General features: G+C 38.7%; 2 protein-coding genes and 1 long non-coding RNA gene across 8 annotated transcripts; 2 read left to right on the plus strand and 1 right to left on the minus strand.

Moving 5' to 3' along the window:
• Positions 1-20,436: 20,436 nt before the first annotated feature.
• On the plus strand, positions 20,437-41,122 carry LOC104093738 (uncharacterized). 6 transcript variants are annotated; one of them, XR_011411404.1, is made up of 5 exons: positions 20,437-20,669; positions 20,793-20,851; positions 22,221-24,693; positions 26,461-26,548; positions 33,858-34,093. It is a non-coding gene; the product is annotated as an uncharacterized lncRNA (long non-coding RNA). The 6 variants fall into 6 exon arrangements; XR_004506400.2 differs by lacking the exons at positions 26,461-26,548; positions 33,858-34,093 and having other exon boundaries at positions 22,221-24,175; positions 24,407-24,466; positions 24,564-24,791; XR_011411405.1 differs by lacking the exons at positions 26,461-26,548; positions 33,858-34,093 and adding an exon at positions 41,107-41,122.
• A 3,040-nt stretch (positions 41,123-44,162) lies between these two features.
• Positions 44,163-44,894, minus strand: LOC104111533 (metallothionein-like protein 4B). The gene is made up of 2 exons (XM_009621245.4): positions 44,628-44,894; positions 44,163-44,534 (listed from the first exon to the last, which is right to left on the minus strand). The coding sequence occupies exons 1-2, from the start codon at positions 44,708-44,710 to the stop codon at positions 44,366-44,368; spliced, it is 252 nt and encodes an 83-aa protein (XP_009619540.1). The 5' UTR covers positions 44,711-44,894; the 3' UTR covers positions 44,163-44,365.
• Positions 44,895-69,545: 24,651 nt separating this feature from the next.
• LOC138907100 (uncharacterized) lies at positions 69,546-70,839 on the plus strand. Its single transcript, XM_070197248.1, has 3 exons — positions 69,546-69,660; positions 70,005-70,195; positions 70,546-70,839. The coding sequence occupies exons 1-3, from the start codon at positions 69,546-69,548 to the stop codon at positions 70,837-70,839; spliced, it is 600 nt and encodes a 199-aa protein (XP_070053349.1).
• The last annotated feature ends 1,250 nt before the right edge of the window (positions 70,840-72,089 follow it).

The following is a 72,089-nucleotide window of genomic DNA, read 5'->3' on the forward strand; positions in this document are numbered from 1 at the left end:
ATTGCTAAGCTTCGCATTCGGTCTAACAGGCTGCACGTCTGTGTTGCTAGAACCTTCCCCAATTTCAACAATATCAACCACAACAAATTAGACATTGGGAGGTCTTGATCAGCTCTTCACCGCCTTTAATTACTTGTTTCAAGACTGATGATATTGAGCGTTTTGCAACCCCTGACTTGACCAAAGACTTAGACATGTGTGGGACAGGCTTGGTAGAATTCCCATACTCCCCATCCTTACGAACCATTTCAATCATGTGCGCCTCTATATGAGATGGCAAAGGATTTTGGTTGATGTTTGGCGCATCCGAGCTCTGTACCACAATTTGATTTGTATCAATAAGCTCTTGGATTGCTCTTTTCAAATGCCAACACTTCTCTAAGTCGTTCCCCGGGGAATCAGAACAATATGCGCACCTCAGAGAATAATCAAGGTTCTTTGGGGGCGGATTTGGTATCTTTGCCTCAATCGGCCTCAACACGTCCAATTGCCTCAACCTTTGAAACAAACTGGCATAGGACTCCCCCAGAGGGGTGAAGGTCTCTTTCCGCTGCTACCTTTCTCTTTTATACTCAAGCCCAGGTCAAAAGTTTGGACCAGTAAGGTTTCGATAGGGTTGTGGGTGTGGATAAGAGTTTTGTGGAGTTGGTGCATTCCATTGCGGGTAAGGAGGGGGTTGAGCATATGATTGTGCATGGTGAACATGGTATTAGGGTGGTGTGACTGAGTATTGTAGGTCTTGTGGTGTGAAATAATGCTAGGATGGATTATATGGAGCTTGGGTGTAGGCTCGAGGTTGGGGCCGAGGCTGAGTGTATTGGTGAGGTGGACCCCTTGGGCCACGCCATGGTCCCGAAACAACCATAGCAATATCATCCATTTTCTTCTTACCCAACAAGCTTCATGTGCCATTCTGAATTACTTGTGTGGTTGCTTTTATAGCGGAGTTGCTCATGATTTTGCTTGAGTTGAGTCCCCCTTCCACCATTTCTCCCATCTTTACCACGTTGTTAAAAGGCTTACCTATGGCTGAGATTAAGTGGCCAAGGTAAGTAGGATCTAGAGCTTGAATAAAGTACTTGACCATCTCGTCTTCTTCCATTGTTGGATTGACCCAGGCATCTTGTTCCCTCCATCTGAACCCGTATTCCCTAAAACTTTCATTAGGCTTCTTTTCTACCTTGGTCAGGGATAGGCAATCCGGGACAATGTCTGTCACGACCTAATTCTCCCTCCGTAAGATAACGTGACTACACCTAATCTCTACAACTAGGTAAGCCTAACAAAGATGTGGAAATAACAAAAATAGAAACAAAACTTAACATCTAACTGTAACAGATAACTAAATAACTGATAACAATACCACTTGGCATTTACAATAAACAACACTCTGATAATACACAGTATTCCCAAAATCCGGAACATCATAAGTCACAAGCTACATGAGGAAACTAGTATCTCTATACAACAGAGTCTAATAAAAATAGTAAGGAAGGTAAATGACATAGGAGAGAATAGAGGGGGACTCCGAGGTCTGCGGACGCGACAAATATACCTTGAAGTCTCCGTACAACAGCAATCACTCTCAGCTAGTAGCGGCGGGGCTGATAAGAAATACTTGAATCTGCACACAAAACATGTGCAGAAGAGTAGCATGAGTATACCACAATGGTACCCAGTAAATGTCAAGCCTAACCTCGGTAGAGTAGTGACGAGGTCAGGTCCAGGCCCTAATGGTATATAATAATAAGACAGATGCTATAATAAACATGAAGTAAAATGGAGAAGACAACAACAAGTATTCACAAAGCAATAACAACATCGCATAATGATATAACAATAGGGGCGCTCCCGAGATACCGTCTCGTAGTCTCAAAAGTAAATATACAAGGAGAACTCTTGAGGTACCGCCTCGTAGTCTCAAAAGTAAATATGCAGGGAGAACTCCCGAGGAACCACCTCGTAGTCTCAAAAGTAAATGTGTAGGGAGAACTCCCGAGGAACCGCCTCGTAGTCTCAAAAGTAAATATGCAGGGAGAACTCCCGAGGAACCGCCTCGTAGTCTCAAAAGTAAATGTGCAGGGAGAACCCCTGAGGAACCGCCTTGTAGTCCCAAAATAAATATGCAGTACAGAGGGATCTCCCGGGATACCGTCCCGTAGTCCCAAAATAAATATGTAGTGCAGAGGATCTCCCAGGATACCGTTCCGTAGTCCCAAAATAAATACGCAACTCAAACAAATGAATATAACAGTTACAACATGAAAACCTACAATTTAGGCTAAGTACAAGTCAAGAAAGTAACAAGACTTACTAAACATGCTGCAAAGAGTTCAAATAGGCAATTAGGACACATAGACGTGCTATTCTAGGCTAACAGGATAACTACACATGCTAGTATACTCAGATAAGATGAAAAATAGGCTATTAATCAATAAAAATTAGGTTTTTCCATAAATAGCCCGTGTACACACTCGTCACCTCACGTACACAGTGCTCACATATCATAACAACACCAAATCCTAAGGGAATTTTCCCCACACAAGGTTAGGCAAGCCACTTACCTCGAACCAAGCTCAATCAATCCATAAGAATGCCCTTTTCTCGATTATCTGACTCTGAATGGCCCAAATCTAGCAAACCACAATTGCATATCATAAATACAACTATAATAGGCTCATCTAATTAATGAAATCAATACCTTAACAAAAATTTTAAAATTCGCCCTAAAAAGTCGACCCAGGCCCACGTCACGGAATCGGGTAAAAGTCACAAAAATATGAACACTCATTCACTCACGAGTCTAACCATATTAAATTTACTAAAATCTGACACCAAATGGTCCTTCAAATCCTCAAATCAAACTCTCCAAATCCCTAGTCTCAACTCCAAAATTCTACCTTAAATACACATTAACGAGGTGGAAAAATAAACGAGGAAGCGAGATTATTGATCAAAAATAAGCACAAGGGACTTACCTCAAGAAATCCCTCAAAAATGCTCTCAAGAAATTGCCAAACTCGAGCTCAAAATGTTAAAAATGAGCAAAAATCGCGAACCTTTGCATTTAAGTATTCTGTCCAGAAATCTCGCACCTGCGGCCCATAGTCGCACCTACGACGCCCGCTCATGCAGAAATTCTTCCGCTTCTGCGTTCCCTCACGCCCTGGCCCCTTCCGCTTCTGCGCTCCATCTTCCGCATCTACAGATGCGCAGATGCGGTTATACCTTCGCACCTGCGACCTCTGGCCTCTTCCTTGCAAACTGCACATGTGTCCATTGGCTAGCTTCTGCGGGCTCGCACCTGCGGTCAATGTTGTGTAGTTGCGATTACACCAGGTGCAGCAACTTCAGCTATTCTTCCAAAACCAAATTTGATTCGTTAACCATCCGAAATCAACCCAAGGCCCCCGGGACCTCAACTAAACATACCTACTAGTCCTAAATCACCATACAGACTTAGTCGAGCCCTCAAATCACATCAAACAATGCTAAAAAGATGAATCACCCTCCAATTCAAACTTAATGAACTTCAAAGTTTCGAACCTCCACAACCGATGCCAAAAACATATCAAACCACGTCCGATTGACCTCAAATTTTGCACACAAGTCACATTCGACATTACGGACCTACTCTAACTTCCGGAATCAGAATCCGAACCCGATATCAAAAAGTCCACTACCGGTCAAAATCTCCAAAAATTCGACTTTCGCCATTTCAAGCCTAAATGAGTTATAGATCTCCAAAACACAATCCGGACACGCCTCCATTTCGGAGTCGTCTTCACACAGTTCCGACTACGGTCAAAATTCTAAGGCTTAAGCTTCCATTTAGGGACTAAGTTTCCCAAAATACCCCAAAAACCAAAACAAAACCTCCCGGCAAGTCACATAAGCTGAAACAGATACGGGAAAAGCAGTAAATAGGGGATCGGGGTTATTACTCTCAAAATGACCGGCCGGGTCATTACATCCTTCCCCTCTTAAAATAATTGTTCGTCCTCGAATGAGTATAAAGACATACCTGAAGTGGTGAAAAGATGAGGATAACGGTTGCGCACATCATGCTCGGTCTCCCAAGTCGCCTCCTCGACCAGCTGACCCCTCCACTGAACCTTCAGAGAAGCAATATTCTTTGACCTTAGCTTTCGAACCTGCCTGTCCAAAATAGCCACTGGCTCCTCAACATAAGATAGATATTTGTTCAACTGGACTGAGCCGAAATCCAACACATGAGTCGGTTCACCGTGACACTTCCAGAGCATAGAAACATGGAACACCGGATGAAATCTTACTAGACTAGGAGGTAAGGCAACCTCATAGCCAACCTCCCCAATTCGCCGCAACACCTCAAAGGGACCAATGAACCTTAGACTCAGCTTTCCCTTCTTCCCGAACCTCATAACGCCCTTCATAGGTGAAACCCGGAGCAAGACCCGCTCTCCAACCATGAATGCAATGTCGCGAACCTTCCGATCCGCATAACTCTTCTATCTGGACTTGGCTATGTGAAGTCAATATAAATTACTTTCACCTTATCCAAGGCATCATGAACCAAGTCTGTACCCAATAATCTAGCCTCGCCCGGCTCGAACCAACCCACCGGAGACCGAAAATGCCTACCATATAGAGCCTCATACGGTGCCATCTGAATGCCCAACTGATAATTGTTATTGTAGGCAAACTCCGCAAGTGGCAAGAACTGATCCCAAGTACCCCCAAATTCTATCACACAAGCGCGGAGCATATCCTCCAATATCTGAATAGTGCGCTTGGACTATCCGTCCGTCTGAGGGTGAAATGTTATGCTTAGCTCAACCTGAGTACCCAACTCCTGTTGCACAACCCTCCAGAACCGTGATGTAAACTGCGTACCCAGGTCAAAGATGATGGATACCGGTACGCCATGAAGCCTGACAATCTCGCGGATATAAATTCGAGCCAACTGCTCGAAAGAATAGGTAGTCATCACAGGAATGAAATGAGCTGACTTGGTCAACCTATTCACAATCACCCAAATTGCGTCAAACTTCCGCTGAGTCCGTGGGAGCCCAACAACAAAATCCATAGTTATCTGCTACCATTTCCACTCTGTAATCTCTATCTTCTGAAGCAATCCACCTGCCGCTGATGCTTATACTTAACCTGCTGGCAATTTACACAGCGAGCCACATACTCCACTATGTCTTTCTTCATCCTCCTCCACCAGTAATGCTGCCTCAAGTCCTGATACATCTTTGCGACACCTAGATAAATGGAGTACTACGAACTGTGAGCCTCTTGAAGAATCAACTCTCGCAAACCATCTACATTAGGCACACATAACCTGCCTGCATCCTCAATGCACCATCATCCCCAATAGTGACCTCCTTAGCATCACCGTATTGGACCGTGTCCTTAAGGACAAGCAGATGGGGGTCATCTTACTGACGTTCCCTGATACGATCATAAAGAGAAGACCGAGAGACCATACAAGCCAATACTCGACTCGGCTAAAAAATATCCAATATCACAAACTGGCTGGCTAAGGCCTGAACATCCAACGCCAATGGCCTTTCTGTTGCTGGTAGATATGCCAAACTCCCCAAACTCTCTCCCCGGCGACTCAAAGCATCGACCACTACATTGGCCTTCCCGGGATAGTACAAAATGGTGATATCATAATCCTTAAGCAGCTCTAACCACCTCCTCTGACGTGAATTAAGATCCTTCTACTTGAACAGATGCTGCAAACTCCGGTGATTGGTGTAGATCTCACAAGGAACACCGTATAAATAGTGCCGCCAAATCTTCAAGGCATGAACAATAGCTGCTAACTCAAGGTCGTGGATAGGATAGTTCTTTTTATGTACCTTCGGTTGTCTGGACGCTTAGGCAATCACCCTACCGTCCTGCATCAACACCGTGCCGAGACCAATCCGCGACGTATCACAATATGTTGTATAAGACCCTGAACCTGAAGGCAATATCAATACTGGGGATGTAGTCAAAGCTGTCTTGAGCTTCTGAAATTTCTCCTCGCATTCCTTTGTCCACCTGAACGGAGCACCCTTCTGGGTAAGCCTGGTCATAGGTGCTGCAATATATGAGAAACCCTCTACAAATCGACGGTAATACCCCGCCAAACCCAGAAAACTTCGGATCTCCGTAGCTGAGGACGGTCTGGGCCAACTCTGCACTACTTCAATCTTTTTTGGATCCACCTGGATCCCATCACTCGATACTACATGACCCAAGAATGCCACTGAGTCTAGCCAAAACTCACACTTTGAGAATTTCGCATATAACTTCTGTTCTCTCAAGGTCTGAAGCATAGTCATCAAGTGCTGCTCATGATCCTCCCGAGTCCGGGAGTACACCAGAATGTCGTCAATAAGCACAATGACGAATGAGTCAAGATAGGACCGGAACACATTGTGCATCAAGTGCATAAATGTTGCTGGGGCATTGGTCAGCCTAAATGACATCACAAAAAACTCATAGTGACCATACCGAGTCCTGAAAGCAGTCTTCGGGATATCTGGCTCCCGAATTTTCAACTAATGATAGCCTGAACGCAAGTCAATCTTGGAAAATACTCTGGCACCCTGTAACTGATCAAATAAGTTATCAATACGAGGCAATTGATACTTGTTCTTCACTATGACTTTGTTCAACTGGCGGTAATCAATACACATCCACATAAAATTATCCTTCTTCTTCACAAATAAGACAGGAGCACCCCAAGGCGATACATTGGGCCGAATGAAGCCCTTATCAAGCAACTCCTGTAACTGCTCCTTCAACTCCTTCAATTCAGGAGGAGCCATACGATATGGATGAATAGAGATGGGCTGAGTGCCCGACAATAAATTAATGCCAAAATCAATATCTCTGTCGGGCGGCATGCCCGAAAGATCAGCTGGAAATACATCTGGAAAATCCCTCACTACTGGAACTGACTCAACTGTAGGGGTATCGATACTAACATCTCTAACATAAGCTAGATACGCGTCATACCCCTTCTCAACCATTCGTTGAGCTTTAAGAAACGAAATAACTCTGCTAGGAGTATACTCTAAGGTACCTCTCCACTCTAATCGCGATAATCCTGGCATAGCCAGCGTCACGGTTTTGGCGTGACAATCAAGAATAGCATAATGGGGCGACAACCAGTCCATGCCCAAAATAATATCAAAGTCTACCATGGTAAGCAATAACAAATCGGCTCTGGTCTCAAAACCACTAAGAATAATCAAACACGACCTATACACACGGTCCACAACAAGAGAATCTCCCACAAGAGTAGATACATAAACAGGGGAACTCAAGGAATCCCGAGATATGCCCAAATACGGGGCAAAATAAGAGGAAACGTAGGAATATGTAAAGCATGGATCAAATAAGATCGACGCGTCTCTATGACAGACCAGAACAATACCTGTAATGACAGAGTCGGAAGCAACTGCCTCTGTACAAGCAGGAAGAGCATAATATCTGGCATGGCCTCCCCTTCTAGGGCGACCTCGGCCTACCCGACCTCCACCTCGAGCTGGCTGAGCAGATGGGGCAGTAGCTGGTGCTGGAATCATAGCTTGAGGACCTGGTGGAGCACGCGGTGGCTGAGAAGTCTGTGGAGGTACACCCCTCCTAAATCTGGGGCAATCCCTCACCATATGGCAGGTGTCTCCACACTCAAAATAAGCTCTCGGAGGGCGTGATTGTTGTGACTGGCTTGGTTCAGGTCTGCTGGACTGACCGCTAAAAGCACCCCGTGAAGGAGATGCACTAGATACTGTCGGTGCATAATAAGGCTCTTGGGGCCTAGAAGGGACTGGAATACTGTTGGCGGCTGAAAGAGTTGAATGAATGGGGCGACTCACATAACCCCTACCATGGCGAGCTGCTGGTGTACGAGCACCAGAATAAGAACCAGTCTCTCGAGACCTCTTGGCCTCTCTCTCTTCTCTATCCCGGATAAGCATGCCCTTCAATCTCCTGGCGATACTCATAACCTGCTGATAAGAAATATCCGTCTCCAACTCCCTGGCCATACTGATCAATATACTGGGGTGGAGTCCCTTAATAAACCGACGAACCGTCTCTCGAACTGTGGCAACCAAGGCCGGTGCATGTCGAGCCAAATCATTGAAATGAACTGCATACTCTGACACAGTCATAGCACCCTGGTGCAGCTTCTCAAACTCCGCACGCCATGAGTCCCTAAAGCTCTGAGGGACATACTCTCTCAAACACATGTCCGAGAACTGAGTCCATGTAAGTGAAGCTGCCTCATCCGGATTACTCAACGCATAAGCACGCCACCACTAATAGGTTGCTCCCCAAAGCTGGAATGTAGTAAAAGAAACCCCACTCGACTCCGCTACACCCATAGTATGGTGAATACGGTGACACTCCTCCAGAAAACCCTGAGCATTATCTGTAGCTAATCCGCTGAATGTAGGTAGGTGGTACTTCTTGTACCCCTTAAGTTTGAGCTGCTCTGCCTCAGAAGAGGCTGTCCTAGTCTCGTGCTAAATCGAAGCTACCGTCTACATCGGTATAATCTCTGGAACCTGGTTGGCTTGAACCCACTGCTCTGGAGTAGCGGTGACGGAAGTCTGTGCTCCTCCCCCGACCTGAGATGTGGCAGGAGCAAGTGGAATCAATCCAGCCTGATCTAAGGTGCCGAACATGCTCAGAAACTGGGCTAGAGTCTCTTGGAGGGCTGGTGTGGCATCAAGTATCTCAGGTGTCTGCCCTTTAGCTGGAGCTAATGGGGGCTCCTCTATAGCAGCTCGTGCGGGTGCTCTGGCTGCACCGCATGGATGTCCTTGTCCTCTACCCCGGCCTCGGCCTCTCGCGGCACTAGCAGGGGGCACGGGTGCCTGGTCATCAGATCTGCTTGTACGTATCCTCACCATCTGTGAGAAAATAGAATATAAAAGTTTAGAATTTTGAAGTCAACAATTTCGCACGACAAGGAATCAAAAAAGTGTAATTTTCCTAACAGTTCCATAGCCTCCCAAAGATAAATACAGACGTCTCTGTACCGATACGCGAGACTATACGAAACTTGCTTGTGACTCACGACACCTATGAACCTAGAGCTCTGATACCAACTTGTCACGACCCAATTCTCCCTCCGTAAGATGTCGTGACGGCACCTGGGTCTCTACGACTAGGTAAGCCTAACAAAGATGCGGAAATAACAAAAATGAAAACAAAACTTAACATCTGACTGTAACATATAACTAAATAACTGATATCAATGCTGCTTGGCATTTACAATAACCAACACTCTAATAATATACAATATTCCCAAAACTCCAAACATTATAAGTCACAAGCTACAGGAGAAAACTAGTATCTCTATACACCAGAGTCTAATAAAAGTAGTAACGAAGGTAAATGACATAGGAGGGAATAGAGGGGAACTCCGAGGTCTGCGGATGTGGCATATATACCTTGAAGTCTCCGTACAGCAACAAGCACTTTCAGCTAGTAGCTGGGCTGATAAGAAGTACTTGGATCTGCACACAAAACATGTGCAGAAGAGTAGCATGAGTACACCACAATGGTACCCAGTAAGTGCCAAGCCTAACCTCGGTAGAGTAGTGACGAGGTCAGGTCCGGGCCCTACTGGTATATAATAATAAGACATATGCTATAATAAACATGAAGTAAAATGGAGAAGACAACAAGAAGTATTCACAAAGCAATAACAACACCGCACAATGATATAAAAACAGGGGCGCTCCCGATATACCATCTCGTAGTCTCAAAAGTAAATATACAGGGAGAACTCCCGAGGTACCGCCTCGTAGTCTCAAAAGTAAATATGCAGGGAGAACTCCTGAGGAACCGCCTCGTAGTCTCAAAAGTAAATGTGCAGGGAGAACCCCCGAGGAACTGCCTCGTAGTCTCAAAAGTAAATGTGCAGGGAGAAATCCCGAGGAACCATCTCGTAGTCTCAAAAGTAAATGTGCAGGGAGAACTCCAAGGAACCGCCTCGTAGTCTCAAAGTAAATATGCAGTACAGTGGGATCTCCCGGGATACCGTCCCGTAGTCCAAAAATAAATATGCAGTACAGGGAATCTCCCGTGACACCGTCCCGTAGTTCCAAAATAAATACGCAACTCAAACAAATAAATATAACAGTTACAACAAGAAAACCTACAATTTAGGCAAAGTACAAGTCAAGAAAGTAACAGGACTTACTAAACATGTTGCAAAGAGTTCAAATAGGCAATTAGGATACGTAGACATGCTATTCTAGGTTAACAGGATAACTACACATGCTAGTATACTTAGATAAGACAAAAAATAGGCTATTACTCAATAAAAATCAGGTTTTTCCACAAATATCCCTTGTACGCACTCGTCACCTCGCGTACACGACGCTCATATATCATAACAACACCAAATCCTAAGGGGATTTCCCCTACACAAGGTTAGGTAAGCCACTTACCTCGAACCAAACTCAATCAATCCGTAAGAATGCCCTTTCCTCGATTATCCGACTCCGAATGGCTCAAATCTAGCCAAACACAATTGCATATCATGAATACAACTATAATAGGCTCATCTAATTAATGAAATCAATACTTTAACAAAAATTCTGAACTTCACCCTAAAAAGTCGATCACGGCCCACGTCTCGGAATCAGGTAAAAGTCACAAAATATGAATAATCATTCACTCACGAGTCTAACCATATCAAATTTACTAAAGTCCGACACCAAATGGTCCTTCAAATCCTCAAATCAAACTCTCCAAATTCCTAGTCTCAACTCCCAAATTCCACCTTAAATACACACTAACTAGGTGAAAAAATAAATGGGGAAGCAAGATTATTGATCAAAAATAAGCACAAGGGACTTACCTCATGAAATCCCTCAAAAATGCTCTCAAGAAATCGCCAAACCCGAGCTCAAAATGTTAAAAATGAGCAAAAATCGCGAACCCTTGCATTTAAGCATTCTGTCCAGAAATATCGCACATGCGGCCCATAGTCACACCTGCGACGCCCGCTCCTGCGGAAATTCTTCCGCTTCTGCGATCCCTCACGCCCTGGCCCCTTTCGCTTCTGCGCTCCATCTTCTGCATCTGCAGATGCGCAAATGCGGTTATACCTCCGCACTTGCGACCTCTGGCCTCTTCCTTCCAAACCGCACCTGCGTCCAATGGCTCGCTTCTACGGGCTCGCACCTGCGGTCAATGTTACGCATGTGCGATTACAACAGGTGCAGCAGCTTCAATTATTCTTCCAAACCCAAATTTGATCCGTTAACCATCCGAAATCAACCCGAGGCCCCCGAGACCTTAATCAAACATACTCTCTAGTCCTAAATCACCATACGGACTTAGTCGAGCCCTCAAATCACATCAAACAATGCTAAAAATATGAATCACCCTCCAATGCAAGCTTAATGGACTTCAAAGTTTCGAACTTCCACAACCGATGCCAAAACCTATCAAACCACGTCTGATTGACCTCAAATTTTGCACACAAGTCACATTTGACATTACAGACCTACTCCAACTTCCGAAATTAGAATCCGACCCCGATATCAAAAAGTCCACTACCGGTCAAAATCTCCAAAAATTCGACTTTCGCCATTTCAATCCTAAATGAGTTATAGATATCCAAAAAATAATCCGGACACGCCCTCAAGTCCAAAATTACCTAACGGAGCTAACGGAACCAACGAAACTCCATTCCAGAGTAGTCTTCATATAGTTCCGACTACGGTCAAAATTCTAAGGCTTAAGTTTCTGTTTAGGGACTAAGTGTCCCAAAACATCCCAAAAACCAAAACAAAACCTCCCGGCAAGTCACATAAGCTGAAACAGATACGGGGAAAGCATCAAATAGGGGATCAGGGCTATTACTCTCAAAACAACCAGCCGAGTCGTTACAATGTCTATATTGTACTGAAAGTGCCGGGCAAAGGCCTGAGCCATATCGTCCCATGTATACCATCTGCTAGCATCTTGGTGGGTGTATCATTCCAGAGCTGCCCCACTAAAACTCTGACTGGAATAGGCCATCAACAGCTCGTCTTTCCCATCAACGCCTCCCATCTTTCTGTAATAACCTCTCAAATGGGTCACAGGATCTCCATGTCCGTCATACAGATCAAACTTGGGCATCTTGAACCCGGCGGGCAGTTGGACGTCAGGGAAAAAGCACAAGTCCTTGTAAGCAGCACTTACTTGGCTTCATATGCCTTGCATGTTCCTCAAAGATTGCTCTAAACTCTTTACCTTCCTGAAAATCTCATCTTGATTAATGTTCTTAGCGGGCTTCTCGGTTTCAACGGGAGGCTCAAAGTAAAGGGTATAACAATAAGGATCCGGGACCTTGAAAGTTGGTTCTGGAGCATAGTATTGGGCATCAGGAACTTTGAACACGGGTTCACTGGAAGATCGATGGATGGTAGCTTGTGGAGGGGCCACAAAATAGGAGTGGATGTTGGAGCAGGATATGAGGTTGTTTTGGATGGTGGAGCATGAAAAGGTTGGGATGAGGTGCCAGGGTAGTTGTGGTGAGGGGTAAAGCCCGATGCATGTTGAGGGAAAAGATCAGCGGTAGTGAGAATCTGGGCTTGTGATAGTGGTGGGATAATGGCAGGGTTTTCAGTGTAGTTAGCGGAAAATGAGGGTGGAGGATGGCCCCGATCCAAGCCTAATACATTTCCACCATCTGTTGTTTTAACCTTTGGACCTCCTCTTTCAATTCAGATTCCGACTCTACAATCTCTCTCGAGGGGTCAACAACTCCTGCATCCAATTCTTTGCTAGTCATGACTGCCTTATGCTTTGACCTGGAGTTGTATGGATAACATGCCAGAATGCCAACAAACTAACCACCTGAACTGAACCTGGTTATTTGCACACCCAACAACCTTGTTAGTTTTGAGACGCTTAACAAATAGGAAATCGCACGTTGGGATGCAATGCGCCTAAACAGTTAAATACTCCTACCATGTGTTTGAACGATTGCATGTTTCATCCCGGCCTTAACTAACCCCTTTTCACTTTGTGCCCCTTTTCTTTCATTTCTGCCTCCCTTTAATCACTGTTGATTTTCTCATTTTGTTTCTGTCGCTCTTTTATTTTTGGCACTCTCCTTTTCTCTTTTTCTTTTTGTCACTCTTTTCTTTCTTTTTCACTCAATTTTTCCTTTCTTTTATTTTTATTTTTATTTTTATTTTCACTCAATTAATTTTATAGCTATGATCGAATCCTATGGGGATTGCCTACATATCATGACGACGCACGAATCAGATCATTACGTAGTTCAGGAAAATTAGGAATAAAGAAAATAAACTAACTCTTTTTTTTTATTTTGAATTTTTTTTGTCTTTTTTAATTTTCGAAATAGAGACTTATAAAGAAGGAAGAAGATATTTTTGGAATTTGATTTGCTTGTTTTTTGTTGTTGAGAATTTTGAAAAGAAAGACTTCTAAAGCAGAAAGAAATATATTTTTTGGATTTCCTAAAATTTCGAAAGAAAAACTTCTAAAGAAGAAAGGAAATATTCTTGGATTTTTGGACTTTTATTTTGAATTTATGAAAGAAATACTTCTAAAGAAAAAAGAAAATATTTTTGAATCTTGAATTTTCTTTTCAATTTTCGAAAGAAGAATGAAAATATTTTTGGGTTTTGAGAAGGAAAAAAAAGAAAATATTTTTGTATTTTTTTAAAAATTGGGCTTTAAAATAAATACTTTTTAAAGAAGGAAGTAAAGAAAAATATTTTTGGATTTTTTTGAAAATTGTGGGGCGAAACCGATGAGGTTTGCCTAAGTATCTCACATCCGGTGAGAATCAGACCCGCGTAGTTTTGCCAATTCTGACACAACCCGAAAAAACATGATATTTACTCATTTTGAAATTTATTTTTTTAAAAATATTTCAGCAGAGTTTCGGGACATTTCCAAATACCGGGGTTTTCAGAACTGGGTGAATTTTCTCTCCAACCTCACTCTTGGTTTTTATCTTGATTTTCCTTCCTTGGCTGATCAACATGCAAGCCGAAACAAATAAATGCATAAATAGCACGTAAGATGCATCATGATGGTCTTTTATTTCGGGTACGCCTCTCCTAGACGGACCCTACCCCTGTGTTGAATCCCTAAAGTCAAATGAACGTGATGCAAACAAATATTCCTACTAGGGATCCAGGATGAGGCTATGTTATTCTAGGTTTAAACCCGGGGGTGTGTTCTAGACGTGGATTACCCAAACGGATAGCTCGAACCGAGGTGGGGGCAATGTACTGGGAGAACGAAAGTCTACCCGGCCTAGTTGTTGATCCAACCTCGTTCTATTTGGTATGACTTCTAACAGAAAAGTGGGCCACACGTACGTGTGCACCATATTTTTAGAAGACTCACACAGGTTCCAATATTTACAGCATTCCAATAACAAACCAATATTAATATTGTAAGCTTTAATGACAGTGAAAACAAATAAATAAGATAGAGACGGACCTTTTGTATAAATGAACTAGGGTGAATTACAAAGGGGCTAAGCAAACTCGAGAACTCATGGAAAAGCTTTCATCAGTGACCACAAATGGAACCGGCAGGGAAAGACCTCAACGAAGTCCTCGAGACTCCCCTTTCGATGCTGCTGATTTTTTGTGTGCAAAAGGGCTGCGTTTTTGTTGCTTGTCTGGACTGATTTTCAACATGTTTTCATGGAGTTTTTGGCCGGAATTTTGGTGGTATTTTGGTGTTGTTTCATAGCTATGTTTCTGAGCTTAAGGATTGATGAAGACGACAAATTGGTGGTTGGATTTCGCTAGGTTTAAGTGACGTTTATTCTACTAGTTTTTGGGTGGAGTCTCGATGAGGAAGAAGGATGATTTTTGGTGCTATTTTCAGCTGGGTTTGGAGTGATTCAACAGGAGAACAATGGTACTTTGGGTGAAGTTTCAACTGGGTTTTCTACAGGCAGAAGCTACGGTGTATTCAAGGTATTGAATTTCTGTGTTTTTTAGTTTTGGAGTTTTCTTTCTAGCCTTTTTGTTTCTCGTTCTTCTCCTCTCTCAAATGTCACCCCTTTTGTGTGTTGTGTGAGTGGAGGATATATAGGTGTAGGTATATGGATTAATTGGTGGCCAAGAAAAAGAGTGTGTATATGCATGTGAGTTTTGAGGGAGAGCATGTGAGTTATTTATAAAAGATAAGGAAGAATCTTGCCATGTGAAAATGATTCATTGACTCTTGCTTTAATTAATATTTTTTTTTCTTTTAAGAGTGTAAAAATAAAAATACTAGCTACATATTTTAAAATCAAGAACATATAATATTTTTGTGATTTTTAATTTTCTTAAATAAAACCTATAAAGGTGAAATAAAGCTAAAATATCAAAATTAAACTTAAAAGATATTTAAATGCTAAAAAGTGACGAAAAGAGTTAAATATGGTAAAAAATTAGGTGTTGTTTATGTTGTGGCTTATTAATTTGTTGACTTACTTTTGGTGTTAATCGCTGACAAATATAAAAGGGTGTAATCTCTTAATTTTTTTTAAGAATATTAGTAGCTTTGCATTTTTTTTTTACTGGCCACGTTTTATATATGATAAATGGAAGAACCTTCATTGCTTGGTATCCGTTGAAGTATGATTATGTTTTTTTCCTTGCTTATGTTGGTTTAAATTAGTATCCATAAATTACTTTCATAGTTATAAGTTTATGGTTTAGTTTCTTTTCATGATCTACTTTGAAAATTAGAGTATCATCTCTGTGTGGTTGTTTTAATGCAATTTGTTCACGTGACGGAAAGAGAAGTCAAACTAATCATGTAATATTAATAGCCCAATTGGCCAAGTCGAAAAAATCAGCTTATTTTGAGAAGTGTATTTTTTCAAAAATATTTTTTTCAAAAGTATATTTGATGAGAAACAGTTTGTGTTTGGCTAATTAATTTAAAAAGTACTTCTAAGTAGCAATTAGTGTTTGGCCAAACTTTTAAAAAATGCTTCAAGTGTATTTTTCTCAAAAGTGCTTCTCAAAAAGTGTTTCTCAGAAGAAGCTACTTTTTTCTGTTTCTCCAAAACTGCTTATGCTTTTTTTCTCCTAAAAGCTTGGTCAAACACTTTAAATTTGAAAAAAAAGTATTTTTTTTGAAAAAAAAGATGTGCTTTTGAACTTGGAGAAGCTTGACCATAGATGCTATAATTATGTGTAGGAATAAAAAGATACAAATTACAAAAGGTAATGCAAAAGTTATAAATGTAATGACCCAACCGGGTCTTTTGACTTTTAGAACTCCGTTCCCCTAAATAAACCTCCTCATATGTACTTTTATTAATTTATGACTTGCGGGGATGGTTAGTTCGAGATTTGAAAGTATTCGGGTTGAAATCGAAATATTTGGTTTCTTAAGTTGGCCTTAAAATGCTAAGTTTGACTTCGATCAACATTTTGAGAAAAATGACCTCGGAATCGGGATTTGACGGTTCCAATAACTCCGTATGGTGATTTTAGACTTAGGAGCGTGTTCAGAATTTTATTTGGAAGTCCGTAGTTAAATTAGGCTTGAAAATGGCTAAAACAAGAATTTAAGTTTGGAAGTTTGACTGGAGAGTTGACTTTTTGATATCGGAGTCGGAATCCAGATCCGAAAATTTTCATAGCTCCGTTATGTCATTTATGACTTGTGTGCAAAATTTGAGGTCAATCGCACTTGGTTTGATAGGTTTCGACACTGAATGTAGAAGCTGGAAATTTTAAGTTTCATTAAGCTTGAATTGGAGTATGATTTGTGGTTTTAGCGTTGTTTGATGTGATTTTAGGGTTCGACTAAGTTCGTATGATGTTTTAGGATTTATTGGTATATTTGGTTGAGGTCCCGAGGGGTTGGGGGTGAGTTTTGGACGGCTAACTGATCACTTTTGGCCTTTGGGAGATTGTTGATAGCTGCTGGTATTTTTCTTCTGATTTCCTTATAGGCGATTACGTAGTGTAATTAGGCAGAGACGACTTTGTTCAACGCGATCGCGTGAGATAGTTTGCGATCGCGTAGGCTTGTTTGAGGCAGTGATATTTTTATTCTTTACGATCGCGTGAATAGGGCCGCGATCACGTAGGTGTGGGAATTTGGTATTCGCGACCACATGGAGGAGGTCACGTTCGCGTAGAGTAAGTGGAGCAGTAGGGAAGGCCACGCGTTTGTGCTTCGCGATAGCGTGAAATGGTTTGCGATCGTGTGGGCCTGTAGGTTTGAACTTCACGATTACGTGGGATAGTTTGCGATCGCGTAGGGTTATTTTCTGGGCAGTAAAAATTTGTGCTACGCGATCGCGTAGAAGAAATCACTGGGCAAAGAGTTTAAATTCTGAAACATTTTTATCGATTTGGAGCTCGGATTGAGGCGATTTTTGGGAGATTTTCAGAGAAAATAACGGGGTAAGTGTTCTTAACTCAATATTGGTTAAATTACCTGAATCCATCACTGTTTTTATCATTTAATTGGTGAATTAAGTTGGAAAAGTTTGAAAACCCTCTTGGATAGAGTTGAGGATTTTGAGGGCCGAATAATTATCGGAATTTAGTAATTTTGGTATGGGTAGACTCATGGTTGAGTGGGCGTTCATATTTCGTAACTTTTGCCGGATTCCGAGACGTGGGCCCCACAAACGATTTTGAATTAATTTCGGATTTTTATTGAAAAATGTAGTATTTTTTTATTGAATTGATTCTTATAATTTTTAGTGATTGTATCGAATTATTTTGTCTAGATTCGAGCTAGACAAAGTTGGATAATCGTGGAAAGGGCCTTCTAGTGGATTAAATCGGAGCAAGTTGAGGTTAGTCTCTTGTCTAATCTTGTGAGGGGGAAATTACCTCATATGTGATTAAATTAATAATTGTTGTTAATTGTAGGGGCTACGTACGAACGAGGTGACGAGAGTCCGTGTGTAGCTACTATTTATGCTTAAAGTCCGGGTAGTTTAGGACTCAAATCATGAATTACTTGTGTAAATTGTATTCTTTGTTTAATTAAAATTATTTGATATATATATATATATATATATATATATATATATATATATATATATATATATATTGTGAATTGTTAGGGAAAAATATTAAAAGATAAAAATCTCATATGCTTAATTTTCTGTTTAAATTAATTAATTGTTAAAAGAAATTGTTCATCCTCTCGAATTGATCTTATAATAAATATACTCTCCTTCCGGAGGTACATAAGAAAATGTCCTTCTTTCTTGTGGAGCGGGCCGAACGCCTAGGCAGGATAGATGCATCTATGGATCACGCCGCACGTCCCTCGGCAGTATACACGACACTCTGGATCGGGCCGTACGACCTCAGTAGAAATCGTGCATGATAATAATAATTACACGATACCTTGATATCTTAATTGCAGCTTGTGAATTTAATTAATAGATTGGAAATTGTTGCATTTGAAGAATTTTTATTATTTCTGCTAATTAAATAAAAAATATTGTTAACTCTATGAATCATGCTGATTTAAATAATTCTATTTTATTCTATTTATTATTGTTGACCTTAGTGAGTGTCAAAGTTGACCATGTCGTCTTTACCTCTTCGAGATTAGGCTTGATACTTTTTGGGTAAACGTTGTTTACGTACTCATGCTACACTTGCTGCACTTTTTGTGAAGGATCTGAGACATGCACTAGTGGAGGACCTATCATCGCACTTCTTGTATTTGCATTATGTATAATTTATTTGAGACAGTAGTTGGAGTTTTGTATAATCTACTAGATGCTTATACACTTGTGACATCACGTCTTGGCACACACACTAGTAGAATATTTGAATTTAAATTTTGTTCTTGGTTGTTTTAATTTACTAAATTTCTGCAAGTAAGAAGAGTTTAATTATTCGGTTAATTTTAAAAGAATTGAATATGAGTTTAAATTACTAGTTGGCTTACCTAGCTGTAGTGTTGGACGTCATCACGACCTATAGGTGAATTTGGATCCCGACAACAAACTTATGACAGATATATGTTCAACTCTCATGATTTACAAAAATAACTGTAGGATCAATTAATGGTATGTAGTATATCTTCGTCAGACCATTTTACAGTTGTAGATTTATTGTAATTGTATTAAAGCTCAAGAAGGTGGCTACAAGCGGACTTAAATTTAGGAATGTATTATATAATCCTTAAGAAGACCACAATATAACATAATGAAATATTTAATTAAAAGTGAATTGATTAGCAAGCTATTACATTTCAAATTAGTGCAGAAATCAAAGTAACATTAAAGCATTGTCCATATTATCTTGAAAACGTAATAGTAAAAAAGAAACCTTTTGTTATGATTGACAAAAAAATCATTTATAAATGTGTTTTATGAAAGAAAATACAATATAACTTAAAAACTCATAATAAATTGAGTATTTTTGTAAAGTATATCTTTTAAAATATTAAAGAATAATATAATTTATTAAATTATTTTTTTGTTTAATCAAGCCAAAATTACTTCTAAAAAGTCCCTATTTAAATTAGAACTGATGATAGAAACACATGGAAAACTAAAACATGATATCTTGGGAAATTGGTTGAAAGAATAAATTTAATTTTAATTTTAATATGAATTCCATATTTTCACTCATTTTAGGATAGCATTGACATAGTCATTTCAGAATCTATCAATTGCAAGTAATTCAGTTTTAGTCATAAACATTTGCTTCCAAAAATCACAACATCTGGGTGCATGGTTAGTCGCTTGGTTAGATAAAGAAAGCTCTTTCCAAAACGAAGAAATTAAATAGTAGATTATTCAAAATGTAGAGGCTTACTTTGGATTTTCTAATTGTTGGAGGCAATTCCTACAGTATTTTATAGATTAAATAAATACGCAATTTGCTTTTGCTCACCCGAAAAAATAAAAATAAAAAAATAAAAAGTTTCTCTCAGTCAGCTGACTAGGGGTGTTATGGTTCGGTTTTTCCCTTAAAAAAAATCAAACCAAGTAAGTCGCCTTTTTAAATATTGGAACCAAACCAAACCAATTAAGTCGATTTTTTATTGATTTGGTTTTTGTCGGTTTTTCGGATTTTTCATTTTTTTGTCGGTTTTTTCTTAAATATGAGACATACACTACCAAAGGCATATTCCGGCGAGTACATTTTCAAATCAGTTGCTCTTTGAGAAATCTATCATTTACCAAGATATATTGATGATAATTGACTCAAATAGTGATAAATAACTTAAGTACTCAATTAAAAATTAATTATTTTTAACATGAAATAAATTCTTATACTTAATAAAAGAAAGCTACCAATCAAACTAGAAGGCAAAGAATTAATTAATTATAATAGTAAGGGTCATACATATGTCATTTATAAGGGTAATATTGTCTGCCTCACAGTTCAAGGGTAATATTGTCTTTTCATCTAATTTTTAATTTAACTTCGCTGGGATTATATCGACCAGTTTGGGAAACCCGGCAATCACCGCTCTCTACGAGCTCTTCTTTGGCTTCTGTCTTCTCACTCTTCTTGTTCTTATCGGAACCAAGGCAGACAGCTCTTTGGCAGATGCAGGTTGCTAGGTTCTCTTTTTTCCAAAGGTTAACACCCAGTTGTCTGTATCAGCAATATCAGAAAAGCTCCACGCTCTGTCAGTTTCCCAGTTTCAAAACCCTTTATACCAACAATCTGTTTGAGGTAAGTTTGCCCATTTCAGGATTTCTAGGGTGACTCATATTTTGGTAGGACAACACGTGCAGTCCATTCTTAACACTTTCTGAAAAGTAACATCTCCCTCTAAAACGTCTGTTCTCTCTCTAGATTTTACAGGTCCTCTTTGTTCTCAATTTTACGGTTTATAGATTTTACAGTTTCTTCAGGTGAGCGTTCTCTTACCACTGTTTTCTTTTAATTTAGTTTGCATTATTTGGGCCCCTTTGATTCTGATTTCCTTTATCACATATTTCCAATACTACGGAGTATTATCTTTTGCAATTTTCTATTATTTGAATTTTGTGTTCCCATTGCTGCTTTCTGTTGCTCTGTAAGTGTTTGAGAAAATTCTTCAATGAATTAGGATTTCCATAAGATTTTCTTATTATCTTTGGGTTTAATTTGTTGCTTCACTTGGGAAGAGAACAGGCTGGTTGGACCTGCTTTGGATTTCTATATGAAAAGAAAATACACGGACGAACTATGCCCTCTCTTTAACTTGGGGTGTTTAAAAAATAACGAAAAACTTTTGATACTTGTAATCATTAACCGGTCATAACATTCGTGTCGTGAAAAAACTTCTAAAATTTATGATCTTTAATATGACAAGGCTATGAAAGCTTCCATTAGGGGTTAAGTGTAAAGTAGAGTCTCTGCAAGTTGGATATTGATAGATAGATAGATAATTCACCCCTGATAAAAAATTGGTAACTTACGCAAAAAGCTACAATCAAGTTGATAAACTAAATACACTGGATTAAAAAAAAAGGGAGTCTTTGTGTAAAATTAAGCAAAGTGAGACGGTATAAACAAGTTGCAGATATCTATTGCAAAAATAAAAATACAGCAAACTATTTAGCCAATTCTGAAATATGTAATAAGAATAGATCTATATAAGTTTATGATATCTCAAAGTAAACTTCACTAATAAGTTATCACCATAGCATGACCAGTATGATAGAGAGTTAGTAGCTGTTATTGGCAAGGTTTCTTCAAAACATTCTGTTAAGAACAATGGGAATTATGATAAAAACTTATGTAGAGATTCTGATCTTTACCTGTGTAAGATGTTCCTTGCATTAGAACTTAGTATGAATGATGTGCTAAGTAAATATTTGAACAGACATGTTTTATCACTTTATTTCTAGCGTTTATCACTCCTACCTAATGGCGGACCCACATATAGAAGAGTGGCTCCTGAAGCACCCATCAAACTGCTAATGAGTATATATAATTGAATTGATATTTTAATACAATATGATATAAATCGTTCATTAAGCACCCATAGCATTGGATAGTCTTCTGGTGCATGGGGTTAAGAGGATTCACAAAGGTGCTAAAACACTTCGCCGGAGAATGGTTTAGAAGTAATCTATTCATTTGGAACTTATTTATTTATGTCCATGCACTGACTGATGTACAATTATTCAGAAGATTCATATTTAGCTAGAGTAATACAAGAAAATGATGAATTTATCTTTAAATGTAAAATGACAACCACTTTTTAAGAAGTATGGTTCTTCTTTCTTTTCACAGGTTACGGGTTGCGGCTAAGACAGACCCACACAGAGAAGGGTGATTGCTCGAGCACCCATTGACTTGAAATTCTAGGTCCGCCACTGGTCCGAATCTTGAATCTTTTTGTGCTGATTTTTTCTTCCACTGGAAACATGAGGTAACTCCCGAAGTTTGAATTCAATTCAATCATAGAACAAAATAGTGCTCCATTATAGCACCTATTCCTACTCTCTTAGCTTTCTTTTAATTGTCTCTTGCAAAATCCTGCAACTTGAGTCAATGAGCATCGTATATTAGTTCTCTGGTTCCTAATTTTTTCTTCTTTTATACTTTATTATCTTTCAAAGAAAAGCTTTGTGAAAAAATGCACGTCTTTAAACTGTAAAGTTATCTATTTGTTGTTTTACATGATCATCTGATACTTGGGTCGCACAAATGAATGGTAGAAATTAAACAATTTATCAGCTATAAAAAATTTATCAGGAATTCGCAGATATATGACCAATTTGTAAGTGCTTTTATTTCTCCCAGTGATTTTTTCCTTCCTGAGTGAGAACTATACAATTTATGATAAAATTGTATGCATAGAAACACGATTATTTACATCTGTTGCTAATGCTATTCAATATTGATAATTCTCTGTATTGCTTGGCTAATGTGTTGAGTCCATTTTCATCAGATGGGGAGTGACTGTTTCGTTTATCTTATCGATCTAAGATTTCTCAAAGTTCTCTATCTCCAAACAGTTCTCCTCTTGCTCCTTTGTTCCTAATATTGCTACTGGAGTTCTCTCTGGATTATTATTTTCTGGTGGATATTCTTCTTTTTATTATTTGTTTCTTCTATCATCTGTTTTATCTTCGATGACATGTTAGAAATTTGTGTTTTCTTATGAGGTCTTCGGGCTTTTGGGCACACAAACTTTAACATGCCAAGAGATTTTGTAACGTAGGTGTTTGAGAAATTTATTCGAAGTAGGCTTTCTATTATATTTCTTTTTCATCTCACTGCTTTCTCTATTCTCAGGTATTATTTTATGGTTCCATTTTGGCAAAGATTATGTTGTAAAAACTAGCTTTGAGCATTACATAGAGACTGAAGTATTACTTTCTCTCAATGCCAAAACGCGTTAAATCTCCATCCGCCAAGTTTTTTATCTTTGTGTTCTTCAGTTGTTGCTTCGATTTTCTGTGCCTATCGATATTTGATTTTCTTTCACCGTTCATTAATGATTTGAGGTGAGCTTTTTGCTTGTTCTTTTTGTTTCTTTTCTCCAGTTATTTTTGTTTTTCTTATGATTCTAGATGCGTCTTTGTCTCTACTGATAAAATTTGACAATAGTAATTTTTCGAAGCTCTTCAAAATATGGAGGTACACTATAAGAGAGAAACAAAGAGAAGTTTTCTTTTTTACATACAAAAGAAGTTACTGAAACAGTTTGGATCCATGCTTGTGGAAACTGGGAATCTAATGTGACCTCTTTGTCACACAGGGTAATTCAACAGTTTCATTTCTTTTGGATGAATCGCTGATCTTTATTTTGGTTAGCTTGACTGCAGGCAGAGAGACTCTTTACCGGAAATACTGTAAAATAAAATTGTATATTTAGGTATCCCATGTAATTAGTTAGACTTCTAATTTTTTCTTAATATGAATCACATAATATTTAGGAGGCGCTTCATTATTGTTCAGGGCTCCTCAAATAAGGCCTGCCAATTAATGTTTACACTGTTTGTAAACTTCTAAATTTCCTTTAAATATTTTCTCTTCATTTGATACGTCTGACTTTGACAGTTAATACCATGCTTTACTTATTAGGAGATTGGTTACTGTTGTGATATTTTCGCTTGGCTTGGAAATTTGTATTTAATTTTAATATGCCCAGTAGCTTTTAGTTGAGTTTGAAGTATTCACCAAGATGACAAAAGGAACAAAACAAATATGCATTTGAAGAGGTGCTGAAATCCACTCAGGTAAACTTGTTTTATGTGTCTTAAAAGCCTGTATGTGTTACCAAGCTCTTCTTTTTATCAGTTTGAGATTGTGTATGTTGTTGCCAAATTTTTGTTTGACCACTTTTGGGTGAGTTCAATTTATACTGTATTATTTTTATTTTTCCCCTTCTGCTTCAAACTATTTGGTCCTGAAGAAATTTGCGGTGGTCATTTTTTATCTATATTTCGGGTTTATCGTTTGCACTACAGAGGTAATGATGGAACTACTGAAAGAGGTTGTGACAGTAGTTGCCAAAGGAGTTGACGAAGGTGAGACTTGCTGGTCACCACGCGCTGACCCGCCATCGATGGTCATTTTGCTAACTGGAAAGTTATTTTGGATAATAACATTGTTTTTATTTGGCAGTTAGTGTTGAATTGAGCAAGGGAGAGATGGAGTAGTCCAACCGGTTCAAACAACTGCTAGAATGTACCAAAACATCATTTTATACATCTCTAAAGACTTTTCAAGGCATGTGATGATAACTTATGATAAGGTAGTTGTTATGGTGCAATTGATTGTCTTTATTCAGAGACAGTGAATTATTCTGTTAAATTCTCTTATGATGAAGGTTTGTCAGTTGTGACTTCCTTATCCTATTGCATTTTATGTCATTACTCAAGGTAATTTGCCTCTTCGTACTGTTGAAGATGGGGAATTACACTGGTAAAATATTATAAACCAGCAGATGCAACCAATTATACACCTATTTCATGTTTGGATATGCAATTACATGTGGAGATGACATAATAGTTACTGGCTTGAAGATAATATATTGGTAAGCTGTAACGACCTGGCCGGTCGTTTGAGTATTACAACCCCGCTTCCCCCTTTACTGCTCGAATTGTACTTTACAATTGTGTAAATTGCCGGGGTAATTGGTCGGGTCCAGTGAGGTTTTTGAAGGAATTGGAACACATAGTTCCAAGGTTTAAAACTTTAAGTTAAAATAGTGACCAGATGCGGACTTAGGTGTAAACGACCTCAGATTCGAATTTTGATGATTCCAATAGCCTTGTATGGTGATTTTGAACTTAGGAGCGTGCCCGGAAAATTATTTGGAGGTCCGTAGTGAAATTTGGCTTGAATTGCCGAAAGAATTTTTGGGAAGTTTGACCGGGGGTTGAATTTTTGATATCGGGGTCGGAATCTGATTTTGGAAATTTAAATAGGTCTGTAATGTGAAATGTGACTTGTGTGCAAAATTTGAAGTCAATCGGACGTGATTTGATAGGTTTCGGCGTCGTTTGTAGAATTTGAAAATTTTAAAATTTATTAGGCTTGAATCCGTGTGTACTTCGTATTTTTGAGATTGTTTGATGTTATTTGAGGCCTCGAGTAGGTACGTGGTGTGTTTTAGGACTTGTTGGTGTATTTGGACTGGGTCTCGAGTGGCTCGGGTGAGTTTCGGATGGTTGACGGATCAAATTCAACTTGAAACATTTCTGGAACTGCTGCCTACTGGTGTGATCGCACCTGCGAAGCTTTTGATCGTAGGTGCGAAGCAGCATGTGCGCGAGATCAGTCGCATAAGCGGCCAAGAGTGGGACTGGGCAGTGCTCGCAGGTGCGAGGAATTTGCTGCATCTGCGAGGCCGCAGGTGCGAAGGTGTTGGCACATATGCGGACTGGGGCTGGCTTGGGGCGAACGCAAGTGCGAAGATGTTTGCGCATCTGCGCATCTGCGAGCCCGTAGATGCGAGAAAAGATCCGCAAATGCGAGGTTTTGGGAGGCTGGATGTTTCCACAGGCGCGCATTTTTGTCCGCAAAAGCGGATGCGTAGGTGCGAGCCTAGGCACCGCAGGTGCGAAAATGCCTGGGCAGTGTTTAAAACGAGGGTTCCGAGAATTTTTCTCATTTTCGAAATTTGGAGCACGGTTTGGGCGATTTTGTAGAGGAAATTTTTCACACAACTTGGGGTAAGTGTTCTTAACTCCCTTGTGATTATATTTCATGAATAAATCTTAATTTATGGTGTAAGATTATTGAATCTTCAAGAGAAATAGAAGGAAATTTCTCTAATGTCACAAAACGAATTTTTCAAGTTTGAATACCGATTCGTAGTTGGATTTGAGTGAAATTAGTATGGTTGAACTTGTAATTGGATGGATTGTCGTATTTTGTGAGTTTCGTCGGATTTCGAGACGTGGGCCCCACATGTGATTTTTGGGGCGTAATTTCGGATTTTGTGGAAAATATTAGCATTTTGATATGGAGTTAATTCCTATGAATTGTGTGGACTGAATCAAATTAATTGTGGTAGATTCGAGCCGTTCGGGAGTTGATACGCGCATTGTGGGATTTCTGGAGCATTGTTTATCTTGCTCGACATTGGATTCGGCTTGTTCGAGGTAAGTAACTCTTCTAATCTTGGAGTTGAGGGTATGAACCCTGAATATATGTATTTTGTGAATTTTGGGAGGTGACGCACATGATAGGTGACGGGCGTGTGCGCGTGCACTATAGAAATTGTGACATAATTGTTTCTGTGAAATTTTATAGTTAAATAATATTGGCATTTTCCATGCGATTTTATGTGTTAAAGAAATTGAGCTCAAAAGTATATTAAAAATCATGTTGAGGCTATGTTCCAGTATTATTGGGACCCTCAGAGGTCATATTGCTGTGAATTATTGTGTTAAATTGAAAATTCATACTCATTCATATTCATTTCATTGCATATCATAACTAAGTTTTATGACTCTATTTTGATGCATATAAATATTTTGGGCCGAATGCCCTGTTTTACTGAAATGCCCGATTGGCTTGAGAGGTTTATGACTGAGTGAGGTCGAAGGCCTGATTTATGTTACATATTTATGGGATCAGGCTGCACGCCGCAGCATGTTACATATTTATGGGATCGGGCTGCATGCCGCAACATGTTTGATATCGGCCGAGGGCCTGATTGTGAGGATGTGTGTGGATTAGTGTTGCCCGCTTACACCATACTTTATTATTATAGCACGTGAGTTGTCCGTGTATCACGTGAGTTGTCCGTGCAGATTATAGCGTTTGGGCTGAAGGAGCCCCTCCGGAGTCTGTACACACCCCAGTGAGCGCAGGTACCTACTGAGTGCGAGTGCCGAGTGCTGAGTGACTGGGAGGCATGAGTGATTGTGAGGTATGCCCGAGTGGCAAGATTGATTGTGAGGTATGCCCGAGTGGCAAGAGTGATTATGAGGTATGCCCGAGTGGCACGAGTGACTGTGAGGTTTGTCCGAGGGGCTGTATATGAACGAGGTTTAAGATGTGTATTCTGTGTTTTGGTGATGGGCCAGTCTAGAGGACTTGAGGCTAGGTTTAGACCGCAACTTAGGCTCGACAGCTTCAGTTGTAACCTGTACATTTGGACTCATGTGTCCGGTAATATCCCTATGAGGGGAAGTTGTGGCTCGATGAGCGGCAGAATGGCTTTGTGATGAGTATGATATAAATGCGGGATGTGTTAAGACGATTTGAATATGACGAGAAGTGTTTCCTTGAAATGTAAAGGAAAGGCCATTGGGTGCTTGATTTTCGAATTGATGTGGCGTACAGTCTCCAGTATGAATGTTTTGAAGGATCTTTCACATTGTTAAATTTTGGGGTAAAACTAAATTCTCACGTCTGGTTAATGAGTTTGGACTCAGATAGACTAAGTGATTGCATAGTAATTGTGAATGCGAAAGGGTATAACAAGATACCAGATTGAGGCTAAGCAGGTGGATTATCCCCTGCGGAGTAATCTACGTATGTGTATTCCTTATGATGTGAGTAAAGAGTTTCTTTTCTGCCGACGAGGTGTATGGGTGGAGATTTGAATTTGAATCTGGCTGATAAAGTTGACTTGAGTGTCAAGAGAATAAATGCGAGCTTAGTGGATGATTGAGGTATTTTATGGTTGGCGTTGTATGAGCTTGAGAAAGATTTTTCGTTGAACCGACTGCGGTATTATGACAGTAATAGAGTATGGATATTGCGAGTTATCTAGTGTTTAAATTTATGGCTTTGAGCCAAGTGGGGGAGTCTGCTATTGACAATTTGATTTCATGTTTAGGTGTTAAATTTTAATTTTGGTCTGAGGCATACTTGTGGGTTAGCTATGACTTGCAGAAGTTGAGATCGAGGATGACTCAAATAAGAAAATTCATGGTTAAGGATTATATTGCACGCATGAGTATATGAAATTCGTGGGATGAGTGAGTTGTTATTGGTGAATGACGTAGTGCGCACGGAGTATGAATTTGATTGGGGATATTAGAGTAGAGTTACTTCTTTGAGTTTTGTTGTACTAATGGGGCACGTATCTTTTGACCCATTTGGGCGGTGCAATTAGATGTGAGCAAAGTGGGTGACTCCTGAAAAAATTTCAGTGGGTTTGAGAATTATATATAGCAATTGAGAATGTTTTCGGACTTGTGTATGGATTCTATATTTTTGTGTAAGGAAGGTAAGAAGAACAATTTCAAATTCACATAAGGTATTCTTAAAGTGAGTGTCACAGTTGTGGTATTTTTGAAGGGGCTTAAGAAGAATACAGTTGCTTATGGGCCGTAGGGCGTTGTGGTTCTATGCTAGGTTTGTGGGGGTGAGTTGTGGTTAAAGATCGTGATATTTTAGTAAGGAGAAGTATCAATTTCAAGACAAATTCGGAAGGGACTTGGAGAAATAGGACAACTTGGTAGTAGATTGGATCTGTATGGTAATGGATATGATCGGTTCTTTGAGTGCTTATGATGTATTTTTTTTTTCTACAGGTGCTTTGTGCCAATACACCTGGGCTTGGCGACCTGCATGGCTTGGTTGATTTAGAGAGATTCAACTCTGATGGCCTGATTATGTGCAAATGGATTCCAAAGCATTCTCGAGGTTTTCTACCACGGTTTGAGACGGGTATTTTCCTACCGACTTGAGTAGCATGTTGAGTATTGTGACTCAGAATGATTATGAGGTTCCGTATTTTTTTTCTTCAAATGATGGCATGATAGATGCGGTGAGTTGTGTGGGATTAAGGTTGGCGTGTGCAAGGTCACGGTTTAGCCTTGAAAGGGAGGTCATAAATTCTTAGAGGCATGAACAGTTTTCGATGTCTAGATGAATACTATTACTACTTGGTGTCGTATGAGAAAGGGGCCGACTTCAGAAGACGCATTGTATTTTTGACTTACGGATGTATAAATTAGTATTGCGGTACTCACATGGTTGATAGACTGCTGATATTCAAATTTTGTCAAGTGGCACGGAAGAATTTATAAAGTATTTCTCGTGGGATGATCGTGTATGAGAGAGGCGTTAGATATTCGGGCGGTGGAGATGGAATCAAATATGGTGATTCGCGTGTTCTATGGATTTGGAGATTGAGAGTTCTCAGGAGCGGATTATTTCATGGTTGTAGACTGTGAAGTTGTGGCCGAGCTAGCTAGATGATAGAATGTGTTATGATTCAGTCATTACGAATTTTTGAAAGAATTTTTATCTATTTATGAGTAACCCGAGTTGATTTGGCGGTCCATTGGTATGCCCAATTAAGATGTGTATTCTACACCGAATTGGAATAGTTGGCTCCATACTGCTATTGTTGAGGGATGTGTCATTCGGTTGATGTTGAGCTTATTCGTGTTTTGAGATGATCTGTGAGTTACTCCTTTATGTTACGAGGAGTTGTGATTCATTGGTTATGTGCACGGATGGTGCGGTTCTATTTGAGCTTTATAGTGGAATCTGAGCTTGATGAGTATTTGGGTATTGCATGATCAATTACGTAATGGTTCTGTTCTTTGAGGTTTTGTGTCGCATTTTTGTTATTTGCCTCTCCGTGGTTATTGATTTTGAGCAGGGTGGCTCGGGGTATATAATATGGACCAACGTTTGGATGGAGACACCTATTACAGCGGAGCTATGTTAAGGTATGAACCTTGTGTTAGAATCGGTTGATGGTTCTACGGTGTATGATGAATTTTCAGCGTTTTGTTGTGGCGATACTTGTTAATCTTGCGAGGCAGTTCTCTCATTTGAGTCATTTTCGTGACTGAGTACATTTGAATTGTTGCATATTGGTACACGGATGGCATGGGCTGTGGCTCTGAGTTATATTGGCGCGGCATGTCCGTGGAATAGTTGTGTTTAGTAATATAAAGTCATTGGACCTAGAATGGGTACTATCAGGTTCGATTCCGGTATGTTCGGAAGGATGATATTGAAAGTCGGCTCAGAAAGCGATTATGGTTCTGGTTGGGGTGAGAGAGTTCCGTGACTTGTTGATCTGGTAAGTGGTCATGAAATTTCGCGTGTTTCTTTTATTATCAACAGTGTACGAAGGTTTTGGGGATGAGGTTTGGCTCGATATAGGTTTAATACTAGTATGCGGTTGGTTTTGGAGTAGTCACTGCGATTAGGAATGGTGCTGCGAGCATGCGAGTTGTGTAATATGTTGGTTGATTATATCCGTGGTTATAGTTATAGCTCGATGCAACTTGTTCGGACTCATACAGTGTGTAAATGTAGGATTCGTGTCTTGAAAGAAATTCTAAAGGTTGGAAATTTAATTCCAAAGGTTTATGGGCTAAGGTTAAATTAATGATTTTCAATTGCATTGTGTAGTCAAGCCTATATGGAATAGAGTGACATGGGTTCACCCCCGGATACGTGTGTGGTAAGATGGAACAGTGATTTGATGGCTTGGAAACAACTCTTGGCACGTTCGAGGACGAACGTATGTTTAAGTGGGGGGAGAGGGAGGGGGGGAATGTAATGACCCGACTAGTCGTTTTGAGTATTACAACCTCGCTTCCTCCTTTACTGCTCGAATTGTACTTTACAGTTGTTGTGTAAATTGTCGGGGTAATTGGTTCGGGTCCAGTGAGGTTTTTGAAGGAATTGGAACACTTAGTTCCAATGTTTAAAGCTTAAGTTAAAATAGTGATCGGATACGGACTTAGGTGTAAACGACCTCGAATTCGAATTTTGATGATTCCAATAGCTCCGTATGGTAATTTTGGACTTAGGAGCGTGTCCGAAAAATTATTTGGAGGTCCGTAGTGGAATTTGGCTTGAATTCCCGAAAGTTGAATATTTGGGAAGTTTGACCGGGGGTTGACTTTTTGTTATCGGGGTCGGAATCCGATTCTGGAAATTTGAATAGGTACGTAATGTGAAATGTGACTTGTGTGCAAAATTTGAAGTCAATCGGACGTGATTTGATAGGTTTCGCTGTCGTTTGTAGAATTTAAAAATTTCAAAATTTATTAGGCTTGAATCCGTGTGTAGTTCATATTTTTGAGGTTGTTTGATGTGATTTGAGGCCTCGAGTAGGTCCATGGTGTGTTTTAGGAGTTGGTGGTGTATTTGGACGGGTTCCCGACTGGCTCGGGTGAGTTTCGGATAGTTGACGGATCAAATTCAACTTGAAACATTTCTCGAACTGCTGCCTACTGGTGTGATCGCACTTGCGAAGCTTTTGATCGCAGGTGCGAAGCCGCATGTGCGCAAGATCAGTCGCAGAAGCGGCCAAGAGTGGGACTGGGCAGTGCTCGCAGGTGCGGGGAATTTGCCGCCTCTGCGAGGCCGCAGGTGTGAAGGTGTTGGCGCAGATGCGGACTGGGGTTGGCCTTGGGCGAACGCAGGTGCGAAGGTTCGCGCATCTGCGAGCCCGCAGATGTGAGGTTTTGGGAGGCTGGCTGTTTCCGCAGGCGCGCATTTTTGTCCGCAAAAGCGGATGCGTAGGTGCGAACCCAGGCACCGCAGGTGCGGAAATGCCTGGGCAGTGTTTTAAACGAGGGTTCCAAGAATTTTTCTCATTTTCGAATTTTGTAGCACGGTTTGGGCGATTTTGGAGAGAAAATTTTCCACACAACTTGGGGTAAGTGTTCTTAACTCCCTTGTGATTATATTCCATGAATTAATCTTAATTTTTGGTGTAAGATTATTGAATCTTCAAGAGAAATAGAAAGAAATTTCTCTAATGTCTCAAAATGATTTTTTCAAGTTTGAATACCGATTTGGAGTCGGATTTGAGTGAAATTAGTATGATTGAACTTGTAATTGGATGAGTTGTCGTATTTTGTGAGTTTCATCGGATTTCGAGATGTGGGCCCCATAGGTAAATTTTGGGGCGTAATTTCGGATTTTGTGGAAAATATTAGCATTTTGATATAGAATTAATTCCTATGAATTGTGTGGACTGAATCAAATTAATTGTGGTACATTCGAGCCGTTCGGGAGTTGATACGCGCAATATGGGATTTCTAGAGCATTGTTTAACTTGCTCGACATTGGATTCGGCTTGTTCGAGGTAAGTAACTCTTCTAATCTTGGAGTTGAGGGTATGAGCCCTGAATATTTGTATTTAGTGAATTTTGGGAGGTGACGCACATGCTAGGTGACAGGCGTATGGGCGTGCACTATATAAATTGTGACATAATTGTTTTTGTGAAATTTTATAGTTAAATAATCTTGGCATTTTCCATGCGGTTTTATGTGTTAAAGAAATTGAGCTGAAAAGCATATTAAAAATCATGTTGAAGCTATGTGCCAGTATTATAGGGACCCTCAGAGGTCCTATTGCTGTGAATTATTATGTTAAATTTAAAATTCATACTGAGTCATATTAATTTCATTGCATATCATAACTCAGTTTTATGACTCTATTTTGATGCATATAAATGTTTTGGGCCGAATGCCCTGCTTTACTGAAATGCCCGAGTGGTTTGAGAGGTTTATGACTGAGTGAGGTCGAGTGTCTGATTTATGTTACATATTTATGGGATAGGGCTGCACGCCGCAGCATGTTACATATTTATGGGATCGGGCTGCACGCCACAACATGTTTGATATCGGCCGAGGGCCTGATTGTGAGGATGAGTGTGGATCGGGGCTGCCCGCCTGTAGCATACTTTATTATTATAGCACGTGAGTTGTCCGTGCAGCATGTGAGTTGTCCGTGCAGATTATAGCGCTTGGGCTGAAGGAGCCCCTCCAGGGTCTGTACACACCCCTAGTGAGCGCATGTACCTACTGAGTGCGAGTGCCGACTGACTTGGAGGCATGAGTGATTGTGAGGTATGTCCGAGTGGCACGAGTGATTGTGAGGTATGTCCGAGTGGCACGAGTGACTGTGAGGTTTGCCCGAGGGGCTTTATATGAGTGATGTTCTGTCCGAGGGGCTGTTTATGATTTTATCACTGAATTGCATCGCATTGGCATGCACACATGACATACATGCATAGATATGTATTTTTTTCCCTCATGCTGTACAACATCACATCATTCATGATTTCTCTCATATTTTGACAGATGGACATAGTGATGCATTTGTTTTACACGGGTTATCCGGAAGGAAAATGAAACATATTAATTATTATTGAGAAGATTTTTGGAGAAATACAATGTTTTCAAACTATTTATATTATTGGCAACTTCGGCAAACGATTTGGGTTTCCACTGATGTATTTGAAAGAAATAACTACTATTTTTTTAAATCATTATTTGGCTGAGTATTTTATCCTCGAGTTACTTCTAGTTTTATTTGCTTTATGTTGTTATGGATTATTGTGGACTGTTGGTTTTGGACTCGACCTTGGTAGAATCTCATCACTACTTTCAACCTACGGCTAGGTTTGTTACTTACTCAGTACATGGGGTCGGTTGTACTGATACTACACTTCTGCACATTGCGTGCAGATATTGGCTGTTGTTGTTGCTGTGCTCGATGGTTGCGAGACTTGAAGATATACATGCGTTCCTGCTGTAGCTGCCCCTTGTTCATGGTAGCCTTAGATTTTATAAAAGTTATGTTTATGTACTATTCAGACAGATTATGTATTTATTTTATTTTCCCTTTGAATACTTTATTCTTAGAAGCTCATGATTTGTACTACCAGTTCTTGGAGAATGTATAAGGTTAAGATAATTATTTACTTAAATTTCTTTAATAATTGTTATTGGAATTGGATAGTTGAAAGTTGGCTTACCTAGCGGGTTGGGTTAGGTGCCATCACGACTCGTTTGATTTTGGGTCGTGACAAGGTGATATCAGAGCTATAGGTTTATAGGTTCTACAAGTCATGAGCAAGTGTCTAGTAGAGTCTTGCAGATCGGTATGATAACGTCCATACTTATCTTCGAGAGGCTACATGGCATTTAGGATATATACTTCCCATATTTCTTTCCTTATCGTGCGAGATTGATTCAGCTTGAGACATAACTCTTTGAATTCCTTCAACGTATTCGTATGCACACATGAGCGCTCGGTATCAACTGTGCATCGCCGGCTTGTGATTTTATGAACGAGGTTTAAGATGTGTATTCTGTGTTTTGGTGATGAGCCAGTATAGAGGACTTGAGGCTAGGTTTAGACCGCAACTTAGGCTCGACAGCTTCAGTTGTAACCTGTACATTTGGACTCATGTGTCCGGTAATATCCCTATGAGGGGAAGTTGTGGCTCGATGAGCGGCAGAATGGCTTTGTGATGAGTATGATATAAATGCGGGATGTGTTAAGACGATTTGAATATGACGAGAAGTGTTTCCTTGAAATGTAAAGGAAAGGCCATTGGGTGCTTGATTTTCGAATTGATGTGGCGTACAGTCTCCAGTATGAATGTTTTGAAGGATCTTTCACATTGTTAAATTTTGGGGTAAAACTAAATTCTCACGTCTGGTTAATGAGTTTGGACTCAGATAGACTAAGTGATTGCATAGTAATTGTGAATGCGAAAGGGTATAACAAGATACCAGATTGAGGCTAAGCAGGTGGATTATCCCCTGCGGAGTAATCTACGTATGTGTATTCCTTATGATGTGAGTAAAGAGTTTCTTTTCTGCCGACGAGGTGTATGGGTGGAGATTTGAATTTGAATCTGGCTGATAAAGTTGACTTGAGTGTCAAGAGAATAAATGCGAGCTTAGTGGATGATTGAGGTATTTTATGGTTGGCGTTGTATGAGCTTGAGAAAGATTTTTCGTTGAACCGACTGCGGTATTATGACAGTAATAGAGTATGGATATTGCGAGTTATCTAATTTTTAAATTTATGGCTTTGAGCCAAGTAGGAGAGTGTGCTATTGACAATTTGATTTCATGGTTAGGTGTTAAATTTTAATTTTGGTCTGAGGCATACTTGTGGGTTAGCTATGACTTGCAGAAGTTGAGATCGAGGATGACTCAAATATGAAAATTCCTGGTTAAGGATTATATTGCACGCATGAGTATATGAAATTCGTGGGTTGAGTGAGTTGTTATTGGTGAATGACGTAGTGCGCACGGAGTATGAATTTTATTGGGGGTATTATAGTAGAGTTACTTCTTTGAGTTTTGTTGTGCTAATGTAGCACGTGTCTTTTGACCCATTTGGGCGGTGCAATTAGATGTGAGCAAAGTGGGTGACTCCCGAGAAAATTTTAGTGGGTTTGAGAATTATATATAGCAATTGAGAATGTTTCCGGACTTGTGTATGGATTCTACATTTTTGTGTAAGGAAGGTAAGAAGAACATTTTCAAATTCACATAAGGTATTCTCAACGTGAGTGTCACAGTTGTGGTAGTTTTGAAGGGGCTTAAGAAGAATGCAGTTGCTTATGGGCCGTAGGGCGTTGTGGTTCTATGCTAGGTTTGTGGGGTGAGTTGTGGTTAAAGATCGTGATGTTTTAGCAAGGAGAAGTATCAATTTCAAGACAAATTCGGAAGGGACTTGGAGAAATAGGACAACTTGGTAGTAAGTTAGATCAGTATGGTAATGGATATGATCGATTTTTTGAGTGCTTATGATGTATTTTTTTTTCTACAGGTGCTTTGTGCCAATACACCTGGGCTTGGAGACCTACGTGGCTTGGTTGATTTAGAGAGATTCAACTCTGATAGCCTGATTATATGTAAATGGATTCCAAAGCATTCTCGAGGTTTTCTACCACGATTTGAGACGGGTATTTTCCTACCGGCCTGAGTAGTATGTTGAGTATTGTGATTTTATACCGGACGGGATCAAATGGAAGGCTTCTGGCTGATCAGATATGTATTTTACTTGTGACTCAGAATGATTATGAGGTTCTTGTATTTTTTTTTTCTTCAAATGATGGCATGATAGATGCGGTGAGTTGTGTGGGATTAAGGTTGGCGTGTGCAAGGTCACGGTTTAGCCTTGAAAGGGAGGTCATAAATTCTTAGAGGCATGAACAGTTTTCGATGTCTAGATGAATACTATTACTACTTGGTGTCGTATGAGAAAGGGGCCGACTTCAGAAGACGCATTGTATTTTTGACTTACGGATGTATAAATTAGTATTGCGGTACTCACATGGTTGATAGACTGCTGATATTCAAATTTTGTCAAGTGGCACGGAAGAATTTATAAAGTATTTCTCGTGGGATGATCGTGTATGAGAGAGGCGTTAGATATTCGGGCGGTGGAGATGGAATCAAATATGGTGATTCACGTGTTCTATGGATTTGGAGATTGAGAGTTCTCAGGAGCGGATTATTTCATGGTTGTAGACTGTGAAGTTGTGGCCGAGCTAGCTAGATGATAGAATGTGTTATGATTCAGTCATTACGAATTTTTGAAAGAATTTTTATCTATTTATGAGTAACCCGAGTTGATTTGGCGGTCCATTGGTATGCCCAATTAAGATGTGTATTCTACACCGAATTGGAATAGTTGGCTCCATACTGCTATTGTTGAGGGATGTGTCATTCGGTTGATGTTGAGCTTATTCGTGTTTTGAGATGATCTGTGAGTTACTCCTTTATGTTACGAGGAGTTGTGATTCATTGGTTATGTGCACGGATGGTGCGGTTCTATTTGAGCTTTATAGTGGAATCTGAGCTTGATGAGTATTTGGGTATTGCATGATCAATTACGTAATGGTTCTGTTCTTTGAGGTTTTGTGTCGCATTTTTGTTATTTGCCTCTCCGTGGTTATTGATTTTGAGCAGGGTGGCTCGGGGTATATAATATGGACCAACGTTTGGATGGAGACACCTATTACAGCGGAGCTATGTTAAGGTATGAACCTTGAGTTAGAATCGGGTGATGGTTCTACGGTGTATGCTGAATTTTCTGCGTTTCGTTGTGGCGGTACTTGTTAATCTTGCGAGGCAGTTCTCTCATTTGAGTCATTTTCATGACTGAGTACATTTGAATTGTTGCATATTGGTGCACGGATGGCATGGGCTGTGGCTCTGAGTTATATTGGTGCGGCATGTCCGTGGAATAGTTGTGTTTAATAATATAAGGTCATTGGACCTAGAATGGGTACTATCAAGTTCGATTACGGTATGTTCGTAAGGATGATATTGAAAGTCGGCTCAGAAAGCGATTATGGTTCTGGTTGGGGCGAGAGAGTTTCGTGACTTGTTGATCTGGTAAGTGGTCATGAAATTTCGCGTGTTTCTTTTATTATCAACAGTGTACGAAGGGTTTGGGGATGAGGTTTGGCTCGATATGGGCTTAATACTAGTATGCGATTGGTTTTGGAGGAGTCACTGCGATCAGGAATGGTGCTGCGAGCATGCGAGTTGTGTAATATGTTGGTTGATTATATCCGTGGTTATAGTTATAGCTCGATGCAACTTGTTTGGACTCATACAGTTTGTAAATGTAAGATTCGTGTCTTGAAAAAAATTCTAAAGGTTGGAAATTTAATTCCAAAGGTTTATGGGCTAAGGTTAAATTAATGATTTTCAGTTGCATTGTGTAGTCAAGCCTATATGGAATAGGGTGACGTGGGTTCACCCCCGGGTACGTGTGTGGTAAGATAGAATACTGATTTGATGGCTTGGAAATAACTCTTGGCACGTTCGAGGACGAACGTATGTTTAATTGGGGGGGGGGGGGGATGTAACGACCCGGTCGGTCGTTTTGAGTATTACAACCCCGCTCCCCCCTTTACTGCTCGAATTGTACTTACGGTTGTTGTGTAAATTGCCGGGGTAATTGGTTCGGGTCCAATGAGGTTTTTGAAGGAATTAGAACACTTAGTTCCAAGGTTTAAAGCTTAAGTTAAAATAGTGAACGGATGCGGACTTAGGTGTAAACGACCTCGGATTCAAATTTTGATGATTCCAATAGCTCCATATGGTGATTTTGGACTTAGGAGCGTGTCCGGAAAATTATTTGGAGGTCCGTAGTGGAATTTGGCTTGAATTCCCGAAAGTTGAATTTTTGGAAAGTTTGACCGGGGGGTTGACTTTTTGATACCGAGGTCGGAATCCGATTATGGAAATTTGAATAGGTCTGTAATGTGAAATGTGACTTGTGTGCAAAGTTTGAAGTCAATCAGACGTGATTTGATAAGTTTCGGTGTCGTTTGTAGAATTTGAAAATTTCAAAATTTCTTAGACTTGGATACGTGTGTAGTTCGTATTTTTGAGGTTGTTTGATGTGATTTGAGGCCTCGAGTAGGTCCGTGGTGTGTTTTAGGACTTGTTGGTGTATTTGAACGGGTTCCCGAGTGGCTCGGGTGAGTTTCAGATAGTTGACGGATCAAATTCAACTTGAAACATTTCTGGAACTACTGCCTACTAGTGTGATCGCACCTGCGAAGCTTTTGACCGCAGGTGCGAAGCCGCATGTGCGCGAAATCAGTCGCAGAAGCGGCCAAGAGTGGGACTGGGCAGTGCTCGCAGGTGCCGAGTGTCGACTGACTTGGAGGCATGAGTGATTGTGAGGTATACCCGAGTGGCAAGAGTGATTGTGATGTATGCCCGAGTGGCAAGAGTGATTGTGTGGTATGCCCGAGTGGGGTGAGTTGTGGTTAAAGATCGTGGTGTTTTAGCAAGGAAAAGTATCAATTTCAAGACAAATTCGGAAGAGACTTGGAGAAATAGGACAATTTGGTAGTAAGTTGGATCAGTATGGTAATGGATATGATCGGTTCTTTGAGTGCTTATGATGTGGGGGTTTTCTACAGGTGATTTGTGCCAATACACCTGGGCTTGGCGACCTGCATGGCTTGGTTGATTTAGAGAGATTCAACTCTGATGGCCTGATTATGTGCAAATGGATTCCAAAGCATTCTCGAGGTTTTCTACCACGGCTTGAGACGGGTATTTTCCTACCGACCTGAGGAGCATGTTGAGTATTGTGATTTTATACCGGACTGGATCAAATGGAAGGCTTTTGGCTGATTAGATATGTATTTTACTTGTGACTCAAAATGATTATGAGGTTCTCGTATTTTTTTTCTTCAAATGATGGCATGATAGATGCGGTGAGTTGTGTGGGATTAAGGTTGGCGTGTGCAAGGTCACGATTTAGCCTTGAAAGGGAGGTCATAAATTCTTAGAGGCATGAACAGTTTTCGATGTCTAGATGAATACTATTACTACTTGGTGTTGTATGACAAGGGGGCGGACTTCAGAAGGCGCATTGTATTTTTGTTTTACGGATGTATAAATTAGTATTGCGGTACTCACATGGTTGATAGACTGCTGATATTCAAATTTTGTCAAGTGGAACGGAAGAATTTTTAAAGTATTTCTCATGGGATGATCGTGTATGAGAGAGGTGTTAGACATTCAGGCGGTGGAGATGGAATCAAATATGGTGATTCGCGTGTTCTATGGATTTGGAGATTGGGAGTTCTCAAAAGCGGATTGTTTCATGGTTGTGGACTGTGAAGTTGTGGGTGGAGCTAGCCAGATGATAGAATGTGTTATGATTCAGTCATTACGGATTCTCGAAAGAATTTTTATCTATTTGTGGGTAACCTGAGTTGATTTGGCGGTCCATTGGTAGGCGCAATTAATATGTGTATTCTACACCGAGCCTGAATGATTGGCTCCACACTGTTATTGTTGAGGGATGTGTCATTCGGTTGATGTTGAGCTTATTCGTATTTTGAGATGATCTGTGAGTTACTCCTTTATGTTACAAGGAGTTGTGATTCATTGGTTATGTGCACAGATGGTGCGGTTCTATTTGAGCTTTATAGTGGAATTTGAGCGTGATGAGTATTTGGGTATTGCATGATCGATTGCGTAATGGTTATGTTCTTTCATGTTTTGTGTAGCATTTTTGTCATTTGATAGGTTTCGGCGTCGTTTGTAGAATTTGGAAATTTCAAAATTTATTAGGCTTGAATCCGTGTGTAGTTCGTATTTTTGAGGTTGTTTGATGTGATTTGAGGCCTCGAGTAGGTCCGTGGTGTGTTTTAGGACTTGGTGTATTTGGACGGAGTCCCGAGTGGTTCGGGTGAGTTTCGGATGGTTGACAGATCAAATTCAACTTGAAACATTTCTGGAACTACTGCCTACTGGTGTGATCGCACCTGTGAAGCTTTTGATCGTAGGTGCGAAGCCGCATGTGCGCGAGATCAGTCGCAGAAGCGACCAAGAGTGGGACTGGGCAGTGCTCGCAGGTGCGAGGAATTTGCCGCATCTGCGAGGCCGCAGGTGCGAAGGTGTTGGCGCAGATGCAGACTGGGGCTGGCCTGGTGCGCAAAGCGGATGCGCAGGTGCGAGCCCAGGCACCACAGGTGCGGAAATGCCTGGGCAGTATTTAAAACAAGGGTTCCGAGAATTTTTCTCATTTTCGGATTTTGGAGCACGGCTTGGGCGATTTTGGAGAGGAAATTTTCCACACAACTTGGGATAAGTGTTCTTAACTCCCTCGTGATTATATTCCATGAATTAATTTTAATTTTTGGTGTAAGATTATTGAATCTTCAAGAGAACTAGAAGGAAATTTTCTAATGTCACAAAACGAATTTTTCAAGTTTGAATACCGATTTGGAGTCGGATTTGAGTGAAATTAGTATGGTTGAACTTGTAATTGGATGGGTTGTCGTATTTTGTGAGTTTCTTCGGATTTCGAGATGTGGGCCCCACATGTGATTTTTGGGGCGTAATTTCGAATTTTGTGAAAAATATTAGCATTTTGATATGCAATTATTTCCTATAAGTTGTGTGGACTGAATCAAATTAATAGTGGTAGATTCGAGCTGTTCGGGAGTTGATACGCGCATTATGGTATTTTTGGAGCATTGTTTAGCTTGCTCGACATTGGATTCGGCTTGTTCGAGGTAAGTAACTCTTCTAATCTTGGAGTTGAGGGTATGAACCCTGAATATATGTATTTTGTGAATTTTGGGAGGTGACGCACATGCTAGGTGATGGGCGTGTGGGCATGCACTATAAAAATTATGACATTATTGTTTCTGTGGAATTTTATAGTTAAATAATCTTGGCACTTTCCATGCGGTTTAATGTGTTACATAAATTGAGCTGAAAAGTATATTAAAAATTATGTTGAGGCTATGTGCCAGTATTATAGGGACCCTTAGAGGTCATATTGCTGTGAATTATTGTGTTAAATTAAAAATTCATACTTAGTCATATTAATTTCATTGCATATCATAACTCAGTTTTATGACTCTATTTTGATGCATATAAATATTTTGGGCCGAATGCCCTGTTTTACTGTAATGCCCGAGTGGCTTGAGAGGTTTATGACTGAGTGAGGCCGAGGGCTTGATTTATGTTACGTATTTATGGGATCGGGCTGCACGGCGCAGCATGTTACATATTTATGGGATCGGGCTGCACGCCGCAACATGTTTGATATCGGCCGAGGGCCTGATTGTGAGGATGCGTGTGGATCGGGGCTGCCTGCCTGCAGCATACTTTATTATTATCGCACGTGAGTTGTCCGTGCAGATTATAGCGCTTGGGCTGAAGGAGCCCCTTTGGAGTCTGTACACACCCCTAGTGAGCGCAGGTACCTACTGAGTGCGAGTGCCGAGTGCTGAGTGACTGGGAGGCATGAGTGATTGTGAGGTATGCCCGAGTGGCAAGAGTGATTGTGAGGTATGCCTGAGTGGCAAGAGTGATTGTGAGGTATGCACGAGTGACACGAGTGACTGTGTGGTTTGCCCGAGGGGCTGTATTTGAGTGATGTTCTGCCCGAGGGGCTGTATTTGAGTGATGTTCTGCCCGAGGGGCTGTATTTGAGTGATGTTCTGCCCGAGGGACTGTTTATGATTTTATCACTGAATTGCATCGTATTTGCATGCACACATGACATACATGCATAGAGATGTATTTTTTTCCTCATGCTGTACAACATCACATCATTCATGATTTCTCGCACATTTTGACAGATGGGTATAGTGATGCATTTATTTTACACGTGTTATCCGGAAGGAAAACGAAACATATTATTTATTATTGAGAAGATTTTTGGAGAAATTTATTGTTTTCAAACTATTCATATTATTGGCAACTTCGACAAACGATTTGAATTTTCACTAATGTATTTGAAAGAAAGAACTACTATTTTTTAAAATCATTATTTGGGTGAGTATTTTATCCCTGAGTTACTTATGATATTATTTGCTTTATGTTATGGATTGTTGTGGACTATTAGTTTTGGACCCGACCTTGATAGAAGCTCGTCACTACTTTCAACCTACGGCTAAGTTTGTTACTTACTCAGTACATGGGGTCGGTTGTACTAATACTACACTTTTACACAAAGCTCCCCACTAGACGCAAATTGCCGAATCAACACCAGGCAGTATAGGAGTCCTTTCTTTGATCGGCCTTCCCCAGACCAGAACTGAAAGGACATACCAGCCCGTGCCTGGCAGACTAGAAAAAATGAACAAAAAGTAGTTAAGTCACCTTCAGGCTTTCTTATTTCAGGAAAGTATGTAGTTACAAAAATCAAAATAGTAGTTCTAAAATGTTGGCCCTATTAGTTGTTGTGGGTCACGAGCATATAACTTATTTTGAATTTCTCTTTATTTTATATATAAGCGAATGTGCAGATATTGACTACTGTTGTTGCTGTGCTCGATGGTTGCGGTACTTAAAGATGTACCTGCGTTCCTGGTGTAACTGCCCCTTATTCAGGGTAGCCTTAAATTTTATAGAAGCTTTATTTATGTACTATTCAGACAAATTATGTATTTATTTTATTTTCGCTTTGTATACTCTATTTTTAAAAACTCATGATTTGTACTAGGAGAATGTATAAGGTTAAGATAATTATTTACTTAATTTTTTTTAATAATTATTATTAAAATTAGATAGTTGAAAGTTGACTTACCTAAGCACCTGTTTATCTTTTATCTTTTCTTGTTTGTACTGTGTCCAAATTACTGACGGTGATTTATTGGTGTACTAACGATTGAATAGTTCAGAGTAGTGCTCTCATATCTGTATTTCTTCATCACATATCTAAATTTACTGATGGGTGTTTCGGATATAACGAGAGCGGCAACTGAGATGGGCACTGTAGCTGATTCTCGAAAGGGAATAATGGGTTAAATGTGTTTGTGCTAAAAATACAAATTTCCTATATTCTTGTAGCTGTTACATCAATAGTATTTAGTTGTAATCATTACCTATGGTTATCCGGATAGCAGTAGCATTTTAGAGTGTTTTACGTCCTCTTTTGCAGATATATTGTACTATCATACATACTATTTATATGATGGATGAAAACCCTACTGGATATGATAATCCAATTTCATAGCTAGAGATGGAGCACTATTTGGGTGACGCCGGAACACTTGAAAAAAATAAGCACACTGCTCAACCTGTTTTATCTAGTATATATATACACACGACTATAATGCAACCTCCACTGACGGGTTATCATGATGCGACCTGGTAGCCTTGCGCACAGAATGGAAATTTTTTCTTTCTTATAAAAACTGACAACTTGAGATCCTAGTGCTGATGTATATACGAAGTGGAAAAAGATATATAGCGTATCCTACGCTATAAACAAATTAACTTACTATTAGTAGTACTGCAAGAATCTTGAAAACTGCCACCGTAAAAATAACCAAAAGTTTCAAAAAAAACAAAATTTTTTAGTAGTACCCAAAAAGAGAACCTATGAACACTCATTAGTCGTCCGCAAATTAAGACACGGCCTTCTAAGCACAGCCTGTTTTGCGCTTCTGATTCGCACAGAATTCTTAATTTAGCTTAATTACATGGCGCACGAGAAACTAGTAGAGCGAGGTGGAGCAGGTATCCTATCCCCGGAAGTGCATGCTTATTTATTTATTTATTTTTATTAATGGATGAGGCAGTACTATGTATATGTACACACACCATACATAGATCTATGTAAGGAAGAAGAAACTCCTAACAAACAAGAGCCGGAAGCATGCATGCACTTGTACAGGAAGGATCCTAACTACTAGGAGCTAGGCCAAAGTGATCATTATTAGGCTAGTTTAAGCAGCACACTTGACGCAGGTGCAGCCAGTGCCGCACTTGCATTGAACCTTGCCAGTAGCGGCAGTGGTGCCCTCACTCTTGGAACATGTGCACGGATTGCACCCACAGTGTTCTCCACAAGAGCACCTCTTGTGCTCCATGTTCGCATCACCCCCTGACACACACCTGCATATATATATATATATATGGAGTATATTTCAATCAGTGAGTGAATAGAACTATTCCTATTAGAGATCGATCGAGTAGTATAAAATATACCTGCAAGCAATGCCACCGGGGCAGGGAGAAGGACAGCCACACCTTTCATCGCAAATAGCAGCACTTCCTCTTAGGTCAGCCATATCTCAGGCGGAGGCGGATACTACTTAATTAGTATTAAGGGGGGATATGGGAAGCTGCCTGCTATATATGGGCAAAAAACTCAGATATTACGGTGAAGTGTAAACTGCATGCAACAAGAAAAGTGCAACAAAATAAGGAGCGCGAGAGGATAGCTCTGACCTAGACAAATATGTTTATCTTAAATGAGATAGACGATATATATATAGTTGGTGAGTAGATAGAGACGGCGTGCCCTTAAATTTGGTATTAGCTACAGAAGAACCAGATCCAGCCTCCAGGTGGCTGCAGTGTGCAGGATTCTAGGACACTATATATCGCTTCCCGATTGACGCCTGGCTGTTACGTGTCAAGCCCCGCGCTTCTAAGTTCTAACTCCTCTAATTTCTCTTGCCATGCATGTGCTCTCTACTATTAAGTTAGGCGTCACTCCTCTTCCAACGTTTCCCTTTTCCTTTCAAATATTCCTGCTCCCAAACTTTCAATTTAGATTATATAGTTTGACTTGATAAGGAGTTTATTTTTTGAAATATATGATTCTAAAAATTTAAGGAATAAAATATTTATGGGTTCATAATATTTATATGGCTATAAAAGCTTATTATTAATAATAAAGTGGATAAAATAAAAAGTTTAAAGTTAAATTATTTTTAAATATAAAAATATATCATTCTTTTTAGAACGGATTAATAAAAAAAAATGTCTTTTAAATTAAAACGGAGGGGGTACTATTTCCAGCATACGTATGTAAAAATCAGGTTAACATTTCTAATTTAATAAAATAATAATAATGTTTACTATTAAATTAGTAATCACATTCAAGGACAAGCAACTCTCCTCCGTAAATTTGATGTAAATTTATAGATATTGCATGGGTTGTTATATCCGTAAGTGCGTAATTTTTGACCCGCACATTAGAATTATTTTTAGTAGTTTTAGTATTTTTAGAATATTTCTTTGAGTTTATATCTATAGGATTTCACTCTATTATTAATTTTAATTCTAGTTTAAAGCATAAAAATTGAAAACTATAAAAATAGTTTCATCCTATTATGCATTTTTATTTTTTCTTAAAGTCATTAGTATTATTTCAAATCTATTATGGTTTAACATATTTATCTCTATCTTTGTCTTAATATAATTTCTATAAAAAAATATTAAAAAAACACAAAAATTCTCTTATTTGTTACCTCAATGTATAATTTTAGTACTTTTGCAATTAGAACAATCTTATTTAATTAGCATGAATTAATAGTAGTAGTATTTTATTATTTTTAGAATTCTTGAGTCATAGTCCAAAAAATGTCTTGATCTGTTTAGCCCAAATTGAGGCCCAAATTTCGGACAATCCAAGACCCATCAACCCAATCCACCAGGCCCTTTTAATCTTAGCTTTCCATCCTTAACAATTCAATGGTCCATATTAACTCCCGCACCTTACATATAAGCTTCATGTTAGGGAGAACCCTAGGAGCCTAAGGGAAGAAAAAGCTGCACAAGTCTTCTTCTCCAATAAAAACCCAGCAGCTTCTCTCCATGAAAACTGGCATAAAATCAGTCCCTAAACAGTCCTGTTTGTGACCTCCCCCCTCCTTTAAAATCATCACTTCAATCCTTGCGTCCTTCACCATAAAAATCGACCCCAAACCCATTCAAAGTTGCCGAGTCATGTCAAGGTTTTTGAGTCAAAGTCGAGGTCGCTATCGAGCTTCGGTCTAAGATTCTTTGCTGGTTTCTCTTTTGCAAACTTTGGAACCAATGTTGTCTGCTTGATCGAGCTACAAAAAGAGAAAGAAATCATCACTTGAGGTTCATCTTCTTTTCCAATTCTTTTAGTAATGCTTTAGTTTGTGTTTATAAAATTATTGAATGAATAGCCTGTTACTATGTGTTTGAAATAATCCGTCCACTTGCTTAGATGATATTTATATTTTATTTCATGTTTAATCCTTTTCAATTCTAAGGTTCAATTAATTTCTGTGGTAGTTGAATTGTTGGCCAAATAATAAATCTATTTATTAATTGATCTTATGTTCTGGATTTAGTTGAAGATTAGAAAAATAATTGGGTAGCACTATTGGATAAGAATTTCAAATCGGATAAGAAAATTTGGACCTAAGCATTGGGCTAAGGTCAATGGGAATTAAGTGGGCACGAATGAATAGTGTTGGCGGTCAGATGATTTTCATACTTTTGGGTTCAATAATTGGGTTGTGAAGAAATGAGTAAAAGCTGGCCCATTTTTTATTTATTTATAGATCAATGGATCATCTGAATCCTTCTAGCTTAGTCAGATAATTGAACTTGCTAATAAATCCAATAGCTAATCTTACTCTTTATCCACAATCAATTTTCATAAAATCACAAGACCTTCGCACAATACTTTAGCTTTAGGAAAATAACTCATAAATACGTTAGTGTGCTTTAGGCACGTATTAATCAAATTATCATGATTGTGTACACATTCGCATGACATAATTACGATTACCAAAATTAAACAAAGTACGTGTTCACACGACTTTGGCGAAACGATCTTAGCAAATTAATAAAGCGTGATTAATTGTGTACACGTACGTGTGACATGATTTTAAGTGCCCCAAATAAAATAGATTTACGCACATGTGATCCGTTTCAAAGATAAATCCATAACGCCATGATTAAAAGCGGTAAAAGGTAAAAACGCACATAGGTTCTAAAATACGTAATTTAAACAATTTAATTAAGGTAGGTATGATTAAAGCGACTGTGTTAAAATTACGGAATCTGGGAGTGCCTATGTTACAACCCAAATTCGCGTACCTTAGATAATGCCGTAAGTTAGTCGACATAAATCCGAGAAGAGATTATCTTTGAGATGATAAGAAGTTAATCCTATTGTTCTTAAACGATACAAGGGTGTATAAGAGTGGTTAACAAGTATTAGAAGTTAAACGAATCAAGGATGTTGTAACCCGTATTTTCGGGTAAAACTAGAGGTGCTTAATTGTCCCAAGAGGTCATGTTTTAATGTATTTGAATCATATAATATTTGTATCATAAGTCTTGAAATCAAGCGAGTTATAAAATAAAAGTCGACAAAAGTTGTCGCAACTTACGTTTATAATTTTACTTAAACTTTAGGTCAAATGTTACTACGGTTTTCTTCCAATGTACTTGAAATTATGGGGTGATCTACCCACAAAATTGAAGATCTATGAATTTAGTTTCCAACGCATTTAACCGTTTGTCGATACGATCTCGGAATAGAGAGATATTTACGTTTTTACGAGACTGCGCCAAGCAACTCTCTATGGGGCCCACATAGGTGATTTAAGACATATGAATATATATATAAGATGCCTCAACCCCATTTTAAGTCATTATTTTTCAGTATATTCAGACCTTAGAACCTTAAAAACACTCTCTCAAGGTTCTCTCATGATCCAAGACCCATACAAAGGGCAAACACCACAAATCAAGTGTCGGGAATCCCGTGGCGCTAGTAAGTTTCTTGTTCTTCTTGTTGTTGCTGATTTTTGTGTTGTTACAGCTCATGTGGGAGGTTGTTTTAAGTGTTTTATGTTCTGTAAATACTCCCTCAAGTTTTTAATATCAATCCTAGGTGATTTCAAGTCTTCTAAAGTAATTCTAGTGCCGAAAAAATTGAATTGATTGGTAGTTTCGCTTCCTTGTTCTTGTGGCAGCATTGGAGGGATATTTCGTGGACAATTAAGGTCAAATTGGAGTTTTTCTTTCCGTTTAAAGGTAAGGAACCTCTTACTCTACATGTATTTAAGATTATCCAAGTTGCGGCTAAGTCGTTGAAGCTAGAACTTATGAAATATATATATCGAAAGGCTTGGTAGTAATGTTGTTGGTTGGTGGACTATTTTGGGAGGCTCAATATAATTATTGTTAATGTTGTTTGGGCTGTTTGGTGATTGTCTTGACTTGTGGGAAGTCATATAAATAGGGGAGGTTCTGTCCGTTTCATCATAAAATAGATTGCGGTCGATACATAATAGTTACAACACTTAAACGATAACAATAGTGTCATTTCTCTTATTGTAGACTAAGGAATCGTGACATTTGCATAGCTTGAGGTTGGGCAGTATATACAAGGTATGTGAGGCTATCCCCTTCATTCATTTGCACGACTTCGATTGTACATAATGTAATGAACGAGTTTCCAAATATACTCTACTCTTAGAAGTTAGCAGTACTTACATTGTTGCCCTTCTTATGGAATGATTGATGTTGATGTTACTTCTCTTATTTTTATGTTATCAATGTTGTTGGTACTTTCTGATTCTTATAAGATTCTTGATGAAGAGTTAATCCTAATAACGTGTACGGAGGATACCGACCTTACGTCACTTCGAAAGGTTCAAAATGTGATTCCAATAAGTCCAGCACGCATCATATATATGTATCTATTTTACTCTACCGAGCTGCGCTATAGTCGGCCGGGTACGGAACCTATTGTGCAACCACTGATCAGTTGGGTTTTACCGAGCTCCACGTGGCCGGGTACGATTCTACCGAGCCTTATGATGGCCGAGTACGTTTTACCGAGCCTATTATGGTCGGGTACGATGTGATGATAATGATGCCCACAGAGGCGTATGTTTTAAAAGTTTATGTATATATATATATATATATATATATATATATATATATATATATATATATATATATATATATATATATATATATATATATATGTATGTATCATGCATTTCATGTCAGTAGCCCTCGGAGGTACCCAGATGTCACAGGTTGTATATTCTCTGTCCCTGTTTACATTACTGTTCTTACTTATGCTTTCCTGCCTTACATACTCAATACTTTATTCGTACTGACGTCCTTTTTATTTGTGGACGCCGCATGTCATGCTGCAGGTCCTGATAGACGGCTAGACGCAGCTCCCCCACCACAGTAGGCTGCCCAGTTCATCGGCTATTGGCGAGATCCCTTCTCCGGACTTGCCGTGGTCTTGGTATGCATTTTTGTTATAGACATTATGGGTATGTCGGGGCCCTATTCCGGTAATGTTGCATCACTTATGTTCCTTTAGAGTCTCATAGACAGGTGTCGACTCATGTATGGTTTGGAATGCCTTGTCGGTTGATTTTTGTTGTATAGTCTTTCATGGCAGCGTGGTAGCTCGTACCTTATATATAGTTTCTTGACAGTCTTGTCATCCCATGTTATGTATGCTAATATCATTATCTTTCATTGTTGGTTGTTCATGATCCATGTCTACCATTTATATTGATCTCGTCGGCCCTTAAATATAATAAGGAATGTTAGATAAAATGTGCGTTGGTGCTCGGCAAGTATGGCCCGGGTGCTAGTCATGACCCTCCAGTTAGGTCGTGACAGCCTAATACCTTCTCCCGGGTTAACAGAATTCCTTACCCGATTTTTTGATTTTGCGGACTTTAAAATAGAGTCATTTTCCTTGATTTGGGATTTTAAAATAAACCGGTGATTTGGGACACCATAAATATTCCAAGTGGGCAATTCTGAATTAAATAAATAATCTCATTTCAATTAATGTCACTTTAATTGGAAAAACTCCCCTATCCCTTCGGAAAAACGGAGGTGTGACAGCTCTGGCGACTCTGCTGGGGATAAGATTCCAGAATCTCTGGTTCAAGGTTCAGAATTCAAGCTTGTTAATGTGATCTATACTTGGCTTTATTATTTATTGATATTATTGTGTTTGTGTGCCTAATATGCTAATTGCCACTCATTTACCGCTTTGATATTATTTGAACTGTATTAAACTATTTTCTTACGCCTCCCTTCTGAGTCTTCTAAAAATATGGTGCACACGTACGCGTGGCCCACTTTTCTGTTTGAGGTCGTGCCAAATAGAACGAGGCCGGATCAGCAACTAGGTCGGGTAGACTTTCGTGCTCCCGGTATATTGCCCCCAACTCATCTCGAGTTGTCCGCTTGGGTAAGCCATGTCTAAAACACACCCGAGGGTTTAAACCTAGAATAACATAGCCTCATGTCGGATCCCTAGTAAGAACATTTGTTTGCATCACGTGCATCTGACGTTGGGGACTCAACACAGGGGTTGGGTCCGTCTAGGACATGTGTATCCGAAACTAAAAAGACCATCCTGATACATCTTACGTGCTACTTGTATATCTGTCTGATCCGATTTGTATGTTGACTGGCTTTTAGAATATGGAAAGAAAATTGAAAAAATACCAGAGAAAGAAAATAAGAGAGTGAAATTCACCTGGTTCTCATCAAATCCCTGTCTTCAAAAATCGAAGTGTGTCTGATTTCACTCAAAAGGTATTGAAAAATAGACTAAGATTTTGAGATATTCTCCACTTTTGGCAGAACTACGCGGGTCTGATTCTCACCGGGTGTGAGATACGTAGGCAAACCTCATCGGTTCCGGCCCACAATTTTCAAAAAATCTAAAAATATTTTCCTTTACTTCCTTCTTTAGAAAGTCTTTCTTTTAGACACCAATTTTACAAAAAATACAAAAACATTTCTTTTAATTTCTTCTCGAAATCCAAAAATATTTTCATTCTTTCGAAAATTGAAAAGAAAATTCAAGATTCAAAAATATTTTCTTTTTTTTTAGAAGTATTTCTTTCATATATTCAAAATAAAAGTCCAAAAATTCAAAAATATTTTCTTTCTTCTTTAGAAGTTTTTTTTTCGAAATTCCAGGAAAAAAAAAAGTCAAAATTCAAAAAAAAATATTTTCTTCTTCTTTAGAAGTCTTTCTTTTCAAAAATTCTTTAAAAAAAACAAACAAATCGAAATCCAAAAATATTTTCTTTCTTCTTTATAAGTCTTTATTTCGGAAATTAAAAAAAAATCAAAATCCAAAAAAAAAGAGTTAGTTTATTTTCTTTATTCCTAATCTTTCCGAACTACGCAAGATCTGATTCATGTTCCCACATGACACGTAGAAAACCCACATAAGGTTCGATCGAATGGTTTTAAAAAAAAAGAAAAAAGAGAAAAGAAAGAAAGGAAAGAAAAAAGAGAGAAAAAAGGAAAGAAAGAGAGTTGTTCATTCTAACATGTTTGTTGTTTTGAAATAAAACTTGATTAAAAGTGGTCGATTTGTTGGTTTGCAATGGCGAGTCCAGGATCCCTCAGAAATAAAAGCATCTTCTTGACCGAAGGAACAAGAACCACTATTGATAATCTAACTAAGGTCACGAAAAGACAAGCTGACAAGTTGGTGATAAAATGGAGGCAGATGTTGGCTGACTTCTACCAGTTTTGAGCAATAGGACATGCTCTTCTTGGATGATCTGTGATGATAGGGATATATGAAAATTATTTCAAGTCCTTTGGGAAATTAGTTGCTATGAAATCTCCTATGCCGTTAGTCTTGAAATTCGATAGTCAATATTGGGAACTGTTTGATCAAAAATTCAAAATTTGAGTGCTGAATCCATAATAATAAAAATGGTTGAATGCCGTAGTAATGCTGATGTGCAAGTTTGTGGCTAAGATGTCGCTTGGTAACTGAAAAGTCACTCCTCTTTAGCAAGGGAGGAGTCTTGGTAGCTTATTTTGTCGTCTTTTATGTTATCTGGGTTATACAGGGTTGTAACCTAGATTTCAGTTTGTTTGTCTTGTCGTCAAATCTTTCTATCCTTTATTCAATTAAATACAATTTGTCCTTTTGTGTCATTCCGTGCTTAGTTCTTTTCCCGCTAGTTCTAGTGACATGACATGAATGCAGTATTTTTGGCCAGTAACTGATTTAGTTTTGAACTGAATAACTGAGAACAAGACACTTTTGAGGATGAATAAAGAATCGAAATACTTTGGAATTAAGCTCGAGCAAAATTCATGTGGAACTAGAATAACCATACCTATGGAGGTTAATGATCTTTGCCTTCAAATCATTGTGAAGGTCGGGTTTGAGGAAGAATCAATTGAAGTTTGTTGGAAAGTTTGACATTAATGGATGTAAAGTGTCTTTCGACCGTGACACACCAAGAAGATAGATATGTTCACCAATGCTATGATCGCGAAAAGATAATATGTTTGGCATTCTCAAGGCTTGGAGGCCCTTTTTCTGCTATCCAAACACTTTATATCCTTCGCTGCCCGTTTTGAGCGTGTGTTATTTTCTTTGACCACCCTCTTTTGGAATCAAGTTTAGAGTTAAAAGTTTTTAAAAAAAAATGATGAATAGAAAAGTCCATGTCCCAAGGGTACAAACTGGGGCAAGTCTTAGAAAGTTAAAAAAAAAAAATAGTCAAAGTCCATGCCCCCAGAAAATAAAAGCTAGGGCAACTTGTTTTGAAAACAAAAAGAAAAAAAAAGAAGAAAGAAAGAAAAAATGAAAAAAAAAGAGAAAAAAGAAAGGCAAAGAAAAAGAAAGACGAAAAAAATAGTTAGGTCAGATGTATGAATTACGTTTGACCTGATTCCTTTAAAAAAAGGATATGTAGGCATCCTTACACGGTTCGGTCCTACCAAATAAGAGTAAAAAAAAGGAAGAAGAAAAAGACAAAATAAATCCAAAAATCCCAGTATTTGAAATTGGGGCAAAGATTTTATTTTACTTTTGAAAGAGTCGATTCCAAGTGTTGTGAAGTGTATGATCCCATCATTGAGTCTTTTGAATTTTCATGTCGTTCGTTCTTTTTAATCATATCCAAAAACCTTCCAAACAAGACGTGCTGATCAGTTTTGAGAATGCCAAGGAAAATTCGCAATGAGCAACGGTTGTCATATGAGAGACATGGTCATGGTTCTCGCTCAAGGAATCAAGACAAGAAAGAAAAAAAAATAAGAGAGTCTTACTAGTGAAAACCCTCACGGACACTTTAAGGCTACAGTAAGTAGATATAAATAAATAAGAGAGACTTGTTGGCGAAAACCCCTCGGGGCACCACTAGTCGAAAGTGAGTCATGAAGCTGATGCAAAGAATTGGCACGAACAAGCCCGACTTTAAAGGTCATAGGAATGGTACGAGGGAAGATTTGATCGATTTGATAGATCAGGCCGTTAAGTCTAAAATGCATGTCATGATCATTAAGTCTAGTTATTGAAAAAAAAAGACTTCTGTCCTTCCCGACATGGGCATTCCTTGTTAATATTGTTTCTTTGCATCATTGTGTCCTTCACTCTGAGTCAGTTCCTTGTCAAAACAAGCAAGAAAAGATTTTAAAATCTGCTACCAGCTTTTCATTTGCACAAAGTAAATTTGGCTAGTACACTCAGCTGTTACAATCAACATGCATTGAGGATTCATGCAAAGGCTTCCCCCCGAAAGACTCTTGTCAGCCTACTTGGCTAAAGCACGCAAAGATAACCTCAAGGTTAATAAGTGATTCTCTGTAAAATCGAACAAGGACTGTGAAGTGTGCACATTGGGAAAAAGGCACTTATTAGTTGTGATCCTCTCTGACAGACAAATTGCTCCAAAAGCAAAATTCATTCATGATATCAGAAAAGGTTATCCAAGAAAAGAAATCTCATTTTTGAGATAAGGCTGATTGAGCCACAAAACATAAATGACACTGGGACTGAAATAATTAGAGTTGATACAAAAAGTAAAGGCCCCTTGTAAGCAACAACAGAGTCTCCCAGCAGTGCAACCAATTACAAATGCAGTCAGTCTTCCAAAGGCTGGATTATCCCAAGGCCAAGCTGCCAAAGACATCAAGGCCACAAACCGACCACCATTTTTAAAACTGACAAAATTTTCTTTGTTTGAAACAGGAACAAAGCAGTGCAAGAAAAGTGTTTAGTCAATAACAAGCAAGTTCTTCCAAGCTAAAATCAAAGTTTTTGGACTACGGCTATCTCCAAATCAAAGCTTGGAAGCTTGAATTTTCCAGGTGTCGTGCCCAAATTTTGTCAGCACAAAGGTTGTTAGAGAAGGTTTTTACCTCCTAGACATATCCCTAGTTGAGAGGAATCTTTAGTTTTCTTTAAGTTCAGGAGTCCCGCCTGGAGAATAGGGTCAGTTTTTAGTTTCCTTAAGTTATTAATCTTTAGCATTCCTTGAGTTCATGGATCTCGCCTGGAGAATAGGGTCAATTTTAGTTTTCTTAAGTTGTTAATCTTTAGCATTCCTTTAGTTCAGGGGTCCCACCTGGAGAATGGGACAAGTTTTAGTTTTCTTAAGTTGTTAATCTTTAGTTCAGGGGTCCCGCCTGGAGGATAGGGTCAGTTGTTAATTTCCTTAAGTTTTCGATCTCTAGTTGTTAGTCATTAGTTTTTCTTGAGTTCAGGAGTCTCGCTTGGAGAATAGGGTCAATTTTTAGTTTCCTTAAGTTGTTAGTCATTAGTCTTTCTTGAGTTCAGGGGTCCCGCCTGGAGAATGGGGTCAGTTTTTATTTTAGTCAAGCTTAGTTTATAGTTTTCCTCAAGTCCAATCCCACATCTAGGAGACGCACTTCCTAATTTTGGTCGTTTAAGTTCATCCCTAGGAGACACACTTCCTAGTTTGAGTCATTCAAGTTTTATCCCTAGGAGATGCACTTCCTAGTCTGAATCTTTCAGGTCATACTTTTTAGGAAACGTACTTCCTAATCTTAGGTTACAAGTTTCATCCCTAGGAGACACACTTCCTAGTCTGGGTCATTCAAGTTTTATCACTAGGAGACACACTTCCTAGTCTGGGTCTTTTCAGATTATACTTTTTAGGAGACGCACTTCCTAGTTTTGGGTTATTTGAGTTCATCCCTAGGAGACACACTTTCTAGTTTGGGTCATTCAGGTTTTTTAGCAGATGCATTTGCTAGTCAAAATTTTCTTGGTTTTACTCACAGGAGACGCACATCCTAGTCGAGTCTTTAATTTTACTCTCATCATTGCATCCTTCATCAATAGCATAGGTGATTTATAGTTCTGCTAACAACTCACAAATCTTCCTAGTGCAAACTGGGGCAGAAAAATTTCTTTTATTTTGTCTGTTTTGCTATAGTAGCAGGTGCCCACCTGGAGAACGAGGGAAGTCATTTCAGAATTTATTTCAGAGTTATTTCAAGTTTCAAGTCAGTAGCAGGCGCCTACCTAGAGAACAAGGGAAGTCATTTCAGAATTCACTTCAAGTTTCAAGTCAGTAGCAGGCGCCCACCTGAAAAATGAGGGAAGTCATTTCAGAATTCACTTCAAGTTCGAGTCAGAGGCACCAGGAGCCCTCCTGAAGAACAAGGTCAACTTTAGGTTTTCAAGTTCAAGTTAGAGAAGCATCATGAGCCCGCCTGAAGAACAGGGTCAACTTCCAGTTTTCTTCAAATTCAAGTCAGCAGGATACCCACCTGAAGAATATGGTGAATTTTCAGTTTCATGTTGAAGGATCAAGTGGAGCTTCGAGGAAGATTCAAGACAAGAAGTAGATAGGATCTTGTATTTTCTTTTAATTTCTGCTGTATTTTTTGCTTTCAATTTATGATATAAATGGCAGGGACCATGGACCGGAGCCTCGAACGGTACCTCACTCGACTCTCTCATCCTTCCCACATATTTTATTATTTCATTCACCTCTGAACTACACGTGGCCTGATTTTTTTATAGCCAAGGATATGTTGGCAGCTCAGATATCAGGGCTCGGTCACAATCTTTTATCCATTATTATTTTATTTTTGAATAAGTGTCGGGTCAGAAATTAATTACGTCGCTTACTTGATTCTTTGCTCAAAGACACTTCGTATTTTCGAGCAAAGAGGGGCAACTATAAGTACGTAAATTTTGACCCCGCATATTAGAATTATCTTTAGTAGTTTTAGTATTTTTAGAATAACGCCATGATTAAAAGTGATAAAAGGTAAAAACGCACATAGGTTCTAAAATACGTAATTTAAACAATTTAATTAAGCCATGTATGATTAAAGCGACCGTGCTAAAACTACAGAATCCGGGAGTGCCTAACACCTTCGCTGTTATCTGAGCCTTGTTAACCGTTTTGCGAACTTTAAATAAATATTCCAAGGAGGTGTGACGGGTCAAAAATATTGTGACCGAGCCCTGTTATCTGATCTGCCTACATATCCTGGCTATAAAGGAATCAGGCCACATGTAGTTTAGAAGTGAATGAGGTGATGGAGTTTGTGGAGAAAGTGACATTAATCAAAATGGAATTATTTATTTAATTCAGAGTCGCCACTTAGAATATTTATGGTGTCCCAAGTCATCGGTTTATTTTAAAATCCCAAATCGAGGAAAATGACTCTATTTTAAAGCCCAAGAAACCAGAAGACCGGGTAAGAAATTCTGTTAACCCGGGAGACGGTGTTAGGCACTCTCAGATTTTGTGGTTTTAGCACAGTTGCTTTAATCATACCTGGCTTAATTAAATTGTTTAAATTACGTATTTTAGAACCAATGTGCGTTTTTACCTTTTACCGCTTTTAATCATGGTGTTATGAATTTATCTTTGAAACGGATTACATATGTGTAAATCCATTTTATTTGGGGCACTTAAAATCATATCACGCGTACGTGTACACTATTAATCATGCTTTATTAATTTGTTAAGATTGTTTTGCCAAAATCGGGCGAACGCGTACTTTGTTTAATTTTGAAAATCGTAATTATGTCACACGAACGTGTACACAATCACAATAATTTGATTAATACGCGCCTAAAGCACACTAACATATTTATGAGTTATTTTCCTAAAGCTAAAGTATTGTGCGAAGGTCTTGAGAATTATGAAAATTGATTGTGGATAACGAGTAAGATTAACTATTGGATTTATTAGCAAGTTCAATTATCTGACTAAGCTATTAGGATTCGGATGATCTGTTGATCTATAAATAAATAAAAAATGGGCTAGCTTTTACTCATTTCTTCACAACCCAATTATTGAACCAAAAAGCATGAAAATCATCTGACTGTCAACACTATTCATTCGTGCCCACTTAATTCCTATTGACCTTAGCCCAATGCTTAGGTCCAAATTTCCTTATCCGATTTGAAATTCTTATCCAACAGTGCTGCCCAATTATTTTCTTAATCTTCAACTAAACCCATAACATAAGATCAATTAATAAATAGATTTATTATTTGGCCAACAATTCAACCACCACAGAAACTAATTGAACGTTAGAATTGAGAAGGATTAAACATAAAACAAAATATAAATATCATCTAAGCAAGTGGACGGATTATTTCAAACACATAGCAACAGTCTATTCATTAAACTATTTTATAAACACAAACTAAAGCATTACTAAAAGAACTGAAAAAGAAGATGAACCTCAAGTGATGATTTATCTCTTTTTGTAGCTCGATCAAGCAGACAACATTGGTTCCAAAGTTTGCAAAAGAGAAACCAGCGAAGAACCTTAGACCGAAGCTCGATAGCGACCTCGACTTTGACTCGAAAACCTTGACATGACTCGGCAACTTTGAATGAGTTTGGTGTCTATTTTTATGGTGAAGGACACAAGGATTGAAGTGATGATTTTAAAGGAAGGAGGAGGTCACAAATAGGACTGTTTAGGGACTGGTTTTACGCTAGTCTTCATGGAGAGAAGCTGCTGGTTTTTTGTTGGAGAAGAAGACTTGCGCAACTTTTTCTTCCCTTAGGCTCCTAGGGTTCTCCCTAAGATGAAGCTTATATATAGGGTATGGGAGTTAATATGGACCATTGGATTGTTAAGGATGTGTAACGACCTAGCCGATCGTTTTGAGAATTTAAGCTCCGTTCGGTGGCATAAGGTCTTGAACAACTTCATATTATGTGTATTGACTTGCGTGCGTGGTTGAATTCAGTTACCGGATGATTCGAAGTAATTTGGGACACTTAGTCCCTAAAATGGAAGATTAAGTCTTAGGATTTTGACCGTCGTCAGAACTGTATGAAGACGACTCCGTAATATAGTTCCGTCGGTTCTGTTAGCTCCGTTGGGTATTTTGGACTTTGGAGCGTGTCCGGACTATGAATTTAAGATTTGTAGCTGATTTAGGCTTGAAATGGCAAACGTAATTTTTTTGAAGATTTGGATCGGAAGTGGACTTTTTGATATCGGGGTTGGAATGCGATTCTGAGAGTTAAAATACTTATATTATTTGGGACTTGCCTGCAAAATTTGACGTCATTCCGGATTGATTTTGATAGGTTTTGGCGCGAGTTTTAGGAGTTGAAAGATTTGAAAGTTCATAAGTTCGATTCATGGTGCGATTCGTAGTTTCGACGTTGTTTGATGTGATTTGATACCTCGAGCGAGTCCGTGTTAGGTTATGAAACTTGTTTATGTGTTTAGACGGGGTCCCGAGGGCCTCGGGTGTGTTTCGGATGGGCTAAGGGCCAATTTCTTCTATTTTTGGATTGCTGGTTTCTGCCATCTGGTTTTCTTAATCGCGTTCGCATCACTTCTTCCGCGTTCGCATAGTGCAATTTGGGGAGAATGTATTATTGTTCTACGCATTCGCGTGATTCCATTTGCGATTGCGATGGTCTGCTTTCCCCTTCTTCGCGTTCGCATCCCCTCCATAGCGTTCACATAGTAGAAACCTGGCCTTGAGCACTGGTACTCGTTACTCTTCGCATTCGCATGACCTTGTTCGCGATCGCCGAAGTCTGTCTACTCCTTCTACGCGATCGCATCTTCTGCTTCGCGATCGCGAAGTGTGGCTTTGGGCAGCAGATAATTCCTTCACTACGCGATTGCATAAGCCCTTCCGCGATCGCGTAGCACATTTTGGACAGTAGCCATTTTCTTTCTACGCGATCGCATCATTTCTTACGCGATTGCAATGTATAAATACCTGGGCAGGCAGAATATATTCTCAAATCGAGGGTTAGACCATTTTCATCATATTTTGAGTTGTAGAGCTCGGTTTTGAGCGATTCTTTGTGGGTTTTTCAAGCAAATCGACTGGGTAAGTATTCTTCATCTAGAATTTAATATATTCCATAATTTTATCTTTATTTTTATCATTTAATTTGTGTTTTGAGTTGAGGAAAATGTTGGTTTTTGAAGAAAATTTTCAAAATAAAAAACCACGGTTTGAGGGACGAAATGGTATCAGAATTTGATGATTTTAGTATGGTTAGACTCGTGAGGGAATAGGTGTTCGTATTTTATGAATTTTACCCGATTCCGAGATGTGGGCCCGGTTCGACTTTTTAGGGCGGATTTCGAAAATTTTGTTAAAATATTATTTTTATTAATTAGATGAATCTATTATGGTTGTATTCATGATATGCAATTGCGTTTGGCTAGATTTGGGCCATTCAGAGTGTGATAATCGAGGAAATGGCATTCTTACGGACTGATTGAGCTTGATTCAAGGTAAGTATCTTGCCTAACCTTATGTGAGAGATTTTACTCTTAGGATTGGAGTCTTCTATGTTAATTGTAGTCCGTGTACACGAGGTAACGAGTGCGTGCACGGACTTATTTATGGAAAGTTGGCCTTTTAGGGTACTTAAGTCCTTGTATTCATTGAATATGTAGTTGTTCTTGTTATGATTTCATTCCTTAATTACTAGATTCACATATACCTGTTTAATTAGAATCAATTGCTTCATGATCCACTATTATTGTTACTTAATTCATATGTGCCTTAAATGAAACTGTTATCTCTTTTATAGCCATGTTATCTTTTCCCTAACTGCTTATCTTTATTTGAAGTTATAATTATCTCTTCCGTAATTGTTCATCCTTAATTGAGACTATGATTATCTTTCCGCTGCTATTCCTTAGTTGAAGTTGTTGTGTGTCTTTCGTAATTGCTCAGCCTTAAAAGAAGTTTAGATGTCCTATATCTTAGTCGACTTATTTTATTTGAAATTTATTTGGCTCGTGTTAGTTTCTTGTTGTTGAACCGTACATTGTGGGACCATTGTTACATATTATTTCATACATTGTGGGACTATTGTTACATATTATTTCCTTCCCCGTTGAGCTGTTCTTATTACGCCTAGTATTCTTTACTATGGTTATTCCTTGTGAACTGTTTCTACCGTTTCTTTGTGATTTAAAGTTCTTGAGTTGATTTACTTGTCATACCTTGTATTATTGTCATTGTTGCCGTTGTGCTTGTTGTGGTGATGCACGAGGTTTCTGCCGTGCGGTTGTTGATATTGTGATACACAGGGTTTTTGCCATATGGTTGTTGTTATGGGGTTGCACGAGGTTTTCGCCGTGCTGTTATTACTATTGATATTTGTACATACGGCGTGACAAAGAGGGATATATATTTGTGGGTTACGCATGTGGCGAGACAAGGTGTGAATATTATTATGCACGTGTGGTGAGACAAGGCGGGCATTTATGTTACTATTGCACACGTGGCGAGACAAGGTGGGTTGTGTCAGGGATTGATTTGTGATGATTTGTGATGGCCTGGGGACATTCTTGTTGTTGATATTTGTGTAGTGGTACACTTACCTGTGTGAGCTTTTTCATGTGAAAACTGTGAGAAAATATTCTTCGTGTTGTCTGTTCTTTTTCCTTATGCTTATTTGCTGGTATGGACTATGTTAGGACACTTGCACAAGCATACACGTAGCTAAGCACTCTTATCGGATAAGAGGTGTTCTTGATAATGTTGAGCATAGATGCTCTCCCTTGTTTACTTGCCTTATATATGAGAATGGCTCTATTAGCACGTGAGTCGTCAGTGCAGTCAAGAAGTGTAATGAGGGCACAGGATGCCAAGTGTTAGGGTTCGGGTATTGAGACCCGTGAGTTATAATTTGTCCGAGGTTCGGTACCTCGTGGAGTTTGTTAACTAACACCTGATGTAAAAGCGGTTGTAGTTGCTGAGTTATTACTTGTCCTCGCTGTATTTGTGATTCCGGATTTAGGTTGTGTTCCATTCACTTTTCCGTGTCATTTTTATGGTATTCCGCGGATATTTGTTGTTTCCTTTCTTATTGAAATTACTGTATTGTTAGCCACATTGCGTCGTCTTTGTGTAGATATCATATTTCTGTTATTTCCTAAACTTATACTTGTTCAGTTTATTAGACCAGTGGGTGTCTTGACTGTTCCTCGTCACTACTCCATCGAGGTTAGTCTTGATACTTACTGGGCACCGCTGTGGTGCGCTCAATCTACACTTCTGCACCTTTTTGTGCAAATTCAGGTATTTCAAAGTCAGTTGATCATTAGCTAGTTGTGCGGATTGTTGCTGTGGAGATTCAAGATAAACCTGTTGCTACGTTCGCAGGCTTCGGAGTCACCTTCCTATTTTGTATTCACACTGTTTTACCTACTTTTAAACAGTTGTATTTAGAAATTTGTAGCAAACTCTGTAGAGCTTATGACTTGTACTACCGGTTTTGGTGTAAGAGATTTCTATTTAAATTGTTAGATGTTATTTAAATAATGTTATTTTTTCAATTAATGTTAGGCTTACCTAATCCCTAAGACTAGGTGCCATCACGATACCAAACAGAGGGAAAAATTGGGTCGTGACAGGATGGAAGCTAAGATTAAAAGGGTCTGGTGGGTTGGGTTGATGGATCTTGGGTTGTCCGAAATTTGGGCCTCAATTTGGGCTAAAAAGATCAAAACTTGGACAATTTTTGGACTGTCTCAAGAATTCTAAAAATAATAAAATACTACTACTATTAATTCATGCTAATTAAATAAGATTGTTCTAATTGCAAAAATACTAAAATTATACATTGAGGTAACAAATAAGACGATTTTTGTGTTTTTCTTTTTTCTTTTTCATAGAAAGATAGAGATAAATATGTTAAACCATAATAGATTTGAAATAATACTAATGACTTTAAGAAAAAATAAAAATGCATAATAGGATGAAACTATTTTTGTAGTTTTCAATTTTTATGCTTTAAACTAGAATTAAAATTAATAATAGAGTGAAATCCTATAGATATAAACTCAAAGAAATATTCTAAAAATACTAAAACTACTAAAGATAATTCTAATGTGCGGGTAAAAAATTACGTGCTTACAATATCTGATTAAAATAAACTATAAAATATTAGTTAATATATCTATATCTTCTATGTTTTATTATAAAAGCACGGATAATAATGTTGGTGGACAAAAATATCCATCGAATATTTCTTACTTAAAGCAATTTAATGAAGGATATAAATGTAATATTGGATAGAAAGTACTCCAAGTAAAACCTTTTCCAGTTGGGACTTAATTAGAACTCGCTTTCAATGATAGTACACAAATCATACAATTAAATCTATGATTAACTCATCTACATAACACATTAGTCTATTCGAAGTTAGAATCACATTCTGCAATATTGATATCTTATAAGATCAAATTAGTCTTTACATAAAATAAAATAACTTAACATGGTAAGCTTTTATGAGAATACACATTCACGGGAAATACAAAACCAGAACCAAACGGCAAATTCTGCTTTTTCTTGTAATGTGAGATCAATATTTCCATCACGTACCAAATCGACAGGGTGAAAGGCAATTGCTGCCACCTATACCGAAGGTCTCAAAATTCAGGTGTTCTTTGATTTCAGAAAATATTGATATTTTATGTGAATTCTACAATCTATGTTATATCAAAATCTATTTTATCAAGTATTCCGGTAATATGTTCTCAGCTAAAATATAATACCGTTGTACCATCTCTACGTTTTCTTGCTTTACAGACATTAATCAAATTTGATTCCTGGATTCAAATTGACTTTGTACTTCGCATGCCTACTTCTAAAAGTTTAAATGGTCTTATTTTAATTGATTTACCATGAATGTTTTTAGTTTGACAATTATTATTAAAATTGTTGAGAAGTTTCATTTTGTGAGACTAAAATTGTCAATGCAAAATTAAAAGAAAAAAAAAATACTAAGGAAAATATTTAAAATAATATCTTTTGCTTGTAATTGTATAGAAACACGTTGTCAGTTATCTATATATTTGACTTAAAATACATTGCTAACTTCTTTGTTGGAATTAGGAATAGACAGATAGTTGAAACAAAAAATCAACATAAAATAAGTTTTAATAATTTGCTTCCAAATTTTGAAAATGAAAAGTACACATTTAATCTGGAAAAGATAAAATCTTTACAGAATTGAGTATACTAGAATAAAAAATAAAAGCACCAAAAGCAGACTTACGGTAAACACAATTCTTACGTATAGTAGGCATTACCGTGTATATAGCGACTTGAGCTATTTTTCTATAAAAAGTAAAAGTAAAACAATGACTATGTTAACTTCTTATTTTTAGTTATTTTTTGTATCGTACTTCTTAATTTTTGGAGTTCAAGTAAATATTAAACCCAAAAACCTAAAAGAAACAAATACAATTGCACGCTGCAAATCCCAAGTAGTTGGGGTTACCAAGTTTCAAGTAGTTGGTATATTTCAACTTTTTAGATATGAATAAAAGTGAGAATAACCATATTGGTTTAGATAACTTTGATCTCCTTTCCTTTTTTTATTTGAAACAAATTCACAATTTAATTTGATTCTGAAAAATGAGGAGTGAACACTTCTCCAAATGCTAGATCATAAACTTTTTAAGAAGTATTAGTTTTTAGCTTTGGTAGAAGAAGAAAAGAAAGTTCGGCAAACTTCTCGAGAGGTATTTAACTTTTTGTTTTTCTGTAGAGGCCTGATTGCGTGGTAAATATTTTTTTTTATCTTACTGAGAAAAATAACGTTCATGAATTATGGATAGCCTATTCTTGACTGTTTAGATATTTAATCCAAAAATTATGGTCAACTTATCAAGACGTGTAGGTTTGTTTGCTTTTATACAGTTCAATTTGATTAGTCGATTTCGAAAAATATTTTGAATCTCTTAAAAAGGTTATCTTGGTAGCTTTGTTTATATCATAGAATCGTTAGATCGTCTAATCTTTGTTATTATCCGTTTAGATCTTCTAACTCCTTGTAATTGCTATTGCCAGCACAAGTTGCCACTTTTGATTAAAAAAATATTTGCTTTTTCCTTTAAAATAAATGGATAAACTACAATAGATAATAAAAGGTTATTTTATCTTTAAATTAGATATTATTTCGCAGCTTTTTCTTGGTTATTACAGTGTTTTGAGAATGGCATCGGAAGTTGATCATTAATCTATATTATTATAAAAGCACGAATATTAAAATACTAAATTAAAAGTTGATCGACAAAAATATCATCGAAATATTGACCGACTTTTATACCCTTTAGAATTAAATTATTCCAATGTACAAAGACGTCCGCTAAAAATTTGTGTTAGAATTCAATTAACTTTTGGATTACTCTTCTACGTCAAATAGAGATGGAATTGAACCACAAACAACTTGTCTTAGAATTTAAGATACTTTCGGAGTCCTCTACGTCAAATACATATGTAATTGAACTCTATTATTGTGGCTTAGGGATATGAAAATTCATATATATCTATCAAACGCCGAACTCTCCACAAGTATACCGATCCCGTGTCTATCCAGTTCTTATATTGTCTTCGGTTGTAGTTATATCTGGACGCTTCGTCGTGATGGATTTCATGAGATCAAAATAAATAATTTATAAGCGTAATTTTTGGAGTTACTTGATGTTACTTTACATATTTGTCTTCTTGTTATTGCAGATTTTATGAATCCCGGGCATCATTGGTACGTTCATTCTCATGCTAATGATTAAAATCGTATATCTCATATCAAGGTATGAAGTATAGATTCGTAGATCATATCAGTGGATAATGTCTTGGATCGGAGTTTGTGGAAGGGGACCATTGACGACGATTGTATTTATAGGTTTAGAGGCTTGTGAACTCAGTGTGTGTGAGAGAGAAACAACAATAGAATACAGGGTGTGCAAGGAGCAAAAGTGATATATTGTGATGCTATGCGCTTTAAAAAAATATTGTGCATAGTTGTTCTTTTAAAATTAAGCCAATAAAATCAATTCTAATTTTCAACAATTTTTTCTTTTAGTCATTATCTGTTATAACTTTTATCATGAAATTTTAAAGTTTGAGCTTTATTGTCATGTTGTTAATTACTTGTGCTTTTTGTAACTGTGAGGACTTTGGTTGCAATGCATCTCTTGCAATAACAAACATCTTATTTTGGACAATTATTCTCCAAAGTTAATGTGCATACAATTTATATCTTCACCAAAATGTACTTATTTAACAAATCAACATTTGAATATACTTTGTGCAGATATTATTCAAAGTGAAGCGAAGCAACAGAGACGCGTGGTTGAGATCTAAGCTTTGCTTTTATCATATTGGGGTTGAAGGTATGCATTGCTTTTTCTTTGTGCTTTCATGTATTCTGTCTTCTAGATTTTTATGTTCTTGGTGTTTCTATTTGTATGTTAGGTGAAATGTTCTTGAACCAAAATATCGTTGAAACATTGATCTATTTTTATTCCATTGAGCATCTTTAAGCCTCTTATGTTTATTATTATCTTTACCAAATCCTAGGCGAAGAGCAACGGTTACTTATAGATCGGCGTCCGTGCTCCCTAAGCCTAGAAATCCCGTTTGCATGTTGTTGAAGTTCTGCTACATGGATACATAATATATATATATATATATATATATATATATATATATAAGGCGCATAGTGTGTTTTCCCATAAAAATTAATGATTAAATTGAAATATGAATTTTATTTGTCGATCACATGCAATGATAGGTTAAGTTACTTGGAATAATTGACACAAGTAATTATTATCATTGCACGTGATCGATAAAAAAATTTGTAATTCAATTATAAATTGTATTCCCTTTCTTAAAGTAATATTATCATTATTAGTGGCATATTTGTACCTTATAAATAAAGAGAATACAATTATAAATTATATGTAACTTATTTTAATTGTAATTTTTTGGCGGGGACAAGCAATGGCCGATTGCATATTGAATTCAAATATAGTTTACTAACGATGGATATTTACTATATACATTAATTAGTTACGATTTATTACTCTAACAAATGTTAATATTATTGTTAAAATCAGTTTGTCATGTCGTTTCCCTCTTTTTCTTGTTCAGTTTTATTTTTTTTCTATGATTTTGAATCAAATCGTTTTCTTATATTCAGAGTGATCCTTTGTTTTAATCTTTCTTTATTTCTTTTACGATGAAGAACTACAATAGAGATGGAAGATATGCATCTACGGAAGAGATAAAATTGTGATAGTGTTATAGCAAGGAATCTGATAGGTTTAAAATTTAGGGTCTTTTATTGCATTTAAGGATTCAAAAATGGAGTCAATTATTTTTTACTCAGTAGTCAAAATATTAATAAAAAAAATTAAACATACGAAAAAGCTAAGTGGATTCAACATATAATATATATACATAAAATAAAATAATTTATCAATAAAACAACGTAATTTTTAGTGTTAGTTGATACCCCTTAATTAAATGTGGATTCGCCACAACACTATTGTCCTAATAAAAATTTGCCATCATATTTGGATAAAGTTTCAACGTAAAAATAGCATTCAAGTGATTTGAGATGTCTTTCAAGATAGATATGTTTGATAAAAATATTCCATAATAAATATATTTTTTGGAGAAGCAATTGAACTTTCAACATAGAATTAAATAACCTCATTCAAAGAGATCTTGGGTAAGATATAATGACATTCATATTTATAAACTATAAGTACATATAATACATCGACTATTATTTACCCGAAAAATGGATAGAGTTGAATTTATACGTAGTTCTAAGGATATGTGGTACAACTTGGCACAAATCGGAAAGTAAATAAAAATATATTGAGTATTGACTGTATGAAGAATGAAATGCCAACCAAATTGAAATAGAAAACTATTTTATGAACAAGTAAGATGAATCAATGTATAAAGCTCACAAGAGGATAATCTCAATATAAATATCAGTATATTTTTCTCTGTGAATATCAATAATATGAGAGTGTATGAATGCTTTAATGTTTTTTGCCTTACAGAAATAGTAGAGGGATCCTACTTTAGATATAATTAAAAATACATAGTGGGGATCCCATGATAGATTAACTTTTTTCTAATTTCCGCCGAGATTCTCTCCCTTAGTGCGGCTGTAACGGCTCTTTCCTCTTGGCTCGACCTTGGTCAGATTTGGTATTGGTCGATTTCCAGATCTAGAGCTCGATATTAACTCAAGCTCGATATTGACTCGGGCTCGATCAGGGCTCAATATCGAATCGGTCTTGATATTGGTCGGTTTCTGGCTCTTAAGCTTGATGACACCGCTTCACTTCATAGTTCGATTTGGACTCGAGCTCGGTAATGACTTCGAGCTTGGTATTCGATCGGTCCCAGAAATTTGAGCTCGGTAACCTGGCTTCGGATCTCATACCTGATATTATGAAGATGACCTTCGGTCCATTATGTTCCAATCTTGACTAATCATACAAAAGTTGAAACCGATTTTGACCATATACAGATAGTCCCCTCGTTCCTCGGGAAGACTGTGGCGAGAAACGACATGATTTTCAAGCGGTATGACTCGATATACACTGACGTTTGCATCGATCCCGACCAAGACGTACGTGAAAGATATCTCGTCGGTTCAGTAACCAAGGCATTAAATGCGTGTCAGGCGATGGTCGGCCATTGCTGATATTGGACCGTCATTGTCAAGCCTACAAATAGCTCCTTTTTTTACCATTTTTTTACTTTTACATCTTCAATTCCCAAATCTTCTAAGTTCTTTCTTGCGTCTTTTGAGTTCTTCATCTGTAAATCTGTGATTTTCACTACAAAATCTCTCTTTAAAATACCAAACCTTCGTCATCTCCTTCTATTTTCAATCTTTAAATCCAAACGGCGAAAATATCGAAAATTGTTCCCCCAAAAGAAGGTGCTTCTTCTTCGCCACCTGCCGGCGACAAAACACCGGTGGAGCCACGACCGGAGGAGTGCATTCCCGGGGATGTGTTCTTACTTCTGATTTTAAGATCGATAAAGCCTCGTCGGTTCCCGGTCTAAGTGAACCAGTATCGAGGTATATGTGCTCGATAACTAAGGGACACCTTGAGCAGTTCAGGAAAAATTGTAACTGGAAGAATAAAGAAGTGATAATCCCGGCTTCTGAAGAAGATATTGCTACTCATGCGAAAGGGTTTTTAAGTGTGTACACTTACCCTTTCACGTTGGGTCCCCTCAATCTTGTTGTCATCGATTTTTGCCGCCAATACCAAATAACTCTAGGCCAAATCCACCCTTCTTTTTGGCGGATCGTTATTCTGATCCGCTTCTTCGTGAACAAAGTCGAGGGGATGCCTTTCACCCTCGACCACCTCATTAGATTGTACAGCCCCCGTCTCTATCGAGGTGGGTTAATAAAACTCTAGCGCCGGGCCACCAAAGTGTTGTTCTCGAGCATATACGAGGACAAGGACCGAGGCTAGATGGGCCGGTTCGTTTGAGTAAAGACTTCCGACCTAATCCCGGCCGAGAAGATGCCATTTCCCAAAGAATGGAATATGAAGCGTAAGTACAATCCTACAGCTAGCTCATATTGTTTTGCTCTTTCGTTTCTTTCTCACCGATATCCCTTTTTGTGATGTAGCGGTTGCTTGGATGCCTGGTGCTATTCCTAACCTTAAGAGCTGGGTACGGGACCTGACTTTGACCTCCACATATACCAAGCGCTTGTGGCGTGACTTATGAAAGGGCCGATGAGAGGCTAAAAATCATGGTAAGCCTCCTCCCCATGCCTTCGATGATTCGAACAAACTTCGGCCCCGGTTCTGAAACCGGCAAATGACAATAACAGAAAAAGGGCCTCTACTGTCGAGGACCCAAAACTTAAGAGGACGGCTCGTAAGCCGATGAAGAATACCATTTCCTTGACCGAAGAATCAGTTCGGCGTCTAAGGGATAAAGACGAAGGATAAGAAGAAAACGACGGGCCCATACTGGTGGCCCGAGTGAAGAAAACCATCGATGCCCCAAAGGCAGCTGGGTCGATGGCGTTTGATGAGGCTCCATCTCGAGCTGAGGGGATGTTGAAGAAGGACTCGGGAAAAGTCCCCGAGTCATTGGAGATCGAGGATGCCCCCTACCGAAGTCAACAAACAGTTGGTATATCTGAAGGGGCCGGCCCTGAAACTCTTCGAACTAAGGAGAATGCCCCAAGCGACTTGCTTGGGCAATAATAATCAGAGACTCGCCTACTCTCCCTGCTTTTTCCAAAATGGCGATTCGGGAAGCCCGAGCTTTGGGGACCCTCGAGTTAGACGAGGCCCATGAGGGAGAGGACCCGTTTCACGATTTGTTTACCGGTATTGAGGATGCTGCCGGCTCGAGTGACGCGTTGGGTATTTTCTTCGAGGTTCAACAAACCCTGAATCGGGTAAGTCTCGATTCCCTTTGTTGATGTCATATATTTCCATTTTCTGCTTAACTTTTTCTCTTTTTCATATAAGCTTTAGCTCTTCATCAAGAGGAGTTTTCCAAGTCTCGAACGGAACTGAATCAACGTGAGGCCGACTTTCGAGGGCTTTCAGAAGAGAGAAATGCCCTCAAACTTCTTAATGGGCAGAAAGAGGAAGAGATCAAAGATCTCCGAGCCGAGTTGGCCAAGGCATACCAAGATCAGACCGACCTGACCGAGCAGGTAATGATAATATTAAAAACTCATGGGCTCGATTCGGGAACTGTGGCTAATATTTAGATCTCACAGCTACAGTAGAAGCTTGAGGTGATCGGGTTTCTTTGTGAGGAGGTAGATATGATAAGGGCGGAGACCTTGGGGTGGAAAGAAGGCATGGACCGCCTCGCTACAGAAAAAGAGACTGCTCGAGCCCAATTATCTTCGGCCGAAAGTCAACTTCAAGGCATGAAGGAGAAAAGCTTGGTTCAAGCAAGAAAAATAGAGAGGCTCGGTTGGCTTCCGAACTTGCCAAGGCCAAATCTGAAGCCGAAAAAGCAAAGGCCGAAGCGGATGCATTCGTGGCCGTCTATCAGGCCGATGATGAAGCCGCTCAAGTACAAGAAAAAAGGGCAGCCGAGACCACTCAAACTCAAGCATATTGGGTTGCTGAACTCGCCAAATGCCAATCTCGGAGGGAAACCCTCGAGGGGATCCATGCTCGAGGTTTCGATCTTACCAAAGAGATAAAAAAGGCTAAAGAGCTTGAAGGCGATGCCGGAGCCTTGGCTTCCTATGATGATGATGATGATGTGAGCAAGAGTGGGTCTGAGAGCAGGGATGAGCCTGATGGAGAAGAGACTGCCCCCGGAGATAACCAGGAAACTTAGGGTGTTTTCCATTCTGATTTTTTGTGTAGGGTCCTGATCGGACGTTGTAAATACTCTTATATATATATATAAAGATATTTTCCTTTCCTGACCTATCTCTGTTTTATTCTCTTCCTTGTGAAGATTTTATTTCATTCATGCCTTATGAAAGTTTTCATAAGTTTGAGGCCTTAGGCAATTTGATCGAAGTCGGACCTTGTAATCTTTATAACCGAGTAAGCATTTGTTCGAACTTGAAATAAAAAGTAGCCCTTAGTCTTAATAGTCGAGTGTATTTGGTTTCTCGAACTCAAAGTAAAAGTAGCCCTCAGGCTTTATAGTAGAGTGAACGATTGCTCTTACTCGAAGTAAGAGTATCCCTTAGGCTTAGTAGTCGAGTGAGTGCTTGCTCGAACTCGAAATAATGTTAGCCCTTAGGCTTTAAGTTCGAGTGAGTGTTTTCCCGAACTCGAAGTAAGAGTAGACCTTAGGCTCAGTAGTCGAGTGAGTGTTTGTTCGAACTCGAAGTAAGAGTAGCCCTTAGTCTTTAATAATCAAGTGAGTGATTGCTCGAACTCGAATAATGTATCCCGTAGGCTTAGTAGTTGTCGAGTGAGTATTTGCTCGAACTCGAAATAATGTAGCCCGTAGACTTAGTGGTCGAGTGAGAATTTTGCTCGAACTCGAAGTGATGTGGCCCTTAGGCTTTAATGATCGAGTGAGTGGTTGCTCGAACTCGAAGTAATGTAGCCCGTAGGCTAAGATAATCGTCGAGTGAGTTTTTGCTTGAACTCGATGTAAGGGTAGCCCTTAGGCTTTAATGATTGAGTGAGTGATTGCTCGAACTCGGAGTAATGTAGATCGTAGGCTTAGATAGTCGAGTAAGTGATTGCTCGAACTCGAAATAAGATTAGCCCTTAGGCTATAAAGATCAAGTGAGTGATTGCTCGAACTCGGAGTAATGTAGCCCGTAGGCTTAGATAGTCGAGTAAGTGATTGCTCGAACTCGAAATAAGATTAGCCCTTAGGCTTAGTAGTCGAGTGAGTGCTTGCTCGAACTCGAAGTAATGTAGCCCGTAGGCTTAGTCGTCGTTGATTTTTCAGTTGGCAGTCCCCGATTTATGGGGTAATGGTCGGCCCTTAAGCCTTCTTGCATAATAGATCAAGAAATAGAGGATGGATTCTGAGATATGAGATATCGGTAAAGGAGAAATTTCTCTTTATGTCATTATACATGTGTTCATGTTTTGTACCAAGGATCGAGCTAACTA

The sequence above is a fragment of the Nicotiana tomentosiformis genome, chromosome 1 (genome assembly GCF_000390325.3).
Source record: "Nicotiana tomentosiformis chromosome 1, ASM39032v3, whole genome shotgun sequence".
In the NCBI taxonomy this organism is placed as follows: Eukaryota; Viridiplantae; Streptophyta; class Magnoliopsida; order Solanales; family Solanaceae; genus Nicotiana; species Nicotiana tomentosiformis.

What these genes read in the sequence shown, in the direction of transcription:
- LOC104111533 (XM_009621245.4), bottom strand. Translation starts at nt 44,710, where the DNA reads ATGGCTGACCTAAGAGGAAGTGCTGCTATTTGCGATGAAAGGTGTGGC. An exon ending in CCCGGTGGCATTGCTTGCAG is followed by an intron (nt 44,535 to 44,627) that starts GTATATTTTATA and finishes ATATATATGCAG; the next exon opens with GTGTGTGTCAGGGGGTGATG.
- LOC138907100 (XM_070197248.1), top strand. Translation starts at nt 69,546, where the DNA reads ATGGCGTTTGATGAGGCTCCATCTCGAGCTGAGGGGATGTTGAAGAAG. An exon ending in CCGAAGTCAACAAACAGTTG is followed by an intron (nt 69,661 to 70,004) that starts GTATATCTGAAG and finishes TTTTCATATAAG; the next exon opens with CTTTAGCTCTTCATCAAGAG. An exon ending in AGACCGACCTGACCGAGCAG is followed by an intron (nt 70,196 to 70,545) that starts GTAATGATAATA and finishes GCCGTCTATCAG; the next exon opens with GCCGATGATGAAGCCGCTCA.